The sequence below is a fragment of the Ranitomeya variabilis genome, chromosome 4, assembly GCF_051348905.1.
Source record: "Ranitomeya variabilis isolate aRanVar5 chromosome 4, aRanVar5.hap1, whole genome shotgun sequence".
NCBI lineage: Eukaryota > Metazoa > Chordata > Amphibia > Anura > Dendrobatidae > Ranitomeya > Ranitomeya variabilis.
Genome location: NC_135235.1, coordinates 263171678 through 263228850, shown reverse-complemented (window position 1 = coordinate 263228850; position 57173 = coordinate 263171678). Strand labels below are relative to the sequence as shown.

At 44.4% G+C, this 57173-nt stretch overlaps 1 long non-coding RNA gene across 2 annotated transcripts; it reads left to right on the top strand.

The window, feature by feature from the left end:
* The first annotated feature begins 11903 nt into the window (after nt 1–11903).
* Nucleotides 11904–56885, top strand: LOC143764296 (uncharacterized). 2 transcript variants are annotated; one of them, XR_013213146.1, is made up of 4 exons: nt 11904–12100; nt 24207–24363; nt 51900–52157; nt 56857–56885. It is a non-coding gene; the product is annotated as an uncharacterized LOC143764296 (long non-coding RNA). The 2 variants fall into 2 exon arrangements; XR_013213147.1 differs by having other exon boundaries at nt 51900–52137; nt 56857–56884.
* The last annotated feature ends 288 nt before the right edge of the window (nt 56886–57173 follow it).

The window sequence follows — 57173 nt, the reverse complement described above, 5'->3', positions numbered from 1 at the left end:
ACAATGGTGAAGGACTTCTTTTTTTTTTGCAACTTACACAAATCAAATTAAAAATTCTTTTCGTTTTGGTGATAGAGAAAATTTACAAAAATTCAATTTAAGTTTAATCTGCAACAAATTGATTTACTTAACTCTGCTAAGTAGTAAGTGTTAAAAATAAATGAAGAGACAAAATGTAATCATATGATTCCTTGTGATGTTTTCTCAGTAGAATGAATAATGTTTTTGTTTAATGAAGTCATCTTCAGCAAATAATGACAGTGCATGAGGATCAGAAGATCTGGCAGTCAACCAACAGCTGAGTGAGTATACCTATAAAGTGCAAAGTCACATAGCAATGAGAGTTTTATTTAACCCTTTACACTGTTCATAGCACCCCTTGTGTGATCACTCGCTGGGGAAATGCCTATTATTGGCCGCTGATATTATGAAATAAATGCTTGGGATATAGAAATCTCCATTCCCATCAGCTTCACTCTTGCTTTGACCCATGTAATAGTTTTACAGACCAGCCCTGCCCAGAGATAAGTAATGTATTTAAAAGTGCCATTTACAGCCAAATGTTATAAGTGAGAAAGCCAAGTTTTGCGTAATGTGTGTAATTGAATCGCCCATGTCATTATGGTGTTTGGGTGGAAAACCTCTAGCCCAATCAATCAACTTACTTGGGTTCTTTCTCATAAAATTACTGCTCCAAATTATGTCACAATATGGTGTTTGTTAATAGGTTGTGCTATTATTTTAACAGACTGCTATTTTGCACATTTATGGCTTAGGACTGTCTTTAATTTTAATAGCACCCCAACTGAAAGTATGCAAAAAAAAGTTGTCATAGTGGAAGTTGTACATCCTGATTGTTAAGATTGAATTTTACACCTTAATGGAGTGAATCCAATTTCAAGACATTTGCTCAAATCTATTTAGCTGTGTTATATTTTCTTTGTGCAGAGTAGGGATCTCAGAAGCAGTATCATTTGGAACATGATGGACCTGCTGAAAATGTGTGACTGTGGAGTGGAAGTGGCAGCGACCCCTTATGGAATTGTTACATCCATGTCTGAACCCACTCTTACTCTGTCTGCTTCTGTCATTAGGCAGTACTGTTCTATGTGGACAGCACTGGGCGATGCAGTCATGGTCGGTACAAGTGCATTAAGGCAGCCAGAATTTGATAAAATTCACAGTAACCTACTAAACAGTCAGGAGATGTCCAGCTTTGTAGGGTCAATGGGAATGATAGCAGTACAGCATGGAACAAGATTTCCAACTTTGATGTGACAATTGTAACAATGGCTTCTTTTATGCCATTATTTTTTTTTTCCATTTTTGCCAGTACCATATTTTTTGGACTGTAAGGCACACTTTTTTCCTCCAAAAATATGTGGATGAAATTGTGGGTGTGTCTTATTGTCCAGATGTACCTGCTTTGGATGTGGTGGGGAGGAGGAAGAGCGGTAGCAGCAGAGCAGTGGGTCACAAGAAGCAGGAGCCCGTGGCTCCGGCAATCTTCCTTCTGATTTCGGGGGACATATCCCCCAACCCCGGTCCCCCATCCCCCAACCTCAACCCCTACCCTACCTCATATCAAAACCATACTAACCTTATTAATATTACTTGCACTCCCTCACCTCTCTCTTTCAATTGTGCCCTTTGGAATCCACGGTCTGTATGTAACGAGCTTCCCTTCCTGCACAACTACTTTGTGAACAACTCTCTGAATCTGTTGGCCCTCACTGAAACCTGGATCCAGGACTCTGACACTGTCTCCTCCGCCGCCATTTTACAAAAATTCAATTTAAGTTTAATCTGCGACAAATTGATTTACTTATTTCTGCTAAGTGATAAAAATAAATGAAGAGACAAAATGTAATCATCTGATTCCTTGTGATGTTTTCTCAGTAGAATGAATAATGTTTTTGTTTAATGAAGTCATCTTCAGCAAATAATGACAGCGCATGAGGATCAGAAGATCTGACAGTCAACCAACAGCTGAGTATACCTATAAGAGCTCATTTCCACTTGTGAGGAAAACGGACGAGTGCAATCCGATAAAAAATTGGATTGCACTCAGACCAATGTTATTCAATAGGTGACATCTCATTTGCGATTTTTTTCTCAGCCGAAATCGGACTGAGAAAAAATTCTCAGCATGCTGCGTATTGCTGCGATTCTCGGACGAGACTCGCCAATGTAAGTCAATGGGTGCGAGAAAAAAATCGCACAGCACTCGCACCATGGGAGTTCTGTCCAATTTTTATGCACCATTGTCCTTTTAAAATCCGGCAATTCAGCGCAGTGTACAGTAAAATCACACTGACAGGTTAGAATAGAATAGATATATACACATAGAATAGGTATATATACATATATATATGTCAGTGAGACACCTATATATATTTATATTTAATGCAGCGCTAGATAGCAGAAAAGCTGGTAATTCAATTGTCGGCTTTTGCTATCTCCTTCCCAAACCCGACAGGATATGAGACATGGTTACATACAGTAAACCATTTCATATCTCTTATTTTATTACATATTCCTCACTACTAATGTAAGAAGTGTCTTTGTGTAAAATTTGGTGGCTCTAGCTGTTAAAATAAAGGGTTAAATCACGGAAAAAATTGGTGTGGGCCAGAGTGGGAAAGCCAGTGACTGAGGGCAGATATTAACAGCCTAGAGAGGGACCATGGATATTGCCCCCCTCGGCTAAAATCATCTGCCCCCAGCCACCCCAGAAAAGGCACATCTGTAAGATGCGCCTATTCTGGCACTTAGCCTCTCTCTTCCCACTCCCTTGTAGCGGTGGGATATGGGGTAATAAAGGGTTAATGTCACCTTGCTATTGTAAGTTGATAATAAGCCTGGTTAATAATGGAGAAATGTCAATAAGACACCTACCCATTAATAATCCAATACTAGTAAATGGGTAATAATGCCCTGAAGAAGAGAGCAGGAAAGCTCTTGAAACGCGTAGGCTTCAATAAATCACCTAAAAATTTACACCGTGTGCGCGGTCTTCAGTTTACCTAAGACTAGTAAATGGGTAATAAAACACACACACATTAGGAAAAAAGTATTTTAATGAAATAAAGACACAGGTGTTGTAATAGTTTATTATACGCTCAATCCAATTGAAGACCCTTATCACCTGAAACAAAGTTAAAATAAAAAATCAACAATATCTCATACCTTCCGTCGTTCAGTCTTGTCCCACGCTGTAAATCCTTCTGAAGGGGGTTAAATAATTTTACAGCCAGGAGCTCTGCTAATGCAGCTGTTGCCCCTGCCTGTAAAAGCTGGGGAATGAATCGAAAGCAGGGGAACGTAGCTACCTAGACTTGCGGTGCTGCGCCCCCTGCTGGTATAAACTCATATGAACTCTAGCGTGAGAAAATATTCTGAAAAATTCCCACGCTGAAATTCATATGAGTTTCTGCCAGCAGGGGGCTCAGCACCACAAGTCTAGGTAGCTACATTTCCCTGCATTCCATTCATTCCCCAGATTTTACAGGCAGGGGCAGCTGCATTAGCAGAGCTCCTGGCAGTAAAATTATTTAACCCCTTCAGATGGATTTACAGCGTGGGACAAGACTGAACGACGGAAGGTATGGGATATTGTTGATTTTTTATTTTAACTTTGTTTCAGGTGACAAGGGTCTTCAACTGGATTGAGCGTTTAATAAACTATTACAACACCCTGTGTCTTTATTTCATTAAAATACTTTTTTCATAATGTGTGTGTGTTTTATTAACCATTTACTAGTATTGGATTAATAATGGATAGGTGTCTTATTGATGCCTCTCCATTATTAACCTGGCTTAATGTCACCTTACAATAGAAAGGTGACATAACCCCTTATTACTCCATATCCCACCGCTACAGGGGACTGGGAAGAGAGTGGCCAAGTGCCAGAATAGGCGCATCTTACAGATGTGCCTTTTCTGAGGTGGCTGGGGGCAGATGTTTTTAACCAGGGGTGGTCCTATAACCAATGGTACCTCCCTAGGCTATTAATATCTGCCTTCAGTCACTGGCTTTACCACTCTGGCAAAGAAAATTGTGCGGGAGCCCACGCCAATTTTTTACGTGAATTAACCCTTTATTTTAACAGCTAGAGCCACCAAATTTTACACAAAGACACTTCTTACATTAGTAGTGAGTAGTGTTGAGCATTCCGATACCGCAAGTATCGGGTATCGGCCGATACTTGCGGTATCGGAATTCCGATACCGAGATCCGATACTTTTGTGGTATCAGGAATTGGTATCGGATCCAAATTACTGTGTAAAATAAAGAATTAAAATAACAAATATTGATATACTCACCTCTCCGGAGGCCCCTGGACATCACCGCTGGTAACTGGCAGCCTTCTTTGCTTAAAATGAGCGCGTTTAGGGCCTTCCATGATGTCACGGCTTCTGATTGGTCGCGTGCCGCTCATGTGACCGCCACGCGACCAATCACAAGTCGTGACATCATTCTCAGGCCCTAAACTCCTCATTCTAGGAATTTAGGACCTGAGAATGACGTCGCGGCTTGTGATTGGTCGCGTGGTGGTCACATGAGCGGCACGCGACCAATCAGAAGCCGTGACGTCATGGAAGGCCCTAAACGCGCTCATTTTAAGCAAAGATTAAGATTAAGATAAGCTGCCGGTTACCAGCGGTGATGTCCAGGGGCCTCCGGAGAGGTGAGTATATCAATATTTTTTATTTTAATTCTTTATTTTACACAGTAATATGTATCCCAGGGCCTGAAGGAGAGTTTCCTCTCCTTCAGACCCTGGGAACCATCAGGATACCTTCCGATACTTGGTGTCCCATTGACTTGTATTGGTATCGGGTATCGGTATCGGCGATATCCGATACTTTTCGGGTATCAGCCGATACTATCCGATACCGATACTTTCAAGTATCGGACGGTATCGCTCAACACTAGGGTTGAGCGAAATGGGTCGGCCATTTTCAGAAGTCGCCGACTTTTGGCAAAGTCGGGTTTCATGAAACCCGACCCCTGTGTGGGGTCGGCCATGAGGTCGGCGATCTTCTGAAAAGTTCCGATATGTTTGCGATATCGGAAATCGGTATCGGAATCCACATTTAAGTGTAAAATAAAGAATTAAAATAAAAAATATTGATATACTCACCTCTCCGGAGGCCCCTGGACATCGCCGCTGGTAACCGGCAGCCTTCTTTGCTTAAAATGAGCGCGTTTACGGCCTTCCATGATGTCACGGCTTCTGATTGGTCGCGTGCCGCTCATGTGACCGCCACGCGACCAATCACAAGCCGTGACGTAATTCTCAGGTCCTAAATTCCTAATTCTAGGAATTTAGGACCTGAGAATTACGTCACGGCTTGTGATTGGTCGCGTGGCGGTCACATGGGCGGCCGCGACCAATCACAAGCCGTGACGTCATCTAAGGCCCTGAACGCGCTCATTTTAAGCAAAGAAGGCTGCCGGTTACCAGCGGTGATGTCCAGGGGCCTCCGGACGGGTGAGTATATCAATATTCTTTATTTTAATTCTATATTTTACACATTAATATGGATCCCAGGGCCTGAAGGAGAGTTTCCTCTCCTTCAGACCCTGGGAACCATAGTATCCCATTGCACTGCATTGGGTTTCGTGTTTCGGCCGACCCCGACCCCGACTTTTTTATAGGATCGGCCGATTTCACTCGACCCGACTTTTGAGAAAGTCGGGTTTCGTGAAACCCGACCTGATCCTATAAAAATAAAAGTTGCTCAACCCTACTCAACACTAGTAGTGAGGAATATGTAATAAAATAAGGGATATGAAATGGTTTACTGTATGTAACCATGTCTCATATCCTGTCGGGTTTGGGAAGGAGATAGCAAAAGCCGGCAATTGAATTACCGGCTTTTCTGCTATCTAGCGCTGCATTAAATTTAAATATATATATATCTGTGTCTCAGTGACATATATACAGGTCCTTCTCAAAAAATTAGCATATAGTGTTAAATTTCATTATTTACCATAATGTAATGATTACAATTAAACTTTCATATATTATAGATTCATTAGCCACCAACTGAAATTTGTCAGGTCTTTTATTGTTTTAATACTGATGATTTTGGCATACAACTCCTGAAAACCCAAAAAACCTGTCTCAATAAATTAGCATATTTCACCCGACCAATCAAATAAAAGTGTTTTTTAATACCAAACAAAAAAACCCATCAAATAATAATGTTCAGTAATGCACTCAATACTTGGTCGGGAATCCTTTAGCAGAAATGACTGCTTCAATGCGGCGTGGCATGGAGGCAATCAGCCTGTGACACTGCTGAGATGTTATGGAGGCCCAGGATGCTTCAATAGCGGCCTTAAGCTCATCCAGAGTGTTGGGTCTTGCGTCTCTCAACTTTCTCTTCACAATATCCCACAGATTCTCTATGGAGTTCAGGTCAGGAGAGTTGGCAGGCCAATTGAGCACAGTAATACCATGGTCAGTAAACCATTTACCAGTGGTTTTGGCACTGTGAGCAGGTGCCAGGTCGTGCTGGAAAATGAAATCTTCATCTCCATAAAGCATTTCAGCCGATGGAAGCATGAAGTGCTCCAAAATCTCCTGATAGCTAGCTGCATTGACCCTGCCCTTGATGAAACACAGTGGACCAACACCAGCAGCTGACATGGCACCCCACACCATCACTGACTGTGGGTACTTGACACTAGACTTCAGGCATTTTGGCATTTCCTTCTCCCCAGTCTTCCTCCAGACTCTGGCACCTTGATTTCCGAATGACATGCAAAATTTGCTTTCATCAGAAAAAAGTACTTGGGACCACTTAGTAACAGTCCAGTGCTGCTTCTCTGTAGCCCAGGTCAGGCGCTTCTGCCGCTGTTTATGGTTCAAAAGTGGCTTTACCTGGGGAATGCGGCACCTGTAGCCCATTTCCTGCACACGCCTGTGCACGGTGGCTCTGGATGTTTCCACACCAGACTCAGTCCACTGCTTCCTCAGGTTCCGGTCACCTCTTCTCGTTGTACAGCGTTTTCTGCCACATTGTTTCCTTCCAACAGACTTACCATTGAGGTGCCTTGATACAGCACTCTGGGAACAGCCTATTTGTTGAGAAATTTCTTTCTGGGTCTTACCCTCTTGCTTGAGGGTGTCAATGATGGCCTTCTTGACATCTGTCAGGTTGCTAGTCTTACCCATGATGGGGGTTTTGAGTAATGAACCAGGCAGGGAGTTTTTAAAAGCCTCAGGTATCTTTTGCATGTGTTTAGAGTTAATTAGTTGATTCAGAAGATTAGGGTAATAGGTCATTTAGAGAACCTTTTCTTGATATGCTAATTTATTGAGACAGGTTTTTTGGGTTATCAGGAGTTGTATGCCAAAATCATCAGTATTAAAACAATAAAAGACCTGACAAATTTCAGTTGGTGGATAATGAATCTATAATATATGAAAGTTTAATTGTAATCATTACATTATGGTAAATAATGAAATTTAACACTATATGCTAATTTTTTGAGAAGGACCTGTATATATATATATATATATGTATATATACCTATTCTATGTGTATATATCTATTCTATCTTTTCTATTCTAATCTGTCAGTGTGATTTTACTGTACACAGCACTGATTTGCAATACGGATGTAATACGGATGTTGCGATAAAAAAACCATTAAAACCGCATGACACTTGCATGGCAATCACATGTTTTACCTCCATTTTTTCGGTCCGTAAATCGGACCTTTTTTTCTCTCAAGTGAAAATGAGCCGTAAAGTACAAAGTCACATAGCAATGAGAGTATTACTTAACCCTTTACACTGTTCGTAGCACCCCTTGTGTGATCACTCGCTGGGGAAATGCCTATTATTGGCCGCTGATATTATGAAATAAATGCTTGGGATAAAGAAATCTCCATTCCCATCAGCTTCACTCTTGCTTTGACCCATGTAATAGTTTTACAGACCAGCCCTGCCCAGAGATAAGTAATGTATTTAAAAGTGCCATTTACAGCCAAATGTTATAAGTGAGGAAGCCAAGTTTTGCGTAATGTGTCTAATTGAATCGCCCATGTCATTATGGTGTTTGGGTGGAAAACCTCTAGCCCAATCAATCAACTTACTTGGGTTCTTTTTTATAAAATTATTGCTCCAAATTATGTCACAATATGGTGTTTGTTAATAGGTGGTGCTACTATTTTACAGACTGTCTTTAATTTTAATAGCACCCCAACTGAAAGTGTGCGAAAAAAAAGTTGTCGTAGTGGAAGTTGTACATCCTGATTGTTAAGATTGAATTTTACACCTTAATGGAGTGAATCCAATGTAAAGACATTTGCTCAAATCTATTTCGCTGTGTTATATTTTCTCTGTGCAGGGTAGGGATCTCAGAAGCAGTATCATTTGGAACATGGTGGACATGCAGAAAATGTGTGACTGTGGAGTGGAAGTGGCAGCGACCCCTTATGGAATTGTTACATCCATGTCTGAACCCACTCTTACTCTGTCTGCTTCTGTCATTAGGCAGTACTGTTCTATGTGGACAGCACTGGGCGATACAGTCATGGTCGGTACAAGTGCATTAAGGCAGCCAGAATTTGAGAAAATTCACAGTAACCTACTGAACAGCCAGGAGATGTCCAGCTGCGTAGGGTCAATGGGAGTGATAGCAGTACAGCATGGAACATGATTGCCAACTTTGACGTGACAATTGTAACAATGGCTTCTTTTATGCCATTATTTTTTTTCCATTTTTGCCGGTACTGTATATTTCGGACTATAAGACACACTTTTTTTTCCTCCAAAAATGTGGAGGAAATGGGGGATGCGCGTTATAATCCAGATGTACCTGCTGTGGTGGGGATGATGAAGAGCGGCAGCGGCGGAGCAGTGGGTCACAAGAAGCAGGAGTCAGCGGCTCCGGCTATCTTCCATGCCTGCTGCTAAAGAGAAATGAATATTCACTGCACTCCATGCCCATGGTCGTTGAGAGCAGTGAATATTAATTTATATTTAATCGCAGACACGCTGTTAGCTGCCAGCTTCCAAAAGCTGCCGGGCGTTTTCGTGTCCCCGCTACTTAAGGCAATGAATATTCACTGCTCTCTACTCCGATAGGCATGGAATGCAGTGAATATTCATTCCCTTTAATAGCTTCACGTGAACGCCCGGCAGCTACAGGAAACTGGCGCTTGCGGCTGACACTGTGCTTGCTATTAACCCCTTCCCGACCTCCGCTGTACAATTACTGCGGAGGTCGATACCCCCGCTATGATGCGGGCTGCGGCGGTGAGCCCGCATCATAGCCGGGACATGTCAGCTGTTTTGTGCAGCTGACATGTGCCCGCAATAGCGACAGGTGGAATTGCAATCCACCCGCCACTATTAACTAGTTAAATGCCACTGTCAAACGCTGTCAGCAGCATTTAACCGAGGCTTCCGGCCATCAGGCTGGAAATGAGTGCATTGCCGACCCCATCACATGATCGGGGGTCAGCAATGCGTCGACATAGCAACCAGAGGTCTCCTTGAGACCTCTATGGTTGCTGATGCCGGCTTGCTGTGAGCGCAACCCTGTGGACGGCGCTCATAGCAAACCTGTAATTCAGCTACATAGGAGCGATCTATGCATCGCTCCCATGTAGCTGAGCCGATCGAGTTGTGCCAGCTCGGATGCTATTGAAGCATGGCAAAGGTGAAAAAAGAAAAAAAAGTTTAAAACAAATGAAAAAAACAAAAAAAAATAAAGTCTAAATCACCCCCCTTTCGCCCCATTCAAAATAAAACAATAAAAATAAAATCAAACCTACACATATTTGGTATCACCGAGTTCAGAATCGCCGGATCTATCAATTAAAAAAAAAAAAATTAACCTGATCGCTAAACAGAGTAGCAAGAAAAAAAATTTGAAACGCCAGAATTACGATTTTTTGGTCGCCGCGACATTAAAATGCAATAACGGGCGATCAAAAGAACGTATCTGCTCCGAAATGTTATCATTAAAAATGTCAGCTCGGCACACAAAAAATAAACCCTCACCTGACCCCAGATCACGAAAAATGGAGACACTATGGGTATCCGAAAATAGCGCATTATTTTCTTCTTTTTTTTAAAGCAAAGTTTGGAATTTTTTTTTACCACTTAGATAAAACGAAACCTAGGCATGTTTTGTGTCTATGAACTTGTAATGAGCTGGAGAATCAAAATGGCAGGTCAGTTTTAGCATTTAGTGAACCTAGCAAAAAAGCCAAACAAAAAACAAGTGTGGGATTGCACTTTTTTTGCAATTTCACCGCACTTGGAATTTTTTTCTCGTTTTCTAGTACACGACATGCTAAAACCAATGATGTCTTTCAAAAGTTCAACTTGTCCTGCAAAAATCAGGGAACTTTTCCAAGGCTGCAGTTCATGAGTTCATCCACCAGAGGGCGCCTCACCGCAACTCAATGTAAGTACAGATCACCCAGCTTTCATTTCATCACCCGGGGATTACAGACATGAGCGAGTGCTTTAGCGCAGCTCCTGCCTGTAAAATAATTAACCCCTTCAGATGGATTACCTCGTGGGACCTGACAGATCCTCGGATGGTATGTATATTGTGTGTTTATTATTTTGCCAAGCGAGGGTGTTCCGGATGGATTGAGAGAGCAATAAAATACTAAAACAACCTGTTTGTTTATTTCATTAAAATACTTTTTAATAACGTGTATGTGTGTGTGTGTGTGTGTGTGTGTGTGTGTGTGTGTGTGTGTGTGTGTGTTTTTTAACCCTTTCAGACAATTGGATTAATAATGGATAGGTGACATAATTGACGCCTCTCCATTATTAATCTGGCTTAATGTCACCTTACAATAGCAAGGTGACATTAACCCTTCATTACCCCATATCCCACCACTACACGGGAGTGGGAAGAAAGTGGCCAAGTGCCAGAATAGGCGCATCTTCCAGATGTGCCTTTTCTGGGGTGGCTGGGGGCAGATGTTTTTAGCCACGGGGGGGCCAATAACCATGGACCCTCTCCTGGCTATTAATATCTGCCCTCAGTCACTGGCTTTACCACTCTGGCGGAGAAAATTGCGTGGGAGCCCACGCCAATTTTTTCCGTGATTTAACCCTTTATTTCAGCAGCTACAGCGCACAAATTTTGCACATACACACTACTAACATTAGTAGTGTGGAATATGCAAAAAAAATGGGGATATGAGATGGTTTACTGTATGTAAATCATGTCTCATATCATGTCGGGTTTAGGCAGGAGAAATGAAAAGCCGGCAATTGAATTACCGGCTTTTCAATAACACCGCTGCGTATTTCTCGCAAGTCACACTGCTGGTCCGTGTGGAACCCGTATTTTTCTCGCCACCATAGATTTTCATTGGCAATTTATTTGCGCAATACACTGACAAACGCAGCATGCTGCGATTTTGTACGGCCGTAGAGGACCGTATAATACGGATCAGTAAAATACGGCTGATAGGAGCTGGGACATAGGGAATCATTGTGCCGTGTGTTATGCGTATTTTACGGATGTATTTTCTGCGCTCATACATCCGTAAAACTCGCCAGTGTGACGCCGGCCTAAGGAGTCACTGTAGTAGTTGGACAGTAGACTCACCACCACCATGAACCACAACATGCTTTGCCACAGGGAATATGCAATCATTGACCAAATAATATTAGTTTTTCAATGATGAAAAGTAAACTCAAACATTTTCTGCACTCTTGAAAGTCTGGTCCTTAATAGGTTTCTTACTTTTGTTATATTTTATACTTTTGTTATATGTAAATATAGGTAAATATAGGCTTATATGGCTATAAATGAAGAGAAGGACTCGTGATATGATAAGCAAATGTAATCCTTACTTAACACGCTTTATAAATTGATTCCTGGTGATGATATAAATACCTTGAACAAAGTTGTAGAAGAAATCACCCTCTCTGTGATACAAGAATGGACAATGGATTCCAGCATCTATAAGCGCTACCATGAAGATGACTTTGATTCCAGACAACATTTGAAGGATTATTTCTCAGAAAACCCTGGTATGGTCTCTGAAGAGGATTCCTTGATATTTCCCATAGAAAACCTTATTAAAACTTTTACAGAGGGTATGTATCCTAAGTGTTCTGTTTAGATGGTTTTACCTAAATGCAAATTAGGCAAATTTAATTTTTAGTGGTTTGGGAGATCAGGAGAGTTAAAAACCCTGATTCATATCAATCCAGGGAAGTAGAGCAAGCGGATGTTTATTATACATGATGAATAATATTGGGGTTAGCAGTGTACCTGTTTCCTGTCTGTAATTTTCAGAACTCTGGAAAATGATGGCAAGTTAAACTAACAGTTCAGCTGTTAATACAATTGCTTTTAAATCTGCTGTAAGGATATGTTCACATTTACAAATTTTCAAATGCAGATTTTACTACAGATCCATTAGAAATCCACATTTACACTGTGTGCAGAATTATTAGGCAAGTTGTATTTTAGAGGATTATTTTTATTATTGATCAACAACTATGTTCTCAATCAACCCAAAAGATAAATATCAAAGCTTAATATTTTTGGAAGTTGGAGTGGGGTTTTTTAGATTTGGCTATCTTAGGAGAAGATCTGTTTGTGCAGGTAACTATTACTGTGCAGAATTATTAGGCAACTTAATAAAAACCAAATATATTCCCATCTCACTTGTTTATTTTCACCAGGTAAACCAATATAACTGCACAAAATTTAGAAATAAAAATTTCTGACATGCAAAAACAAAACCCCCCAAAATTAGTGACCAATATAGCCACCTTTCTTTATGATGACACTCAGCAGCCTTCCATCCATAGATTCGGTCAGTTGCTTGATCTGTTTACGATCAACATTGCGTGCAGCAGCCACCACAGCCTCCCAGACACTTCCTAGAGGTGTACTGTTTTCCTTCCCTGTAGATCTCACATTTTATGAGGGACCACAGGTTCTCGAAGGGGTTCAGATCAGGTGGACAAGGGGGCCTGTTATGACCTGGTGGGTACGGAGCGGTACTGAGATGACCTGGTGGGCAAAACCAATCATGGACTCACTACGGAGCAGCACTGAAATGACCTGGTGGGTAAAACAAAAATAGGACTAGCTTTGAGGAGGTGGTAACTTTACTGACCGCAATCCCTACTCCTAACACCAACACTAGAAATAGCCGTGGAGCGTACCTAACTCTGCCTAGACGCCTCTGCACAGCCTAAGAACTAGCTACCCCTAAAGATGGAAACGGAAAGCTATCTCGCCTCAGAGAAACCCCCAAAGGAAGATAGCCCCCCACAAATATTGACGGTGAGTGGAGAGGGAAATGACAAACTCAGAAATGAAACTAGATTTTTTAGCAAAGGAGGCCAGTGCTATCTAAATAGACAGAGATAGGATAGGTTGCTGTGCGGTCAGTATAAAAACAAAAAGTCCACGCAGAGTTTACAAAAATAACCACCACACCGACTCAAGGTGTGGAGAGGGGCAAATCTGCGACCCCAGAGCTTCCAACTAGCCGGAATATTTCATAATGACAAGCTGGACAAAAGAGACATAAATTGAACTGAACAGAAGGTCATAAGCAGGGAAACACCCAAAAAAGTAGCAGACTTATCTTAAGCTGAAAATGGACTGGCCAACAGAGAACTTCCAGGAAAGGACTGAATCCACAGGAAATACATTGACAGCTGGCATCCACTAAAGCCAAGAGCCCAGTTAAATAACAAGGCCAGGAAACCGATTAGTGAACGCAGCTGCTAAGTTCCACTTGAAACCACCAGAGGGAGCCCAAGAGCAGAACTCCCAAAAATACCATTCGCAACCACAGGATGGAGCCCAAGAACGGAATTCACAACAGTACCCCCCCCCCTTGAGGAGGGGTCACCGAACCCTCACCAGAGCCCCCAGGCCGATTGGGATGAGCCAAATGAAAAGCATGTACCAAATTGGCAGCATGGACATTGGAGGCAAAAACCCAAGAGTTATCCTCCTGGCCATAACCCTTCCACTTGACCAAATACTGAAGTTTCCGCCTTGAAAGACGAGAATCCAAAATCTTCTCCACCACATATTCCAGCTCTCCCTCAACCAACACCGGAGCAGGAGGGTCAACGGAGGGAACCATGGGCACCACATGTCTCCGCAACAAAGATCTATGGAACACATTATGAATGGAAAATGAAGCTGGAAGGGCCAAACGAAAAGACACCGGATTGATAATTTCCGAAATCCTATAAGGACCAATAAAACGAGGTTTGAACTTAGGGGAAGAGACCTTCATAGGAACATGACGAGAAGACAACCAGACCAAATCCCCAACCCGAAGCCGGGGACCAACGCACCGACGGCGGTTAGCAAAACGTTGAGCCTTTTCCTGAGACAATGTTAAATTGTCCACCACATGAGTCCAAATCCGCTGCAACCTGTCCACCACAGAATCCACCCCAGGACAGTCCGAAGACTCAACCTGCCCTGAAGAAAAACGAGGATGAAAACCGAAATTGCAAAAAAAAGGCGAAACCAAAGTAGCCGAACTAGCCCGATTATTAAGGGCAAACTCGGCCAACGGCAAGAAGGTCACCCAATCATCCTGATCAGCAGACACAAAGCATCTCAAGTAGGTTTCCAAGGTCTGATTGGTTCGCTCCGTCTGTCCATTTGTCTGAGGGTGAAATGCCGAAGAAAAAGACAAATTAATGCCCATTCTACCACAAAAGGACCGCCAAAACCTAGAAACAAACTGGGTACCTCTGTCAGACACAATATTCTCCGGAATACCATGGAAACGAACCACATGCTGGAAAAACAAAGGAACAAAATCAGAGGAGGAAGGCAACTTAGGCAAAGGTACCAAATGGACCATTTTAGAAAACCGGTCACAAACCACCCAGATGACAGACATCTTCTGAGACACAGGAAGATCGGAAATAAAATCCATGGAAATATGCATCCAGGGCCTCTCAGGGATAGGCAAGGGCAAAAGCAACCCACTAGCACGAAAACAGCAGGGCTTAGCCCGAGCACAAATTCCACAGGACTGCACGAAGGAACGCACATCCCGTGACAAAGAAGGCCACCAAAAGGACCTGGCAACCAAATCTCTGGTTCCAAAGATCCCAGGATGACCAGCCAACACCGAACAATGGATCTCAGAAATCACCTTATTAGTCCATCTATCTGGAACAAACAATTTCCCCACAGGACAGCGGTCGGGTCTATCAGCCTGAAACTCCTGAAGCACCCGCCGCAAATCAGGGGAGATAGCAGAAAGAATCACCCCCTCTTTGAGAATACCAGCCGGCTCACGGACTCCAGGAGAATCAGGCAAAAAACTCCTAGACAAGGCATCAGCTTTCACATTCTTAGATCCCGGAAGATACGAGACCACAAAATCAAAACGGGAGAAAAACAAAGACCACCGAGCCTGTCTAGGATTCAAGTGCTTGGCCGACTCAAGGTAAATCAGATTCTTATGGTCGGTCAAGACCACAACACGATGCTTGGCTCCCTCAAGCCAATGTCGCCACTCCTCAAACGCCCACTTCATAGCCAACAACTCCCGATTGCCGACATCATAATTACGCTCAGCAGGCGAAAACTTTCTGGAGAAGAAAGCACACGGCTTCAACACAGAGCCATCAGAGCTTCTCTGAGACAGAACAGCTCCTGCCCCAATCTCAGAAGCGTCAACCTCAACCTGAAAAGGGAGAGAAACATCTGGCTGACGCAACACAGGGGCAGAAGTAAAATGACGCTTAAGCTCCTGAAAGGCCTCCACAGCCGCAGAGGACCAATTCACCACATCTGCACCTTTCTTGGTCAAATCGGTCAGAGGTTTAACCACAGTAGAAAAATTAGCAATGAAGCGGCGATAAAAATTAGCAAAGCCCAAAAATTTCTGAAGGCTCTTCACAGATGTGGGCTGAGTCCAATCATAAATAGCCTGGACCTTAACAGGGTCCATTTCAATAGCCGAGGGAGAAAAAATGAACCCCAGAAAAGAAACCTTCTGAACTCCAAAAAGGCACTTAGACCCCTTCCCAAACAGTGTATTAGCATGAAGAATCTGAAATACCATCCTGACCTGCTTCACATGAGTCTCCCAATCATCAGAAAAAACCAAAATATCATCCAAATATACAATCATAAATTTATCCAAATACTCCCGGAAAATATCATGCATAAAGGACTGAAACACAGATGGAGCATTAGAGAGCCCGAAAGGCATCACAAGATATTCAAAATGGCCTTCGGGCGTATTAAATGCTGTTTTCCATTCATCACCCTGTTTGATGCGAACCAGATTATACGCCCCTCAAAGGTCAATCTTGGTAAACCAGCTAGCCCCTTTGATCAGAGCAAACAAATCAGAAAGCAAAGGCAAAGGGTACTGGAATTTGACCGTGATCTTATTGAGAAGGCGATAATCTATACAGGGCCTCAAGGAACCATCCTTTTTGGCAACAAAAAAGAACCCCGCTCCCAACGGTGACGAAGACGGGCGAATATGCCCCTTCTCAAGGACTCTTTTACATAAGTCCGCATAGCGGTATGCTCTGGCACAGACAGATTGAAAAGTCGACCCTTAGGGAACTTACAGCCAGGAATCAAATTAATAGCGCAATCACAGTCCCTATGAGGAGGCAGAGGACTGGATTTAGGCTCCTCAAATATATCCTGGAAATCTGACAAAAACTCAGGAACCTCAGAAGAAGGGGACGAGGAAATTGACATCAGAGGAATGTCACTATGTATCCCCTGACAACCCCAACTAGTCACGGACATGGATTTCCAATCCAGCACTGGATTATGTACCTGTAACCATAGAAACCCCAGCACAACCACATCATGCAAATTATGCAACACCAAAAAGCGAATATTTTCCTGATGTGCTGGAGCCATGTTCATGGCTAACTGTGTCCAGTACTGAGGTTTATTCTTGGCCAATGGCGTAGCATCAATCCCCCTCAAGGGAATAGGACTCTGCAACGGCTCCAAGGAAAAACCACAGTGCTTGGCAAATTCCAGGTCCATTAAGTTCAGGGCAGCACCAGAATCCACAAATGCCATTACAGAAAAGGACGACAATGAGCAAATCAGGGTAACAGACAAGAGAAATTTAGGCTGTAAAGTACTGATGGTAACCGACCTAGCAACCCTCTTAGTTCGCTTCGGGCAGTCAGAGATAGCATGAGTAGCATCACCACAGTAAAAACACAGCCCATTCTGACGTCTGAACTCCTGCCGTTCTGCTCTCGTCAAAACTCTATCGCATTGCATAGGCTCAGAACTCTGCCCAGAGAACACCGCCATATGGTGCACCTCCTTACGTTCACGTAAGCGCCGATCAATCTGAATGGCCAGAGACTAGTGTTGAGCGATACCGTCCGATACTCGAAAGTATCGGTATCGGAAAGTATCGGCCGATACCGGCAAAGTATCGGATCTAATCCGATACCGATACCCGATACCAATACAAGTCAATGGGACTCAAGTATCGGACGGTATTCCTGATGGTTCCCAGGGTCTGAAGGAGAGGAAACTCTCCTTCAGGCCCTGGGAACCATATTAATGTGTAAAATAAAGAATTAAAATAGAAAATATTGCTATACTCACCTCTCCGACGCAGCCTGGACCTCACCGAGGGAACCGGCAGCGTTCTTTGCTTAAAATGCGCACTTTTCCTTCCTTCCGTGACGTCACGGCTTCTGATTGGTCGCGTGCCGCCCATGTGGCCGCGACGCGACCAATCACAGCAAGCCGTGACGTAATTTTCAGGTCCTTCTAGGCATTCAGTATTTTAAAATTACGTTCCGGCTTTGTGATTGGTCGCGTCGCGGTCACATGGGCGACGCGACCAATCACAAGCCGTGACGTCACGGGAGGCAGGAGATGCGCGCATTTTTAAAATTACGTCACGGCTTGTGATTGGTTGCGTGCCGCCCATGTGACCGCGAAGCGACCAATCACAGCAAGCCGTGACGTAATTTCAGGTCCTGATGCCTATTTCTGCATTCAGGACCTGAAATTACGTCACGGCTTGCTGTGATTGGTTGCGTCGCGGTCACATGGGCGGCACGCAACCAATCACAAGCCGCGACGTAATTTTAAAAATGCGCGCGTTTCCTGCCTCCCGTGACGTCACGGCTTGTGATTGGTCGCGTCGCCCATGTGACCGCGACGCGACCAATCACAAAGCCGGAACGTAATTTTAAAATACTGAATGCCTAGAAGGACCTGAAAATTACGTCACGGCTTGCTGTGATTGGTCGCGTCGCGGCCACATGGGCGGCACGCGACCAATCAGAAGCCGTGACGTCACGGAAGGAAGGAAAAGCGCGCATTTTAAGCAAAGAACGCTGCCGGTTCCCTCGGTGAGGTCCAGGCTGCGTCGGAGAGGTGAGTATAGCAAAATTTTTTATTTTAATTCTTTATTTTACACATTAATGTTGTATTTTACACATTAATGTTGTTTCGATACCGATACCCGATACCACAAAAGTATCGGATCTCGGTATCGGAGTTCCGATACAGCAAATATCGGCCGATACCCGATACTTGCGGTATCGGAATGCTCAACACTACCAGAGACATTGATTCGTTCAAACCAGCAGGCGTAGGAAACCCCACCATAACATCTTTAAGAGCTTCAGAAAGACCCTTTCTGAAAATAGCCGCCAGGGCATCCTCATTCCATTTTGTAAGCACAGACCACTTTCTAAATTTCTGACAATATACAGTGGGGCAAAAAAGTATTTAGTCAGTCAGCAATAGTGCAAGTTCCACCACTTAAAAAGATGAGAGGCGTCTGTAATTTACATGATAGGTAGACCTCAACTATGGGAGACAAACTGAGAAAAAAAAATCCAGAAAATCACATTGTCTGTTTTTTTATCATTTTATTTGCATTTTATGCTGGAAAATAAGTATTTGGTCAGAAACAAACAATCAAGATTTCTGTCTCTCACAGACCTGTAACTTCTTCTTTAAGAGTCTCCTCTTTCCTCCACTCATTACCTGTAGTAATGGCACCTGTTATCAGTATAAAAAGACACCTGTGCACACCCTCAAACAGTCTGACTCCAAACTCCACTATGGTGAAGACCAAAGAGCTGTCAAAGGACACCAGAAACAAAATTGTAGCCCTGCACCAGGCTGGGAAGACTGAATCTGCAATAGCCAACCAGCTTGGAGTGAAGAAATCAACAGTGGGAGCAATAATTAGAAAATGGAAGACATACAAGACCACTGATAATCTCCCTCGATCTGGGGCTCCACGCAAAATCCCACCCCGTGGGGTCAGAATGATCACAAGAACGGTGAGCAAAAATCCCAGAACCACGCGGGGGGACCTAGTGAATGAACTGCAGAGAGCTGGGACCAATGTAACAAGGCCTACCATAAGTAACACACTACGCCACCATGGACTCAGATCCTGCAGTGCCAGACGTGTCCCACTGCTTAAGCCAGTACATGTCCAGGCCCGTCTGAAGTTTGCTAGAGAGCATTTGGATGATCCAGAGGAGTTTTGGGAGAATGTCCTATGGTCTGATGGAACCAAACTGGAACTGTTTGGTAGAAACACAACTTGTCGTGTTTGGAGGAAAAAGAATACTGAGTTGCATCCATCAAACACCATACCTACTGTAAAGCATGGTGGTGGAAACATCATGTTTTGGGGCTGTTTCTCTGCAAAGGGGCCAGGACGACTGATCCAGGTACATGAAAGAATGAATGGGGCCATGTATCGTGAGATTTTGAGTGCAAACCTCCTTCCATCAGCAAGGGCATTGAAGATGAAACATGGCTGGGTCTTTCAACATGACAATGATCCAAAGCACACCGCCAGGGCAACGAAGAAGTGGCTTCGTAAGAAGCATTTCAAGGTCCTGGAGTGGCCTAGCCAGTCTCCAGATCTCAACCCTATAGAAAACCTTTGGAGGGAGTTGAAAGTCCGTGTTGCCAAGCGAAAAGCCAAAAACATCACTGCTCTAGAGGAGATCTGAATGGAGGAATGGGCCAACATACCAACAACAGTGTGTGGCAACCTTGTGAAGACTTACAGAAAACGTTTGACCTCTGTCATTGCCAACAAAGGATAGATTACAAAGTATTGAGATGAAATTTTGTTTCTGACTAAATACTTATTTTCCACCATAAAATGCAAATAAAATGATAAAAAAACAGACAATGTGATTTTCTGGATTTTTTTTTCTCATTTCGTCTCCCATAGTTGAGGTCTACCTATGATGTAAATTACAGACGCCTCTCATCTTTTTAAGTGGTGGAACTTGCACTATTGCTGACTGACTAAATACTTTTTTGCCCCACTGTATCTCTACTGCTTCCTGACCCTGACACAGAGCCAGCAAAAATTTTTCTGCCTGATCCACAGAATTGGGTTCGTCATAAAGCAGTCTAAGTGCTTGAAAAAACGAATCTATATTGAGCAATGCAGGATTCCCTGGCTCAAGGGAGAATGCCCAGTCCTGCGGGTCGCCACGCAACAGAGAAATAACAATCTTCACCTGCTGAATGGGGTCACCAGAGGAACGGGGTCTCAGAGCAAAAAATAATCTGCAATTATTTTTAAAATTCAAAAACCTAGATCTATCCCCAGAAAACACATCAGGAATAGGAATTCTAGGCTCAGAAACAGGAGTTTGAACAACATAGTCTTGGATACTCTGTACCCTTGCAGCGAGATGATCAACGTGCGCAGACAGACCCTGAACCTCCATATCAGCACCAAGCTCCTGCACCATCCAAAAATCAAGGGGAAAAAAAAAGGAAAAAACAAGCAACACAAAAAAAAAATGACTCAGAACTTTCTCTTCCCTCTTTTGAGATGCATTTAACACATTGTGCGCCAGCTGTACTGTTATGACCTGGTGGGTACGGAGCGGTACTGAGATGACCTGGTGGGCAAAACCAATCATGGACTCACTACGGAGCAGCACTGAAATGACCTGGTGGGTAAAACAAAAATAGGACTAGCTCTGAGGAGGTGGTAACTTTACTGACCGCAATCCCTACTCCTAACACCAACACTAGAAATAGCCGTGGAGCGTACCTAACTCTGCCTAGACGCCTCTGCACAGCCTTATCTTAAGCTGAAAATGGACTGGCCAACAGAGAACTTCCAGGAAAGGACTGAATCCACAGGAAATACATTGACAGCTGGCATCCACTAAAGCCAAGAGCCCAGTTAAATAACAAGGCCAGGAAACTGATTAGTGAACGCAGCTGCTAAGTTCCACTTGAAACCACCAGAGGGAGCCCAAGAGCAGAACTCCCAAAAATACCATTCGCAACCACAGGATGGAGCCCAAGAACGGAATTCACAACAGGGGCCATGTCATTATTTTTTCTTCTTTGAGACCTTTACTGGCCAGCCACGCTGTGGAGTAGTTGGAGGCATGTGATGGAGCATTGTCCTGCATGAAAATCATGTTTTTCTTCAACAATACTAATCATGTATAATTGCCCCAACTAAAAACAACCTTTATTATTAAAACCAAGGCAAACTCAAAGTGAAAAAGACACAAAAAAGTGTTCAAAAAACACAAATACCCACACCCTAATGGGGAGCACTAGATGCCCTAGCCAGGATACCTATACTGAACCCTTCCTGGCTGCGGAGGTTGACGCCCTAGGGGGGAAACATTGTGGCGCCCCCGCTCCATGGCGGCTGACCCTGCACGCCCTGATATGTCCTGCAGCCACTAGTGAGAACCCCTACCCACAGGCTAAAGGATCCTCTGACACTATACAAAGAAAATACCTATGCTAGGGAAAAACCTAGGTCCCCAGTGAGTTAAAAGCAATGTATGAACACATGGCGAATAGTGAGAGATATGATACCGCTCTATTAATGAGCAAAATCTGTTCCAGCCAAAATGGTTTCTAAAAAACCATTGCTGAGAATTCCACCTTGTAGGCCAACACGATAGTCAGACCACCTACGCCCTCACAGACATTGGGAACATTGACTTCTGCTAAATGATTCAATAATATACATTCCCTGCAGGTGGAACCGACTGATATAACTGATATCAAAAAGTGCCCAACATGGAAAGATAATATCAAGTGGAATATGTATAAGACCAGACACTCATCTCTAGTGGTCTTCACGGTAATTCATCAGCCGCCATAACTTCTTAACGCCTCAACGCGTTTCGCCTACTTAGGCTCCTCAGGAGGCCTGATACTCCGATGATATGTGTCATATCAATGATGCATAGCTATGATAGCTATGCATCATTGATATGACACATATCATCGGAGTATCAGGCCTCCTGAGGAGCCTAAGTAGGCGAAACGCGTTGAGGCGTTAAGAAGTTATGGCGGCTGATGAATTACCGTGAAGACCACTAGAGATGAGTGTCTGGTCTTATACATATTCCACTTGATATTATCTTTCCATGTTGGGCACTTTTTGATATCAGTTATATCAGTCGGTTCCACCTGCAGGGAATGTATATTATTGAATCATTTAGCAGAAGTCAATGTTCCCAATGTCTGTGAGGGCGTAGGTGGTCTGACTATCGTATTGGCCTACAAGGTGGAATTCTCAGCAATGGTTTTTTAGAAACCATTTTGGCTGGAACAGATTTTGCTCATTAATAGAGCGGTATCATATCTCTCACTATTCGCCATGTGTTCATACATTGCTTTTAACTCACTGGGGACCTAGGTTTTTCCCTAGCATAGGTATTTTCTTTGTATAGTGTCAGAGGATCCTTTAGCCTGTGGGTAGGGGTTCTCACTAGTGGCTGCAGGACATATCAGGGCGTGCAGGGTCAGCCGCCGTGGAGCGGGGGCGCCACAACGTTTCCCCCCTAGGGCGTCAACCTCCGCAGCCAGGAAGGGTTCAGTATAGGTATCCTGGCTAGGGAATCTAGTGCTCCCCATTAGGGTGTGGGTATTTGTGCTTTTTGAACACTTTTTTGTGTCTTTTTCACTTTGAGTTTGCCTTGGTTTTAATAATAAAGGTTGTTTTTAGTTGGGGCAATTATACATGATTAGTAATTTGGTTTCCCCGTACTAATTTATTTTTGACTGGAGTACTTTTCTTCAACAATACCAACTTCTTCCTGTACCACTGCTTGAAGAAGTTGTCTTCCAGAAACTGGCAGTAGGTCTGGGAGTTGAGCTTCACTCCATCCTCAACCTGAAAAGGTCCCACAAGTTCATCTTTGATGATACCAGCCCATACCAGTACCCCACCTCCACCTTGCTGGCGTCTGAGTCGGAGTGGAGCTCTCTGCCCTTTAATGATCCAGCCTCTGGCCCATCAAGAGTCACTCTCATTTCATCAGTCCATTAAACCTTTGAAAAGTCAGTTTTAAGATATTTCTTGGCCCAGTCTTGACGTTTTATCTTATGTTTCTTGTTCAAAGGTGGTAGATTTTCAGCCTTCCTTACCTTGGCCATGTCCCTGAGTATCGCACACCTTGAGCTTTTTGTTACTCTAGTAACGTTGCAGCTCTGAAATATGGCAAAACTGGTGGGAAGTGGCATCTTGGCAGCTTCACGCTTGAATTTCCTCAATTCATGGGCAGTTATTTTGCGCCTTTTTTGCCCAACACGCTTCTTGCGACCCTGTTGGCTATTGGCCATGAAACGCTTGATTGTTCAGTGATCACGCTTCAAAAGTTTGGCAATTTCAAGACTGCTGCATCCCTCTGCAAGACCTCTCACAATTTGGGACTTTCCAGAACCTGTCAAATCTCTCTTCTGACCCATTTTGCCAAAGGAAAGGAAGTTGCCTAATAATTAAGCACACCTTATATAGGGTTTTGATGTCATTAGACAACACACCTCTTCATTACAGAGATGCACATCATCTGATTTAGTTGGCTCTCAAGCCCGAACAGCTTGGAGTAGGACAACATGTATAAAAAGTATCAAGTGATCAAAATACAACTTGCCTAATATTTCTGCACACAGTGTAATGTGGATTTTGATACCAATTTGCCGCACATTGCAAAACGTAAAATCTGTTTGTAAAATCTATACATTTCAATTTCAACAGTTTTTTTCAGATAAGAGCACAGAGTAATGCTTAAAGAAGCGCGCCAGCATTATACCTCCCAACTTTCAAAGAAGAGAAATATTGAGAAAATATGCATGCCCTGGTAAATTTTTAGTGCACCCCTAACCGCATCCCTAGGCTCACTCATTTACCATTTCTTTCTACCCTGACAGGATGAGACATCAGATGGGGCATGGTTCAGCAGACCACCAGGGACAGCAGGATGAAGACCTAAATCTGGGATTGTTCCGCTGCATCTGGAACAGTTGGGAACTATAGATCAATTTTTTGTTAATTCATTCATAGTTGCAGCAGCCATACCATTTTTACGTAAGCTTCACTATATGATGTCTTGCTTTTAGGCTAGATTAGCTGTATTTTTTTTTTTCAAGTGCCATTTTACCAAACCCGTCTGTGAGGCAGTGTTCACACATAGTGTAAATGCTGCATTTTTTTCTGCAGATTATCTATATGTATTCTGAAGGTATCCACACCAAACTAAGCAATAACAATCTCCATTTATTGCATTATTCTGCATTTGTTATGCTTTTCCCCTTTATTTGATGCATTTTTGGTGCAGATTTGAAACAGAATTTTAATGTATTTTATTGTAGAGAAAAGCTTTTATTTTATGCTTAAAAAAATTTATGTTTTTTCCAGCTTCCCATAAAATCCTATACAGTAGGTATGCGTGAACTCGTACTGGAAAGTTCTGGTTTCATACCAGACTTCTAGTGTCCGGTACCGGACTTCTAGTGTCCGGTACCAGATCCCGAACACGGACTACTTATTGTATGTCCAGTTTCCTGTTCAAGTCCAGAAGTTGAATAAAGCTTGTTGAAAGACTGCAGCGCTGGGAAGAACAGAGGCTGAGTGCCAGAATTAGTGCATCTAATGGATGTGCCATTTCTGGAGTGGCTGGGGTAAAAATTTTTAGGCTGGGAAGGGGCCAATATCCATGGCTCTTCCCAGACTATTAATATCAACATGCAGCTGTCTGCTTTAACTTAGCTGGTTATTAAAAAAGAGTGGATCCCACATAATTTTTTACGGTCCTCCCTATTTTTAATAACCAGCAAAGACAAAGCCGGCGGTTGTGGACTTAGATTAATAGCCTAGGAAGGGTCATGGATATTACCATCTCACAGCTGTCTGTTTTCCCTTGGCTTGTGATTAAAAATGGGGGGACCAAACTTTTTTAAATTTATTTATTAACAAGTACAGTAAAATTCACATGCCATGCACTGCCCCACTCCTCCACTTGGACCTCTACCTCCTGGTTCAAGATTATTATTTTTATTTTTTTTATTACACATTATTTTAAGTCATTTTCCTATCCACATTTGTTTGCAGGGGATCTTACCTTCATTTTGCTTCCTTTTGCAGACCCTTAGCTCTTACATTGACCATTTTACAGCCCTGAAGTTCTGGTCCCCATAGAATTATATAGGGTCTGGGGTCACGTTTAGGTCAAGTTTGAGTCCACCAGAAACAGCTGAACCCTGACATCCACAGGCCCGCTCATCTCTACTGTAGAGATAAACTCGAAAACAGCAAAATTCAGAGTTTTTTTTATTTTCAGTGGATTGAGCTTTCATGAAATCACATCCACTTTGCTTGGAAAGTTTACATGCAGCAGATTTTCTGCATAAAACGTAGCAGTGAAAATCGCAGCATTTGTATTACAGGTTTATACAGCCTAACTGTCAAAATATATAAGATCTATCCTGGTCTGCATGGCTACTCCTCCCTATCCTTGTATGCATGGCCTCCTCATTCCTATCCTTGTATGCATGGCCTCCTCATCCCTATCCTGCCATACATGGCACCCATTAAAAAACATAAAAGAAAATAAATCGTCCTATTTACCTTCCATGCGCTACCTCGCAGCGTCTCGTTTCAGTGCAAGTAGCTGATTTATGCCTGTAAGCAGCACATGGCAGGGACGTCATGTCCTGCTTACAAGCAGAGCACAGCTGCTGTAATACTCACTGCTCTCCACGCCGGGACTATGTGCATGGAGGGCAGTGAGCATTCATTGCTATTTATTAGTGTGCACAGTGTCAGCCGCAGCTACTCGACTTCCTGCAGCGGCCGGGCGGTCATGTGTGCCCAAAGCAGTGAATATTAATTTCTCTTTAGCAGCGGGCACAGGCTATAGCTGCAGCAGTTGGCTTCTGCCTCTGAAACCCGCCGCTACCGCTCCCCCTCCATCTTCTGGGACCCTCACTCGAGTATAAGCCAAGGGGGGCATTTTCGGAACAAAAAATTGTGATGAAAAACTCGGCTTATACTCAAGTATATACAGTAAGTGAAAGATTGGGACCATAGTCCTGACCTCCCCTGACAGCTCAGCCAAATCAGAAATGCTGAGTCCAGGATGGTTGGGACCTATGTAGTCATATTTATTATGATTATAAATGACAGCAAAAGCTGTTAATAAAGAATAATGTAGAACAGAGATGTACATAGAGATTCAGCATGGGAGTGAGGATGGAGGGAGAACACATCTGAATGAGCCCCCAGCCCAGGCAACCACGTTTACAACCATGGTGATGCACCATAATCATAATGGGTAAAGGGAAACCTCAGCAGATGTTAAGGCTGTTACTGAAAAAACAATAACTACACAAACACTAAGTGAGAAAATACTGCTTGGCATTGACCATATAGGGGTAGCTATCAGTTCTGCAGAACATATTATGCCAGGCAAATTTTGAGATGGACGTGTGAGACTACAGTATCAATATAGCAATGCTATTGGGAGCCAACCAAGTCTGGCTGTATGCTTGTGACACTCAACGGCCACAGTAAAAATGGTGTGTAATATTTCCCTGCTCAGAACAATTTGCAGGATTAAGAGCAAAAATATTATTAGCCCTGAAGAGAGGTTTTGGTATGAGTTGCAGGCTACAGCATAAAGGACATAAAGGACGTGCAATTCACCCTATCCTGTCCTACGTGATCCCTTCAGCACAATCTCTCCCTAAGTGCTGCTGACAGCAGTATTACTATTTATTATAATTAGCCCTAAGAAGGACTGTTTTTGTGCTTCACAGCAATATAAATGTGGCTGAATCCCCCACTAATATTCTGCTACAACTCTGTCCCTCTCTCATCAGCACCTCTCCGTACGCTGCCTGTGTCGGGTACACTGTGCCGGGCATGGGTCACAGGTCAGCTAATCACAGTAATGCCACAACCAAGATGGACTATGAGATTACTGTGACTGGCAGGAATCCCCACATGTTCATTGACTGTCTTAAAAGCGCCAAACATGCAGGGTTGGGACTAGAGCTCCTGCTCTAGCATAAAAAAAATACTCGCCGAGTAACGAGAATCCCGAGCACACTGATGCTTGAGCGAGTAAAGAGTAGTGACGAGCACTAGAGTTGAGCGACTTTTCCTTTTTTCGGATCGAGTCAGGTTTCGCGAAACCCGACTTTGTCAAAAGTCGGGTCGGGTGAAATCGGCCGATTATTGCGAAAAGTCGGGGGCCGACTGAAACACGAAACCCAATGCAAGTCAATGGGGAATCAAAGTCGGCAGTGAGTGGAGGACAGGAAAACACCTACAGTGCCCATTTTAATGCCCAAAACATCAATTCTTATTACTGAAGCTTGTCAATCTTAATTTACTTTATAATAATAGTTAGGCATTGAAAACTGGGGGTCATTTTGCTAAAGTTGTAGGGGGGTAGGGCTGGCTCAAGATTTTCGTGGGCCCAGGAAACGCGGAATACGTCACGGATCTGCAGCAGTTTTTCATGTGTTGTACAGTAGCATGATCACCTATGGAAAACCAAGTCCGCTGTGCACATGCTGCAGAAAATTCCATGCAGAAATGCAGTGGTTTATTTTCCACAGCATGTCAATTCTTTGTGCGGATTCCACAGCGTTTTAAACCTATTCCATAATAGTAATCCGCAGGTGTAAAAACGCAGGTGAAATCTGCACCAAAACTGCACAAAATCCGTAGTAAATCCGCAATGGAATCTGCAACGTGTGCACATACCCTAAAGCTCTGTTCACATCACAGTTGGGTTATTGCTATAAAATGGGAGTATATAAAGATCATCTCTGATTTATATATCCAACATATTCCTCTGATTGACCATACATTATGAATTGATTGTAATTGACAAAAGAGGTAAAAAAAAAGATTTATTGCAGTGGCCCTTTGTATAGAAAAACACTATTTTCTGCACTTTTCTATTTAGAGAAAAAGTTTTGCCAGCATATAATACATTTACCGGAGAATGATAAGACACTATATATGGCCTCAGTTACTAGAACGGGTCCTACGGCTTTATGCATTTGAAGGGAATTAAACATTTATATCCAAGCACTGTTTCAAAATATAATAGTCTTGTAGGATTGAAGACTTTCCCCAACTGGAAGTCAGTGATCCAGCGCTAACTAGAGATAAGTGAACTTGCTTGTAAAATGTTCGCCAATCTCAAATTTGGCAGGAAGGTTGCACATTCGTATTCATATTTGGAGCCTGATCATTTTTCCTAACAATCGGCAAAATTCATCCAAAGCTCAGTAAATTATAGAGTTTAATGGCTCTTTCAGACGTCAGTGTCTATGGTAGCAGCACGGGCCACAAAATGTCCTGCACACTGATAACACACGGATGACGGCGTACTGGCACCAGGGAACTAGCGTTACTGTTCGCTCTTTACCCGGTTGCTGAGTTCTGAAGACACCTCACATCACTCTCTCCTGCTTGTGCTGTGATCAGCGCGAGCAGGGGACAATGTTGAGAGTTGTATCCAACCGTTAACAGCGAGAGCAGGCAGCGGCTGATGGGAGTATTCATCAGCCGCTGCCTGTGTATAAATAAATATTTTTAAAAGATGTGGGGTTCCCCTGTATTTTTGATAACCAACCATGGCAAAACTGACAGCTGCGGGATGCAACCCTCAGCTGTCAGCATTAGTGAGGTTGGTTATCAAGAATAGAGGGGACCCCATGACATATTTTTGAATTATTTAAATAAATAATTTAAAAAACATTAGCAGTACACGGTCGCCCCCGAAAAGGGATTTTATTTTTATTATTTATTTCAGTAATTAAAAAAACAACAACGTGGGGACCCCCTAACCTTATTCTTGATTAGAGATGAGTGAATATTTCAATATTCGTTTCAGATTACGATTGCCAAATTTGCTATATTTGTCAATTAAATCTCCGAATATTCATCAATTATAGCTGAACGCCAGTGGAGTCAATGAGAGGCGGAAACAAATGCATGCATAGCACAAACGCAAGTGTTTCCCAGGCTGTGTGACAGCCTGGGAAACACCGGCATGGTGGATCTGATCTGTGGTAACATTACCGCTGGTAGATCGTTACCACCATCAGAGCCATGCAGGGTCACGCTGTCAGATGTCGGTGTGACCCCGGAGAGATGCAGTGACCCATGATAAAAAGCTTACTGCAGATCAGTAGGCGCAGGTTGATGAGAGACTACTCCCATCAGGCTTCGACTCCTGTCACAGATAACAGTGATAGGGCTCCTTTTCACTTGCGAGAAATACGTGCGAGTCTCGCATGTTAAAACCAAGCTGTGGCGCCGGCATTCCAGAGCAGAGCATGCAGTTCCATGTATTGCTATGAAGCCGCACGCTCTGCTCTGGAGTGCCGGCGTCAAAGCTTGGTTTTAACATGTGAGACTCGCACGTATTTCTCGCAAGTGAGTAGGAGCCTAAAGTAGGAGCTACTGATGGGAGAAGTAGCATCTCATCAGCCCGCACCTGTGCTCAAATTAAAAAAGAAAAATGTCACCGCAGTCAGATCGCTGAGATACTGTGACCCGCAGCGGTGGCCCGTGGTAAAAAGCTTAAAATTAAAAAAAGTCAATTAAATATATATTCAAATAAAAATAAGAAACACATAACACCAAATTCCCGATGCCCTTGTCGCCTATAATAAATGTAAAATAAAAAAACATATACTCACCTTAACACCCAATCCCGATGCCCATATCTCCTATAAAAAAATGAAAAACCACCATATACTCACCTGTCCGCCGTAGTCCACGTAATCCCAAGTGTCCCACGGCGATCTCACGTGTAGAACAGTCACATCAGGAATTGTGACTGGTTTAACTGGCCACCGGCAATACACTGACAGGAGCATCATCGCTCCCAAAAGTGCATGGCGCTAAGCTGCCATAAGGGAGATCACCGGAGATGATCAGCTGATGAGTTTTCTCATCGCAGCTAAGTGCTATTCAATGCAGGAGCGATTACCTCCTGTGTCAGTGTATATCTGGTTATCTTTGAGAGCTGTCACATGAGTGACTGCTCTCAAAGTCATCAAGATCGTCGTGGGACCTTATGGATTATTATAAGTGATGAGCGAATATACTCGTTACTCGAGATTTCTCTAGCACGCTCGGGTGTCCTGCGAGTACTTTTTAGTGCTCGAAGATTTAGTTTTTATTGCCGCAACTGAATGATTTACATCTGTTAGCCAACATAAGTACATGTGGGGTTTGCCGAGTAAAGAGTATATTCGCTCATCACTAATTATTATCTTCTTGGTGGACAGGTGAGGAATATACTGTTTATTATTTTATTTTTGTTACAGGAGACGTTGACTACAGTGGATTAGGCATTCAGTGAGTATGGCTTAATTTGCATTCAATAAAGGAGTTGGTGTCATTTGAATTAGATGACTTTATTCTGGGTGTGTGTGTTTTTTTTATAATATCACTATGGGGTTGGTAATGGGGCGCCTTATAGACGTCTCTCCATTACTAAACTGTGGGCTGGATTTCACCTGACAATACAAAGGTGACATTACTCCACCCCACTTGCCACCGCTACAGGGCTAATGGAAGGAGCAAGGCTAAGAGCCAGATTTGGCGCATCTTATAAATGCACCTTTTCTGGGGCAGCTGAGAGCTGATGTTTTTAGTATGGGAGGGGGCCAATATCCATTACCTCTTCCTAGGCTATTAATATCAGTATGCAGCTGTCTGCCTAGTCTTTGCTAGGATATTTTATTGACCCTATGTCAATTCTTTAGGGGTCCCTCTGTAAACTAGCCAGTAAAGGCTAAGCAAACAGCTGAGCTGATATTAATAGTCCGGGAACCTTTATGGCTATTGGCTCCTTCCCAGAATAGTAACATCAGCCCTCAGCCATCAACTTTCCTTCTGCTGGTTATGAAAATTACATGGGAGCACATGCAATTTCTTTCACAATTTTCTTGTAAAAATATACAATTGCTCTTTGGTTACAGGCTATGTAGCTTAATTCTGTTAATGCTCCTACATAGGCCGGTTACAATGTTTGTTTGTGTGTGTGTATGCATTTGTGCATTTATTTACTGGTTTAGTAATGCGGGTCTCTGGCAGACACCCTTTTCATAACTAAACCTAGGGCTTGGTGTCAATGACAGCTGCTGACACCAAACCCTAATCCCATTACCCTGATGCTACTGCATCAGAATGAAAAGTAAGGTGTTGAACCAAGAAATTACGTCACAAAACTTTTTTAAAAATATCTTTATTTAGCTAAAAAACCTTAATTGCTGTGCAAAAATGCATGCAAAACCGCGTCAAAATGTGCATTTTTGCCGCAGTGTTTTTGCTGTCAAGAGATGCAGAAACCTTATAGAAATTAATGCAAGCAAATACTCAAGGTACGCGCATACCCTAATGCTGAAGTAACGCTAGCTATTTTTAAATCGGGCCAATTTTGTTCCTGCAAAGTCTGACGAGTGTAATGTAAGTGTCATGCATTTTTCATGCGAGTACAATCCAATTTTTAACACCTAGCATCTGATTTACATCCTAATGCAGTGCAATTGCTATCCGATTGCAATGCGATTTTAACATGAGCTTTTACATAGAGCAATTTTCTCATTTGCACACAATTTTGAATGGAATTCTTCAAAACACCCGGGCCGTATTTGCCACTAGGCACTTGAGGGCACGTGCCTAGGGTGGGACAATGCGGGGGGCGGCACCTGAGCAAGGTTGTTTTTTTTTAATTTAAGTCAAGGGTCACCTCCCGACCAACCACCCCCCAGCCCCCCTGGCTGCCCACCCGCCTCCCACCCACCCTCCTTGAAGACGTCATACTCACCCTGCTCCAGCGATGCCTGGTCTCAGCGTCTGCAGCTTGTCCTGAGTGAGCGGTCACATGGTACCGCTCATTAAGGTCATGAATATGCGCATATTCATGACCTTAATGAGCGGTATCACATGACCGCTCACGCAGGAAGAAGGTGCTGCGTCAGGAGTCGGGACAGAGCCAGAGGGATGTCGGTGTGGCCACGCAGTGTGGGAAAGAAAGGGGGTGGGGAGGATGAAGAAGGACAGTAAGAGGCGCCATGCAAGATGGGAGCGGGAGCGGGGGGGTGGGGGGTCTTTGGGCGGGGGGTTGAGAGATGAGCCATGCATACAGGAGGGGGATATGAGCCATGCATACAGGGGGGAATATGAGCCATGCATACAGGGGGGGAATATGAGCCATGCATACAGGGGGGGAATATGAGCCATGCATACAGGGGGGAATATGAGCCATGCATACAGGGGGGAATATGAGCCAAGCATACAGGAGGGAGAATATGAGCCATGCATACAGGGGGGGAATATGAGCCATGCATACAGGAGGGGGAATATGAGCCATGCATACAGGGGGGAATATGAGCCATGCATACAGGAGGGGGAATATGAGCCATGCATACAGGGGGGGGTATAAGCCATGCATACAGGGGGGATATGAGCCATGCACACAAGGGGGGGAATATGAGCCATGCATACAGGAGGGGGAATATGAGCCATGCATACAGGGGGGATATGAGCCATGCATGCAGGGGGGGAATATGAGCCATGCATGCGGGGGGGGGGGATATAAGCCATGCATACAGGGGGGGAATATGAGCCATGCATACTGGGGGGAAATATGAGCCATGCATACAGGAGGGGGAATATGAGCCATGCATACAGGGGGAATATGAGCCATGCATACGGGGGGGGAATATGAGCCATGCTTACGGGGGGAATATGAGCCATGCATACAGGGGGGATATGAGCCATGCATACGGGGGGGGGGGGGAATATGAGCCATGCATACAGGGGGGAATATGAGCCATGCATACAGGGGGGAATATGAGCCAAGCATACAGGAGGGAGAATATGAGCCATGCATACAGGGGGGGGAATATGAGCCATGCATACAGGAGGGGGAATATGAGCCATGCATACAGGGAGGAATATGAGCCATGCATACAGGAGGGGGAATATGAGCCATGCATACAGGGGGGTATAAGCCATGCATACAGGGGGGATATAAGCCATGCACACAGGGGGGGAATATGAGCCATGCATACAGGAGGGGGAATATGAGCCATGCATACAGGGGGGATATGAGCCATGCATGCAGGGGGGGAATATGAGCCATGCATACAGGGGGGATATAAGCCATGCATACAGGGGGGGAATATGAGCCATGCATACAGGAGGGGGAATATGAGCCATGCATACAGGGGGAATATGAGCCATGCATATGGGGGGGAATATGAGCCATGCTTACGGGGGGAATATGAGCCATGCATACAGGAGGGGAATATGAGCCATGCATACAGGGGGGATATGAGCCATGCATACGGGGGGGGGGAATATGAGCCATGCATACGGGGGGGGAATATGAGCCATGCATACAGGGGGAATATGAGCCATGCATGCAGGAGGGGGAATATGAGCCATGCATACAGGGGGGAATATGAGCCATGCATACAGGAGGGGGAATATGAGCCATGCATACAGGGGGGAATATGAGCCATGCATACAGGGGGTATATGAGCCATGCATACAGGGGGGATATGAGCCATGCATACAGGAAGGGAATATGAGCCATGCATACTAGAGGGGAATATGAGCCATGCATACAGGATCGGGAATATGAGCCATGCATACAGGGGGGAATATGAGCCATGCATACAGGAGGGGGGATATGAGCCATGCATACAGGAGGGGGGGATATGAGCCATGCATATGGGATGGAAGGGAGATGAGCCATGCATACAGGAGGGGGGGTCATTATACAGTACGGAGCATCATGTGTGGCCATTATACAGTATTGAGCATCGTGTGGGATCATTATAAAGTATGGAGAACTGTGTGTGGCCATTATACAGTATGGAGCATCATGTGTGGCCATTATACGGTATGGAGCATCATGTGTGGCCATTATACAGTATTGAGCATCATGTGGGATCATTATACAGTATGGAGAACTGTGTGTAGCCATTATACATTATAGAACATCATGTGTGGCCATTATACAGTATGGAGCACTGTGTGGCCATTATACAGTATGGAGCACTGTGTGGCCATTATACAGTATGGAGCATCATGTATGGCCATTATACAGTATGGAGCATCATGTGTGGCCATTATACAGTATTGAGCATCATATGGGATCATTATACAGTATGGAGAACTGTGTGTGGCCTGTTATGGACCTGGTGGTTAGGTGCACCAGGAATGACCTGATAGTTAAACACGGAATCAGGACGAGCTCTGGGGAAATGGGAAGTCTGCTGACCGCAAACCCTACTCCTATCAACACAACTAGAAACAGCCGTGGAGCGTGCCTGACTCTGCCTAGACGCCTTTTCACAGCCTAAGAGCTAACTACCCCTAAAGAAAGGAAACAAAGCCTTACTTGACTCAGAGAAATTTCCCCAAAGGTAAAAGCAGCCCCCCCACAAGTATTGACTGTGAGATAAGAGGAAATCACAAACACAGGATAAAATAGGTTTTAGCAAAGAGAGGCCAGTCTATCTAAACAGATTGAGGATAGAAAAGGGATCTTTGCGGTCAACACAAAAAGCTACAAAAACCACGCAGAGTGTGCAAAAAATACCCCCGCACCGACTCACGATGCGGTGGTGCCACTCAGCACCCCCAGAGCTTCCAGCTAGCCAGGTAGTTTCATGATAGCAAGCTGGACTAGAACTTAGCAAGAAAAACCATATGTAACAAATGAACAAGCAGGAACTTAGCTTGTGCTGGAGTAGACAGGTCCTCAGAAAGATCCAGGAGAGATCTGAACCAGTACTAGAACATTGACAGCTGGCATGGAGTAACGATCTGAGTGGAGTTAAATAGAGAATAGCCTAGCCCCAAACGAGGGCAGCTGAAGAAGGAATCTCAGAACCAGCAGCTCCACTCACAGTCACCAGAGGGAGTCCACGGACAGAACTCACCGAAGTACCATTCATGACCACAGGAGGGAGTTCGAGAACGGAATTCACAACAGTGGCCATTATACAGTATTGAGCATCATGTGTGGCCGTTATACAGTATGGAGCATCATGTGTGGCCATTATACGGTATGGAGCATCATGTGTGGCCATTATACAGTATTGAGCATCATGTGCGATCATTATACAGTATGGAGAACTGTGTGTGGCCATTATACATTATGGAACATTATTTGTGGCCATTATACAGTATGGAGCACTGTGTGGCCATTATACAGTATGGAGCACTGTGTGGCCATTATACAGTATAGAGCATCATGTGTGGCCATTATACGGTATGGAGCATCATGTGGGGCCATTATACAGTATGGAGCATTATGTGTGGCCATTATACAGTATGGAGCACTGTGTGGCCATATTTTTTGGTTTATAATTATTGTATATGAAACAGCATGATCAGCAGTGAAAATGGCTGTGGTTGGGACGTGGATATGGGTGTGGCTAGTTGTAAAATGGGTGTGGTCAGAGGCGTGGCCTAAATTTGCCGCAACGCACTACGTGCACCGCTAATTTTATACCTCCTTCCCTTCATCAAAAGTTGGGGGTATGGTACCGCATTTGCCAGATCACAGCAAGTGCCGCAAATCCCGTAGGGAATGAATGAGGCCGAAGTGATCTGTTACGTGGCAGAGTCAGAAAAACTACCCAATCTGCTACAAAAGGTGACTTTCACATCAGCGATTCTTGCCAAAGTCACTGCCGATAGTGTCATACTCACCAAAGGGGAGGCAGCACTAAAAGTGCCTAGGGCAGCAGAAACTCTAAATACGGCCCTGCAAAACACACAGTTGGCTTTATATTTCCATTTGGATCTATTTCCCCTTGCATTTTCCCTTCTGTCTTCTAATTAATCCCCTCCTGTGTCTGTGACCAGTCTCCCTGCTGCCCCTCCTTCCTGATCACACCTGGCCTATTTCATGTGCACTTAGCTTGTTATAAATTCAGAGACACATGTCTGTCTTGACCGTGGTCTGTCTCTATAAGGATGGCTCTAAAAAGGATAACAGCAGAAATTTGCCAGAAGTGAACAGAAGGTACGACTAACCACTGTTAATAAATGTACTAAATTCCTTTCTCTTTCCTCCACACTTACTTTCATCATGGTGACATACGCTCTAACAGTTTTGGCTCCATTACTCCTCACTCTCCTTCGCTATCCCCAAACCCCTGCACCCTCTAACCAAGTAATAATCTCTCCTTCCCTCTGCTGACCAGCTCCTCAACCTCAAATCTCTTCTAATATAACACAAAACAATCTGGCCACTCTCCTCCCGCTTGCTCTGTCTCTCTCTGCTTCTCCTCGCTGCTGGCAACATATCTCCCAATCCTGGACCCCCGCAGCTCATACCTCCCATTACTACTCCCTCCTATCGCTCCCAACCCATTATAAACACCCAAAATCTTGCCCACCTCAGATCCGTGCCCATGATGCCCACCCCCTTGCACCCTCTCTCTGGATCACTATGGAATGCCCTCAATATCTGCAATAAACTCCACGTGATTCACGACCTCTTTGCCTGTCATAATCTTTACTTTCTGGGCATCACCGAAACATGGCTACCTCTGACAAAGCCTTCCCTGCTGCACTATGTTACGGTGGCCTCCACTTCACCCACACTCCTCGCTCTGGCAATAAACATGATGGAGGAGTGGGCCTTCTCCTTTCTTCCAACTGTACCTTTAACCCAATCTCACCTCTACCATCTCTTATCCTCTCCTCTATGAAGTCCACTGTGTCCGCATCTACTCCCTCTACAACCTCTAAATGGCCGTCATATACTGACCTCCTGGCCTGACCACTGCCTTTATTGACCGATTCTCCACCTGGCTCCTTCACTTTCTGTCTGCTGACATTCCCACCATCATCATGGGTGACTTCAACATCCCCATTGACACCCACCAGTCAGCAGCCTCCAAACTTCTGTCCCTTGCTTCATCTTTTGAACTTACTAGTGGTCCTCCTCAGCCACCCACACAGGCAGACATACATTAGACCTGGTCTTCACCCGTCTCTGCTCCCTATCTAAGTTCACAACTTCACCTCTCCCTCTATCTGACCACCATCTACTCACTTTCTCATCCCTGTCCTCCTCACCTGTCACCCATGCCCAGTAACATGCGCACCCCTGCAGAAACTTCGCACACCTTGACACCCACACGCTCTCTGACTCTATCCTACCACTCCTACCACTAGCATCTATATCCTCATGATACAGGCACTGCCACTAGTTTCTACAATGCCACTCTTGCATCAGCCATCGACTCGGTGACCCCTGTCATGCATAGCAGAGTGCGACAAATCAATAGACAACCCTGGCGCAATAACATCACTAAAAAGCTCTGGCAAGTATCCAGAATTGCAGAATTGCAGAATTGCAACTTTGTAAGAAAATGCATTAGCAAGATGATTTCACTGCACTCAAACAAGCAACACTCGCATTCAAATCAGCTCTCTCACCTCTGCTAAACAGGTCTATTTTACATCCCTCGTATCTTCTTTATCCCATAACCCCAAACAGTTGTTCAACACTTTTAACTCCCTCCTCCGCCCACCACTGCCCCCTCCAAGTTCCCTAATCGTTGCCGAGGACTTTGACATGTACTTCAAAAATAAGATAGAATAAACAAGGCAAGTCTTTATTGTCAAACCACCACAACCACTTTGTATACCAGACCAATGCCCTAACCCCATAACTTCCCTCTCCAAAATCACTGAAGGGGAGATTGCTCATCTTCTCTCCAAATCACATCTCACCACTTGTGCGCTTGACTCCATCCCATCTCCTCCCCAACCTCACCACCACACTAATCCCATCCCTAACCCATCTCTTCAACCTTTCACTAACTTCTGGTACCTTCCCCTCTGCTTTCAAACATGCCACAATCACACCTATCCTCAAAAAGCCATCCATTGACCCAAGCGCTTTGTCCAGCTATTGCCCCATATCTTTGTTCCCATTTGCTTCCAAACTCCTTGAGCAGCATGTCCATGCTGAACTTTCCTATCACTTTGCATCTAACTCTCTCTTCGACAACCTACAATCTGGCTTCTGTCCCCACCATTCCACTGAGACTGCCCTGACCAAAATTACTAATGACTTACAGCCAAAGCTAACAGACAATTCTCTATACTCCTCCTTCTAGACCTGTCCTCTGCCTTTGACACAGTTGACCACTGCCTACTACTACATATCCTCTCTTCCTTTGGTGTCAAAGACCTTACTCTATCTTGGATCCCCTCATACCTTACTAACCTCATATTTAGCGTTTCCTACTCCCATACTACCTCTTCATCTCGGCTCCTATCTGTTGGTGTCCGTCCCTCAAGGTTCTGTCATAGGACCTTTACTCTTCTCAATCTGTACACTCGGCCTGGGACAACTCATAAGGTCCTATGGCTTCCAGTACCATCTATATGCTGATGACACTCTGATCTACCTCTCTGCTCTCCAGAATCCCAGAGTGTATATCAGCCATATTCTCCTTCTCCTCTCGCTTCCTCAAGATCAATGTGAACAAATCTGAACTAATTATCTTTCCTCCATCTCACATATCTTCCCTACCTGATCTATCAGAATAAATGAAGTCACACTTTCCCCTGTCCCCAAAATCCGCTGCCTTGGAGCAACCCTTGACTCTGCCCTGTCCTTCAAACCGCACAATCAAGCTCTCGCCACCTCCTGTCACCTCCAGCTCAAAAATATTTCCAGAATCCGTTATTTCCTCAACTCTCACTCTACCAAAATGCTTGTGCATGCCCTAATCATCTCCCGCCTCCACTACTGCAACATCCTCCTCTGTGGCCTACCTTCTAACACTCTTGCACCCCTCCAGTCCGTCCTTAACTCTGCTGCCTTAATTAATCTCTCCTCACTACAGTCCTGCTTCCCCTCTTTGCAAATCCCTTCCCTGGCTCCCAATTTCCCAGCATATCCAGTTTAAACTACTAACACTGACCTACAAAGCAATCCATAACCTTTCTCCTCCGTATATTTCCAAACTAATCTCTCAATATTTTCCATCATGTAATCTCCAGTCCTCCCAAGACCTCCTTCTCTCCTCCACGCTTATTCGCTCCTCAACCAATCGCCTCCAAGACTTCTCCTGAATATCCCCCATCCTCTGGAATTCTGTGCCCCAACACATCCAGTTATCCACCACATTTGGATCCTTCAAAAGAAACCTGAAAACCCACCTCTTCAAGAAAGCTTACAACTTGTAATGACAACACGGCCACCTCAACACCATCAGAGCTACTGCAACCCCCAACCTACTGTCTCCTTCCCCATAATCCTGTAGAATGTAAGCCCGCAAGGGCAGGGTCCTCTTTCCTCTGTACCAGTCTGTCATTGTTAGTTTGTTTACTGTAAGTGATATTTGTATTTTGATGTAACCCCTTCTCATGTACAACAACATGGAATTAATGTTGCTATATAAATAAGTAATAATAATAATAATAATATTTAAGATACAAAGCCGTCCATTCAGCAGCCGCGTACAGTAAAATTACAGCAGGACCCGACAGGATAGAATAGATGGATGACATACAGTATGTACATATAGATATATAGATGTCACTGACATATACAATTAGTACAGTGTGTGCAGTTTACTATGCATGTATTTAATTATTAAAAGATTATCTTTCTGAAAAAAAATGACGTGGGCTCCCGCACACAGCAGATGGAAAGTCGACAGCGGGGGGCAGATGTTTATAGCCTGGGAAGGGGGGCTATTACCCTTGGAGTCTCCCAGGCTATTAATATCAGCTCACAGCTGTATACTTAGCCTTTACTGGCTATTAAAATGGAGACCCCCGAAAAAAATTATGTAGGGTTCCCCTATAATTAATCATCAGCAAAAGCTAGGCAGACAGCTGCGGGCTCTTATTAGTACCCTAGGAAGAGGTCATGGATATTGGCCACTCCCCCAAGACTAAAAACATCAGCTCTCAACCCCCCCAGAAAAAGGTGCATGTATAAGATGTGCCAATTCTGGCACTTAGCCTCGCTCTTCCCACTCTCCCTGTAGTGGTGGCAAGTGGGGTGATAATTGAGGGGGTTGATGTCACCTTTGTATTGTCAGGTAACATCAAGCCCAGAGGTTAGTAATGGAGAGGCGTCTTTAAAACACACAATCAGAATAAAGTCCTTTAATTGAAAGAATGATAAAGACTCCTTTAATAAATCTAAATCAAACCATACTTGCTGCATCGCTCATTCCAGTGAAGCCATTGTCTCCTGCAAGAGAATTAAAATAACATGCTGCACAGACATGGCGTGATACAACCACAACAAGTACTGCATCCTTAGCCACATCTCTGGCTGTGGCCAGCAGCGTTCGCGGGTCTGAAGTTCACAGGTGCGGCAAGGGTTGTCTAGCCTGGGCCTTTTTTGAGACAGCATAGGATGATCCAACTCACGTTACCTGCCAAATTTGCAAACAATTACACAGTAGAGAAAAAAATTGCAATAATTTGACTACTACATGCATGAATCGGCACATGAGCAATCAACATGTGTTAGTTTGGGAATCTCACGGTGCTAAAATGCACACTAGCGCGCCTCGACAACTTCCGTCAGTCCCATAAACTGCATCTGCTGCTTCTTCCTTTTCTGTCACCATGGCAAGTGTTCTCACACAGGTCTTCGGACGCAGATCATCCACTAGTTTACTCTCTACAGTCAGGGTGTGTGAGAGCCTGACAGTTACAGAAGTGGAGATGCCTCCTGATTTTCTAAGCACAGCAGCCAACCCTCGGTCCTGCAGTTGTGGTCATGTAAAAGAATGTTTCCTCCTACACATGCTAAAGCTAAGAGCTTGAACTCCACCATCTCCAATCTGTTGACCACAGAAATGCTGCTTTTCCGCCTGGTGGATACAGATAGTTTCAAAAAGCTAATGGCCATCGCAGTCCCGCAGTACCAGTTGCCCAGTCGCCAAAACTTCTCTAAGAAAGCTGTGCCTGTGCTATACCAGCATATCACAGACACTTGTTCCATGAAAATAATCTATGCCAGGGTGCATTTCACCACTGACACCTCGATAAGTAAACATAGCCAGGGGAGCTACATCTCACTGACTGGTCACTGGGTAACTGGTGTCTGTGGGGTAAGCAGGCAAGGAGCTGTTCCACAAGTCTTGGAATCCTCAAGGCTTGCAAGAGAAACCTCTGTATCTAACAGTTTCTCCACTGCTTCTGCCTCCTCCACCTCCTTCAGGGCCTCCACCTTCACCCTCAAAGTCAAATGAGACATGAATTCTAACAGTGCTGAGATAATCCCTCTCACCTTCCTACTGCACAGCCAGGGTTTTCTGCAATCAGGGAGTGTTTAAATTAATATGCCCTGGAAATCGCAGTCACACAGCTCAAGAGTTATGGACAACTATCCACGCTGAGTTAGAGCAATGGCTGTCTCCACTTTAAACTGGAGCCAGTGAAGGCCTTCTACCATAATGGTGTGAAAATGGTTGCGGCCCTACACCATGGCAATCTCATCCATGTGCCTTGCATGGCTCACGTCCTCAATCTGGTGTTCTAGCAATGTGTGCTCACTCCTACCGTTTGCAACCCACAGGTCACTTCCATCGCTACAGTGGTCTTTCGGCCTACCAGGTATCTAGTAATTATGCGATGTGCCAGCATGGTGAAATTCCACTTTGCACATGTTGCAGTGACTGAGGCAGCAGCAATGAGCCCTGTTGCAGTATTTCCTTTTGCATAGCCTGGGCCAACGCAGTACAGATGAGGTGCAAATCATGGTATCCAGAGTGAACACATGAAAAACCTCTGCACCCTTCTGTACAGTTTTGAAATGGCTATTAAGATGGTTAGTGCTGACAATGCCCTCTCAGGCTCACTATTCCGGTCATGTACATGCTGGAGCACACTTTGAATAGTCTGCATGAGGAGGTGATGGTCAGAGATGAAGTAGAGGAGGATGCGGAAGAGATAACAATATCTCAAAGTTCTGGACTATCATTGCAGAAGCAGGTGCCATGGGAGGGTGGATTACAGCGACTGAGGGGCACTCATAGTACCAGACAAACTGTTAGTGAAGGTGCAGTAGCTGAAAACCAAATGGAGTAGGAAGAGGCGATGGGCACACAAGAATAATGAGATGAAGAAGATAATGATTCTTTCTGTTGTCCATGGTTGGCGGGAGGGGACACTCTCATTTTTCATATTTCTAGTGCAGTAATGCAGTTCAATTTTCATGCTTCATGTTTGCATGTTTCAGCGCTGCAGTGTGCTGCCTTATTTGCTTGACTATATAAGAGTTGGTGACTCTAGGTTCAGCACCTGTTCACACTTAGTCTATGTTTGGATGTGACGGTCAGTTTTTTCAAATGTATTATTTAGCCTTCTGACCGAGCACTCCGCCTCCTAGCCACAGGTGTTTTAATTGCAGCAGGTCCATTACCCCTGCACAGAGATAGAGAATGTTAGTCTAAGAAGAGGTTTTCATAGGTACCCATTCACATGGAGACGTTTATTCTCAGCGAGGAAAGGAAAGCGTAGGACCTGGTATAAGAGAGATGCCGTAAAGTGGCTACCAGGTACACATAAAATTGGCCATTTTTATGTGCTAAACGCTCTCATTTTTCATATTTCTAGTGCAGTAATGCAGTTCAATTTTCGTGTTTCATGTTTGCATGTTTCAGCGCTGCAGTGTGCTGCCTTATTTGCTTGGTTTTATACACTGGGCCTGAGTTTTGGTTCAGTCTCCAAAAAAAAAAGTGAGATTCAAATTCTCACAAAATGGATATACTTCAGTCCTGTTAGTTTGTCGTATATCAGCTAGCCACTTTCTGCCACTTACATTGCATTGTTTTATACACTGGGCCTGAGTTTTGGTTCAGTCTCCAAAAAAAAAAAGTGAGATTCAAATTCTCACAAAGTGGATATACTTCAGTTCTGCTAGTTTGTCGTATATCAGCCAGCCACTTTCTGCCACTTACATTAAGTTGTTTTATCCACTGGGCCTGAGTTTTGGTTCAGTCTCCAAAAAAAAAGGGAGATTCAAATTCTCACAAAGTGGATATACTTCAGTCCTGTTAGTTTGTCGTATATCAGCCAGCCACTTTCTGCCACTTACATTGAGTTGTTTTATCCACTGGGCCTGAGTTTTGGTTCAGTCTCCAAAAAAAAAGTGAGATTCAAATTTTCACAAAGTGGATATACTTCAGTCCTTTTAGTTTGTTGTATATCAGCCAGCCACTTTCTGCCACTTACATTGTGTTGTTTTATGCACAGGGCCTGAGTTTTGGTTCAGTCTCCCACAAAAAAAGGAGATTTAAATTCTCAACAAGTTTATATACACCTTCTACCTTGTTTTACAGTACCATATAACGGTTGATATTTTGGTTTGATTTTCCAAAAAATGACGAAGTCTGGTGGAAGTGCCCGTGGGCGGTGGTTGCCAGCTGGTACTGCTGCTGGTGGTGGTGGTGCATCTGGTGGTAGTGGCAAAAGCACAATAGCACCTAAGGCTGGAGGTTTTGAGTGAGCATCATCATCTGGCTACTCGAAGGTGCCCTTATCTGGGAGTAGGAAAACAGCTTTTAAAGCCGGAGCAGCAGGTAAAAGTTTTGTCTTTCCTTGCTGACTCAGCCTCTAGCTCTTTCGCCCCCTCTTCAGAAAGTTCCAAATATAAAAGCAGCGAGTTGTCAGTGGATGCTCCCGGCCAGGAAAAAGACATTTCCTTGTGTCATTCACCCAAACCAAAAGTGAAGGATGCATCAGGCGACTCTGCAGGTTACTCCATGGAGCTCTTTACACATACTGTGCCTGGGTTAGAAAGGGAAATTGTTAACTGCCCATTACAAGATGAATCGGACATGGAGTGCACTGATGCACAGCCACAGCTAGATTATTATGCTGTTCCATTGACTCAGATCACTACATTGCCCTCGCAGTGTACTGAGCCAGAATCTGACCCTGATGAGACTATGGTGCCACGTCCCGAACGCTATAGCACCTTACACGGTGACACAAAGGAAGGTGCACATGACATTGAAGAGAAGGTGATAGATGACCCAGTTGTTGACCCAGATTGGCAGCCATTGGGGGAAGAGGGTGCCGCTGCCAGTAGCTCAGAAGCGGAGGAGGATGATCCGCAGCAGCCATCTACATCGCAACAGCTGTCATCTGGCAGGCCCGTATCAGGCCAAAAAAGTTTGTCAAAAACAAAAACAGTTTTAGGACAGCATGGCCATCCGGTGAAAGTAGCACAGCGTGCCATGCCTGAAAAGGTATCCCATAGTAGGAAGAGTGTAGTGTGGCAATTTTTTAACCAAGATCCGAATGATGAGTCAAAAGTTATCTGTAAGAAATGTTCAAAGACCTTTAGCAGAGGGAAGAATCTTAAAAATTTAAATACAACGTGCATGCTTAGACATTTAACCAGCATGCACTTGCAAGCCTTGACTAACTACCAAACGTCCCATACCGTTGGTGCACCTGCTCAGAATGAAGGTAGTCAGCAACGCTACATTGCTTCCCTCACTGTAAGCCAACCGGTTAGGACACCACCAGCAGCAAATGTGGAGGTATCGTCGCAAGGCCAAAGCAGTCAGGGAATCACAAGGTTATTGGTAGGAAACACTGTATGTAGGCCAACATCAAGAATACCATCACCAACCATCTCTCAATCCGCCATGTCCACCACCACCCCCGCTAGTTCCACCATATGCAGCTCTCCAGTCCAGCTCACCCTACAAGAGACTCTCGTTAGGAAAAGAAAGTACTCATCCTCTCATCCGCGTACACAGGGTTTGAACGCCCACATTGCTATACTAATCTCGTTAGAGATGATGCCCTACCGGTTGGTTGAAAGCGAAGCTTTCAAAGACCTGATGGCCTACGCAGTACCACGCTATGACCTACCCAGTCGGCACTTCTTTGCGAGAAAAGCCATCCCAGCCCTCCACCAGCATGTCAAAGACCGCATTGTCCAGGCACTGAGGCAATCAGTCAGTGGAAAGGTGCACCTCACAGCAAATGCATGGACCAGTAGGCATGGCCAGGGACGTTACGTGTCCATCACGGCGCACTGGGTTAATGTGGTAGATGAAGGGTCCACAGGGGACTGCCATAGTGGGACAGTTCTGCCTAGCCCACGGTCTAGGAAACAGTTGGCTGTAGGCGTTCGCCACCCCTCCTCCTCCTCCACCAGAAACAAAAGCTCATCCAGAGAGCGCAGTCACACGACCACTCCATCCGCAGCTGCCAGTGTTGCACACGAGGTGTCCCATTATCGAACAACTAGTGGTAAGCGTCAGCAGGCTGTGTTACAAATGAAGTGTTTGGGCGACAACAGACACACCGCAGAAATACTGGCCGAGTACTTGCAGCAACAAACTCAGTTATGGCTGGGCAGTGTACATCTTGAGGCAGGCAAGGTAGTCAGTGATAATGGAAGGAATTTTATGGCTGCCATAGCCCTTTCAGAACTGAAACACATACCTTGCCTGGCTCACACCTTGAACCTGGTGGTGCAGTGCTTTCTCAAAAATTATCCATAGTTACCAGCCCTGCTCCTGAAGGTGCAAAGACTTTGCTCGCACATCCGCCGGTTGCCCATACACTCCAGCCATATGCAGAACCATCAGCGATCGCTGAATCTTCCCCAGCACCGCCTAATAATCGACGTTGCAACAAGGTGGAACTCCACACTGCACATGCTTCAAAGGCTGTGCGAACAGAGGCATGCTGTAATTTATTTGTGGGAGGATACACATACACGGGCAGGCACTTGGATGGGAGACATGGAGTTGTCTGGTGTGCAGTGGTCAAAGTTACAAGACCTGTGTCAAGTCCTTCAGTGTTTTGAGGAATGCACATGGCTGGTAAGTGCAGACAACTCCATCATAAGCATGAGCATCCCACTAATGCGTCTGCTGATTCAAAGTTTGATGCACATTAAGGAGCAGGCGTCTGCAGCCGAGGAGGAGGGAAGCCTTGATGACAGTCAGCCATTGTCTGCTCAGGGAACTCTCCTGGACGAGGTGGCGGACGAAGAGGAAGAGGAGGAGGAGGAGGATGATGGGGATGAATATTTATGGGAGGAGGATGCTTCTCAGGGGGCAATAGAAACTGGTGGTGTTGCAAGGTCAGGTACAGGGTTTTTGCGGGAGACAAGTGATGTTGATTTGCAAGAAAGTACTCCTCAACCCAGCACAGGCAGTGAATTGACACCTGGAACATTGGCCCACATGGCTGAGTATGCCTTGCGTATCCTGAAAAGGGACCCCGCATTATCAAAATGATGACCGATGACGATTACTGGTTGGCCTGCCTCCTGGATCCACGATATAAAGGAAAATTACAAAATATCATGCCACATGAGAACCTTGAGCAAATATTGGCTACCAAACAAGCAACTCTTGTAGACCGTTTGGTTCAGGCATTCCCAGCACACAGCGGCGGTGATGGTTCTCACACGAGCCGTAGCGGGCAACATGGCAGAGGTGTTAGAGGTGCACAAATCCGAAGTGGCGTTGGACAGAGGGGTTTTATGACCAAGTTGTGGAGTGATTTCGCAATGACCGCTGACACGACAGGTACTGCTGCATCGATTCAAAGTGACAGGAGACAGCATTTGTCCAGTATGGTTATGAACTACTTTTCCTCCCTTATCAATGTTCTCCCTCACAGGTCATTCCCCTTTGATTACTGGGCATCTAAAATAGACACCTGGCCTGAATTGGCAGAATATGTATTACAGGAGCTCGCTTGCCCTGCTGCTAGTGTGCTATCAGAAAGAATCTTCAGTGCTGCTGATTCAATACTGACCGAAAAAAGGATACGTCTGGCTACCCAAAATGTTGATGATCTAACCTTCATTAAAATGAACCAGTCATGGATTTCAAATTATTTTGCCCCACCTTCCCCTGCTGACAAATAGCTTGCCTGAAAAATGTCCTGCTTTTGGCCTCCTCTTACTGACTTCTCCAATTCCTCCATTTGCAGCTGCTGAATGTCTACCATAGGCCATTTTTATACCTCCCTAAATGTGCTGACTCCCCCCACAGGGCCGTGGTCACCACCTGGCACAACGTACGAGTACCGTTTGCCTGGACTGGTGGGTGGGCCCACTCTTGGGCGACGGCACTGGCACAGGGTCCCTCAGAGTACAATGAAGTGTCTCTGACAGTGGTGGTGCACAACCAACGTCAGACACACTGTCGTAATTTGAGGGGCCCTGTGCCAGTACCGCCGCCCACGAGAGAGTGTTCCCCCTAGCTCAAACAGTGCTCTACCACTTGCAATACTTACCTCTCCCTGCTCCACCACTGTGTAGTCTGTGCTGTTAAATCCTTCAATGGCACTGCTGGATCGCCCCCACATTAATGGCAATGGGGTACTCGGTACCGGGTCCTATGGTTCGGGGGAATGTCACGGTGGCCTGACCCAGCCCGTGGCCCTTTTGACGGACGCCCAATTAAGAAGGATGAAGTTTGTCTAGTGTTCGTGACGCTACCTGTGGTGTTCGGTCAGGGTGACCGACGCTGCTTAGGGGTCCGCTTGGGTGATGGAGTGGCAGCTAGATGGTATACCTTCCCACAGGTGAAGTATGTCCCCAGGGCTTCCCAGATGTGTAGGTGGTGATGGTGGACGATGTAAGGCGCAATGAATAACAAGGACACAAAGGTTGCAGTCTCTTTACTTTTACTGAAGGCTTCAGTGTCCACAGTCCAGAGTACAGATCACAGGGCAGGCAGAGTCCGGACGGTCTGAAGGCAAATCCAGAGCTCTCTTATCCAGGTGGAAATCAGTAGCCTTCCTACTAGCGCCTGTGTGTTGTAGTACTTCCCTGCTGAGCACCACGGGATAGTCCTCACAACTTTTGTAGATGTTTCTGATGTTGTCTCTCTCTCTGTCCCCCAGATGGTATGGATAGGACAACCTGTATGACTGGGATAGCCTGGGGCTTGTTGTAGGGACCCTAGAGATGCCCCGACCCCCACAATTTGCCACCGTGTCTTCTTAGGTATTAAGGTCGGGCAGCCAACTTGGAATTGACTGTCCCGCCGGTCTCTGAAGTAAAGCGTAGAGTCTATTACTCCCTCGGTGTTCCGGCCACCGGCTACGTGCCTCAGAAGGAGGCTGCCGATCTCGGGGCAGAACTCCTCCCAGTGTGTTCTCCTTGTGCTGTGTCTTCGTTTCTCACTCTCTACAATACACCTCTCTTCGTGTCCTTTCTTAGGATACTGCTGCATGTGGGGCAGGCGCAGCTCCGTAGCTTTCTGTCTCGTGCTAGGCCTCTGTCAGGATCCCACCCCTGACAGGGACCCTCTGTCTGCAGCTCAGATGTTCCTCCTTTCCTCCTGTCTGCCTGACAGGTGTTGCCTGGGCAAAGCCCAGCCATCTTCTCCCTAACTTTCTATCCAGCCCACCAGTTTTACCCTTCTGTGAGGAGTGCCCTACTAGATAGGAGCATGGCTCCCCCTGGTGGATTGGAGTGTGAAATGTGTTGTGATGCCGTGATACCTGTACAGATGAACTCCTTTAGTGCCATCAGACGTAATATCACTCCCCCTGGTGGAAGAATGACATTACTGCAGCAACCAGGACTCTGGGGCGCTGCACGGCCAATACAAATTTGTTGAAATGATAGATGATAGTTAAAATATACAGGGGCCCTGGCCTCCATTTAGACCAGCTAATACTTTGCGCCTACTACCACTGTCTGCTACTCAGCAGAGGAGCCCACCCCTGTACCTAGCTATGCCACCTGTTTATTTATGAACAATTTTTGGCAGACATTTAGCCCACTTTATTATTTGGGCCTACTAACTGTGTCTGCCACTCATTACAGTTTTCCTCCACTGAACAAAGCAATGCTGCCTGTTTATTCCTGTTACCACATTTGAACTGCATTTAGCCCACTTTATTATTTGGGCCTACTAACTGTGTCTGCAACTCATTACAGTTTTCCTCCACTGAACAAAGCAATGCCGCCTGTTTAGTCCAGTTACCACATTTGAACTGCATTTAGCCCACTTTATTATTTGGGCCTACTAACTGTGTCTGCCACTCATTACAGTTTTCCTCCACTGAACAAAGCAATGCCGCCTGTTTAGTCTTGTTACCACATTTGAACTGCATTTAGCCCACTCTATTATTTGGGCCTACTAACTGTGTTTCCTCCTCATCCTGCCCATTGCCAAGCCACTGCTAGATGAGTCTGCTGGTACTTTGACCCAGACCACTCCATTCCCCTTGCACTCTACACAGCCAGAATCTGACCCTGGTGAACGTCAGGTTCCCCTTCATACTATACCACCTTACATGGGGACAAAGAAGAAGGTGCAGATGAAAGTGCAGGTTCCTTCATCAGGTGGGGGGGCATACTCGTTGGCGACGTCACTCGCACAGGGCCCCTCATAGTATGCAAAAGTGTCTCTGCCAGTGGGAGGCGCCACCCGCCGCCAAACACACCACCGTACTATGAGGGGCCCTGTGCCAGTGACGTCGCCAACGAGTATGCCCCCCACCTGATGAAGGAACCTGCACTTTCTTCTGCACCTTCCTACGAACGAGTGGGCCCCCCCTTGCTTGCTCAGGATCACAGCACTTGCAAAGTTGAAATACTTACCTCTCCCTGCTCCACCGCCGTGACGTATTCCGTGTTTCCTGGGCCCTGAGCCCACGAAAATCTTGAGCCAGCCCTTCCCCCCCACAACTTTAGCCAAATAACTCCCAGTTTTCAATGCCTAACTATTATTATGAAGCAAATTAAGATTGACAATCTTAAGTAATAAGAATTGATGTTTTTGGCATTAAAATGGGCACTGTAGGTGTTTTCCTGTCCTCCACTCACTGCCGACTTTGATTCCCCATTGGCTTGCATTGGGTTTCGTGTTTCAGTCAGCCCCCGACTTTTCGCAATAATCGTCCGATTTCACCCGACCCGACTTTTGACAAAGTCGGGTTTCGCGAAACCCGACTCGATCCGAAAAAAGTAAAAGTCGCTCAACTTTATCTGCAACATGATGCCCGTATTCTTTGGGTTAGAAATAGTGCTGACTACTGGGTGTTCACTCTGTTAGATCCATGGTACAAGAGAAAATTTTGTCAGATGCTTCCACCCTGGAAAGGGATGTGTGCATGCTGGAGTATCGAAACTAGCTTGTAGAAAATATTAAGAGTGGTTTTCCCTAAGACAGCAGTGAGTCACATAATGTACATCGTAGTTATAGTCTTCCAACCCCGGGAACATCATGTTGTCAACACAAAAACAGAAGCAGAAGCAGAAGTGCAAGTAGAAGTAGCAATTTCTGAAATCGTTTCACACATGTTTTAGACAAGCCCATGCACCAGCAGAATGACTTGAGAGGATGGTGCAGGAGTATCTCAAGCTCAATATCAATGCCATCAGGAGGGGGGTTGGACCTTTTTGCATTTTGATTTTCAAAAATAGAAGTGACCTGAGCTTGCCTGTAATGCCTTGGAGGTTTTGTTATGCCTGGCAGCCAACGTTCTCTCTGCATGTGTCTTCAGCTCTGCTGGTGGTGTCCTGACGTATTAGCGCATTCAGTTGTCCCTTGAAAGTATAGACCACTTACTTTCAGCAAGATGAACAAGTCATGGATCTCTAATGACTTTGTCACCCCACCATAGGTGATGATGTAGTTTTCAGTGTGCTGCATTGATCTCATGTTATTGCAGTCTGTGACACCTTTCTATTTTTGACAACCAGCAGGCTGCAACCATCAGCTGTCAGCTTTATCATGGCTTTTTATCAAGAATAGAAGGATCCTCATGCTGTTTTTTTAAATTATTTCAATAATTTTAAAATATGACATGACCTCACCCCATTTTTGACAAGCAGCCAAGCTGAAGATGAAAGCTGAGGGCTGGTATTCTCAGGCTGGTAAGAGGTCATGGATATTGCCTCCCCCAGCTTAAAAATAGCATCCCGCAGCCATCCCGGAAAATGTGCATCCATTAGATGCCCCAATTGTGGCTCTTTGCCAGGCTCTTCCCACTTGCCCTTTTGCAGTGGCAATATCCATGGCCTCTTACCAGCCTGAGAATACTAGCCCCCAGCTGTCAGCTTTAGCTTGGCTGATTATCAAAAAATGTAGGGAACCAACATGGTTTTTTAAATTATTAACTTAAATCATTTTAAAAAACAGCGTGGGACCCTTCTATTCTTCATAACCTGCCCGTAGCTGTCAGTTTTGCCTGGCTAGTTATCAAAAATGCAGGGGAACCCAAATCAATTATTTTTAAATTATTCATTTACAGATCAATTGATGGGTCAATTATTGCCACTTTTCCTGGTGTCTGCCATTAATTTTTGCAGTTTTTGCAGCTTTTGGGACCCTCTAAATGTGTTGTCTGTGTTTAGTTTTCCCTCCCATTGAATTGAATGGTGTTCAGCTACTTTATATACTGTGATTATGGTCGTTGAATATCAAGAAGTTCAGCGAACATAGCCTAACCGAATCTTAAAAGGTTTGCTCAGCTCTAGCGCTAACTACTTCGCTCTAATGCTATCCTATTCATCCTATGCTCTATTAACTGTGGAACAACCACTTTCATCATTTCCCCATTTCTTTCAGTGATCTGTTACAGGACAAACAAGGAAAAGTGCAATCAGCTCTTCAACATGTTGTGAAATGTGACCTCAAGAAAGAAGATATGATGGATCCGATCGTCTTACCACAAGCGGATTCTATCATCTGTGTTTTGCTTCTAGATGTTATAAGCAAAGATCAGGATGATTACATAAAATATCTCAGGAAGTTCTCAAAGTTGTTGAAACATGGAGGACATATTAATGTAATGCCACCAATCAAAGTAAATGTATTATTAGCAAGGTAGGGCTGTAGTTAAATATAATAAAATATAACTTTTAATTATTCTATTAAAAAGAGCCTAACAGACTCATAAAACGACATGAAAAACAACATACATATATATACTAGCTGATGCTATCAGTGAGCTATGCAAAACGCTCCAACACAGCACGGTGATTAATACTAACACCTTATTTTGATAAAGACTAGCAATATGCAAGAGGTATCTTCTCTTATATACCCTCTATGTAGTAAACTTTGTCACAAAACAAATCCAATCAAAGGGAGTAATCATTGACTGCTACTGATAATAAGAACAATCTCACCCAAGATGGAAGTTGCTTCACAGGATATTGTGGTCTGAGAATCCATGCATATAAGGTGGCACTCTGCGTGCCCGTTCCAAACCTCACTCATGTGGATTTCATCCCGCCAAATATTTATTCCTCCCTCATTCCAAATTTCTCCCAATTTATATGCATGGATTCTCAGACCACAATATCCTGTGAAGCAACTTCCATCTTGGGTGAGATTGTTCTTATTATCAGTAGCAGTCAATGATTACTCCCTTTGATTGGATTTGTTTTGTGACAAAGTTTACTACAATAGAGGGTATATAAGAGAAGATACCTCTTGCATATTGCTAGTCTTTATCAAAATAAGGTGTTAGTATTAATCACCGTGCTGTGTTGGAGCGTTTTGCATAGCTCACTGATAGCATCAGCTAGTATATATATGTACGTTGTTTTGTTTTTCATGTCGTTTTATGAGTCTGTTGGGCTCTTTTTAATAGAAACCTGGAGGACACATTATATTAATTGGTTGTTTACATATTACATATTACACAGTCGGAAAACACAAGTTCCATGCTTTCAATTATGATGAGAATTTTGCCAGGAAAGCTTTACTGTAGTTGGAGAAAGGTTTATCATTGACCGCTGTAAGGTTAAAAAGAGAACGGATGTGAATCTCCACACTGATTATAAAGCTGCATTATTCATTGCAGCTCACAAACAGTAGTGGGTCTGAGATGACACATGATCATTCTCCATGTCAGGTGTTATATGTAAAGCTTAAACACTATCAATATTCTTCTTGAGCCTTTGTAACTAAATGGATGAACGCTCTGGAGGAAGATTGATCTTTTACAAGCCTAGTCGGGTCCATGTCCACCAGTGTCTTCTCCACCATCATCTTGATGATATGACACCATCAGGTTCTCCTCTATGTCTTGTTCCTTCTATTCTTCCGACCAGGATGTCCTTCTCCTTTGATTGTTCTCTTCGTATGATGTGTCCAAAATAAGAAAATCATGCTTGGTGATCCTTGCTTTGAGGGACATGTCTGGCTTGATTTGTTCCGAAATTGATTTATTTGTTCTTCTTGTCATCATAGGTATTGATAAATTCTTCTCCAGAATCACAATTTGAAAGTATCAATTGAGGTGTAAAAAAATATAATTATTAATTCTTTATTATAAAACGTGTTGTGCATCATATATCCCAGGGAAAATATTATTTAGGGGGCGGGGCAAAAGACTGATGATGAACATTCATTCATACTCATATCTTTCATGGAGCGGTTGTATCTTTGATATTATAAGTGCACAGAATAAATCAATTATAAGACGACAGATCTCCAATTTACCTATTTGTGTTCTTTACTAAGACAAAAATTGTCGCATTTACTTTACATTTTGCAAAAATTGATTTATGAGCAATGATCATGTTGATTGTGATGTAGCACATGTTAAATGCAAGCAGTAACATGAAACAGATCAAATCAAATAACTCCTGCTTACCAGGAAAACATGCTGGATCATTAATTTGAAAACTTGATGCCCCTAGGAAATGATTTCTAGAATATGTTTCATTATTAATAACCATTGTACATGGATACATTAATTTGTTCTTTTATCTATTTCCTATTGTTTTTAGAAATTACTCAAACAAATGAGGTCTCTGATATAGAGGGGTTATATTTAATCTATCCGAGTGTACCCACCGATCTGTCTGTACCAGTGGTATTCTTTTCAATTATTACCTTTTACAAACGTTCTCAATAAAATGTATATACAGGGTGGGCCATTTATATGGATATACCTAAATAAAATGGGAATGGTTGCTGAGATCAACTTTCTGTTTGTGGCAGATTAGTATATGGGAGAGAGAGAGAGAGAGAGAGAGAAAAAAAAAACTTTGCAAGATGGGTGGTGAGTGACATGGTGGCCATTTTGAAGTTGGCCATTTTGGATCCAGCTTTATATTTTTCAATTGGAAAAGGGTCATATGATTGATCAAACTTATTGAGAATTTCACAAGAAAAACAGTGGTATGCTTGGTTTTAACGTAATTTTATTCTTTCAGGAGTTATTTACAAGTTTATAACCACTTACACTCACCGGCCACTTTATTAGGTACACCATGCTAGTAACGGGTTGGACCCCCTTTTGCCTTCAGAACTGCCTCAATTCTTCGTGGCATAGATTCAACAAGGTGCTGGAAGCATTCCTCAGAGATTTTGGTCCATATTGACATGATGGCATCACACAGTTGCCGCAGATTTGTCGGCTGCACATCCCAAAGATGCTCCATACAAGGCAGGATGGATCCATGCTTTCATGTTGTTTACGCCAAATTCTGACCCTACCATCCGAATGTCGCAGCAGAAATCGAGACTCATCAGACCAAGCAACGTTTTTCCAATCTTCTACTGTCCAATTTCGATGAGCTTGTACAAATTGTAGCCTCAGTTTCCTGTTCTTAGCTGAAAGGAGTGGTACCCGGTGTGGTCTTCTGCTGCTGTAGCCCATCTGCCTCAAAGTTCGACGCACTGTGCGTTCAGAGATGCTCTTAGGCCTACCTTGGTTGTAACGGGTGGCGATTTGAGTCACTGTTGCCTTTCTATCAGCTCGAACCAGTCTGCCCATTCTCCTCTGACCTCTGGCATCAACAAGGCATTTCCGCCCACAGAACTGCCGCTCACTGGATTTTTTTTCTTTTTCGGACCATTCTCTGTAAACCCTAGAGATGGTTGTGCGTGAAAATCCCAGTAGATCAGCAGTTTCTGAAATACTCAGACCAGCCCTTCTGGCACCAACAACCATGCCACGTTCAAAGGCACTCAAATCACCTTTCTTCCCCATACTGATGCTCGGTTTGAACTGCAGGAGATTGTCTTGACCATGTCTACATGCCTAAATGCACTGAGTTGCCGCCATGTGATTGGCTGATTAGAAATTAAGTGTTAAAAAGAAGTTGGACAGGTGTACCTAATAAAGTGGCCAGTGAGTGTATAAAATGTGTTCAAAGTTCTGCCCATTGTGTTGGATTGTCAATGCAACCCTCTTTTCCCACTCTTGACACACTGATAGCAATACCGCAGAAGAAATGCTAGCACAGGTTGTTAGGTGTCGAGTTCCCACCTCTGCACAGGGGGAATCTCCAACCATCTCGGCTGCGGTCTCCCATTCTTCTCCAGCCACAGTGGAGCTTGCTCAGTGGAGACGTCAGTCCCAGCATTTGACTCAGGCTGATACTGGGCGACTGGTTACTACTGTTCTTCCAGTCCTGCTTTTCCCATACTGGGCATGCCCACGGGACTTCCTCCCATTGGAGGTCGGGGGTCACATGCGCAGGTCCTGAAGCGGTTCCTGTTGGACCACTAGGAAAGTCCTTGAGTGCTAACACTATAAAACGTTTGCATGGCCGCACGGCCATGCGCTAGTATCAAACCTATGTTATGAGCTCAGCGCCAGTGTGGACATGGTTGTATGTTGGCAGGGTCTGGCTGAAATAAGCCCCTAGAATACCGGCACCTCCGGTGAGGAGTTTTGTGTATGTGGATTCAGGGCTGGTGTATAGCCATTAGAATTCCGGCTCCACCAGGGAGGAGTTGCTTGTGTGCTATTCTGACTGCATGACCACTGTTGGCTCTATTAGGCAGCTGTGATCTCCTGTGAGGTTAACAGGGCACAGAGTTGTCTTTTTGCAGTGAATCTGTGAAGTAACAGAGTTCGCTTATACCGCCATATAGTACCGCCTGTTACTAGCAGCAGGTTTCTCTCCTGCACGTTGGACCCCGGGTTGCAAAGGCACCTACTGTCTCATATATATTTATTCAGTGCGTTCCACCAACCCTAACACAGGCTTCCAGTATCTGTTGTTTCAGATGCTTTGGGGTCATCTGAAGGCAATTGTCGATGCTGTGAAGATACAAGATGTGCAGCATCTGAAAAGAGGGTTGAATTGACAATCCAACACAATGGGCAGCACTTTGAACACATCTTATAAGTGGTCAAAAACTTGTAGATAACTCATGAAAGAATAAAAGTACATTAAAACCAAGCACACCATTGTTTTTCTTGTGAAATTGTCAATAAGTCACCACCCATCTTGAAAAGTTTTCCCCCTCACATATACTAATGTGCCACAAACAACCATTCCCATTTTATTTAGGTGTATCCTTATAAATGGCCCACCCTGTATGTTTTAAATGTTCACTTTGGCAGTGTGTAAAGTTTTTCTTTTGGAGTTTCTTTGTTTTCTGCTTTATGGCTGCAAAAAATAAAGCAGATAAATATATTGGGGCTAATCAACTATAACAGATTGTATAAACTGGTGATTTATAGCAATCCACTTTCAGTGGATCTTAAAATTTGAATCAAATTTAAAAAGAAACATTACTTCACATTAGAGTTGAGCGATTGTTACTTTTTTAGGATCGACTTTCTCAAAAGTGAAATCGGCCGATTATTGCAAAAAGTCGGGGGCCGACCGAAACACGAAACCCAATGCAAGTCAATGGGGAATCAAAGTCGGCAGTGAGTGGAGGACCGAAAAACATCTACGGTACCCATTTTAATGCCAAAAACATAAAATTTTTGTTACTTAAGCTTGTCAATCTTAATTTACCTTATAATAATAGTTAGGCATTGAAAATTGGGGGTCATTTGGCTAAAGTTGTGGGGGGGTAGGGCTGGTTCAAGTTTTTTGTGGGCCCAGGAAACGCGGACCATGTCACGGCGGTGAAGCAGGG